The 72089-nt window shown below is 39.6% G+C and overlaps 3 protein-coding genes and 1 pseudogene across 4 annotated transcripts in view; all 4 read right to left on the bottom strand.

The window, feature by feature from the left end:
- Positions 1-7365, bottom strand: part of tbcela (tubulin folding cofactor E-like a) — a 19208-nt gene extending 11843 nt beyond the window's left edge. Inside the window, exons 1-7 of one of the 2 annotated variants that reach the window (XM_029446265.1) lie at positions 7262-7365; positions 5805-5890; positions 5585-5655; positions 3997-4176; positions 3387-3526; positions 1513-1694; positions 349-605 (exon numbers count right to left, since the gene is read on the bottom strand). In XM_029446265.1, coding sequence (XP_029302125.1) covers positions 349-605; positions 1513-1694; positions 3387-3526; positions 3997-4144 — 727 coding nt within the window. In that variant the 5' untranslated portion in view covers positions 4145-4176; positions 5585-5655; positions 5805-5890; positions 7262-7365. Of the gene's footprint in view, positions 1-348; positions 606-1512; positions 1695-3386; positions 3527-3996; positions 4177-5584; positions 5656-5804; positions 5891-6246; positions 6320-7261 lie in introns of those variants that run through there. The other variant, XM_029446266.1, reaches the window with a different exon arrangement.
- A 6483-nt stretch (positions 7366-13848) lies between these two features.
- Positions 13849-32978, bottom strand: LOC115017410 (alpha-2-macroglobulin-like). The gene is made up of 36 exons (XM_029445819.1): positions 32840-32978; positions 32521-32701; positions 32089-32245; positions 30641-30693; positions 30115-30135; positions 29108-29273; positions 28946-29030; positions 28700-28832; positions 27905-28019; positions 27675-27784; positions 27376-27543; positions 26917-27144; positions 25575-25638; positions 25325-25470; positions 24427-24576; positions 23810-23956; positions 23615-23702; positions 23345-23495; positions 22619-22844; positions 21260-21386; positions 20957-21078; positions 20822-20873; positions 20466-20549; positions 19861-20037; positions 18896-18971; positions 18427-18583; positions 17896-17970; positions 17374-17536; positions 17090-17277; positions 16330-16542; positions 15194-15306; positions 14878-14968; positions 14727-14795; positions 14538-14643; positions 14308-14349; positions 13849-14068 (listed from the first exon to the last, which is right to left on the bottom strand). The coding sequence occupies exons 1-36, from the start codon at positions 32941-32943 to the stop codon at positions 14064-14066; spliced, it is 4353 nt and encodes a 1450-aa protein (XP_029301679.1). The 5' UTR covers positions 32944-32978; the 3' UTR covers positions 13849-14063.
- A 3280-nt stretch (positions 32979-36258) lies between these two features.
- On the bottom strand, positions 36259-39077 carry LOC115017869 (alpha-2-macroglobulin-like; annotated as a pseudogene).
- A 1461-nt stretch (positions 39078-40538) lies between these two features.
- Positions 40539-60137, bottom strand: LOC115017868 (alpha-2-macroglobulin-like). The gene is given in 29 exon segments (XM_029446578.1): positions 40539-40642; positions 40977-41139; positions 43659-43679; positions 44179-44231; positions 47024-47053; positions 47056-47199; positions 47631-47714; positions 47987-48038; positions 48122-48240; positions 48424-48553; positions 49785-50010; positions 50511-50658; positions 50779-50866; positions 50974-51120; positions 51591-51740; positions 52487-52632; positions 52737-52800; positions 54103-54330; positions 54562-54729; positions 54861-54970; positions 55091-55205; positions 55864-55996; positions 56110-56194; positions 56272-56437; positions 57276-57296; positions 57807-57859; positions 59262-59418; positions 59702-59882; positions 60023-60137. Coding segments are annotated over 29 exon segments (3390 nt in total). The 5' UTR covers positions 60127-60137.
- Positions 60138-72089: the final 11952 nt, after the last annotated feature.

Genomic DNA, 72089 nt, shown 5'->3' with positions numbered 1-72089 from the left:
AGCTATGACAAAGTGAGGTCAATATGAACCGGTCTTTAGATATTGTTTTTGCCCCCTCTACTCTCAACAGAGCTCTAAATATAGATTCACCAGAAAAACGCCCCAAAATAGAAAGAAGAATCTGTTGTAATACTCTACAGATAAAACAAAGCTTTTAGGACACAGTGACATGTTTGCTTGTGCTAATTTGATCATTACAAACAGACACTGACATTTTGTACTGAACTGAAAAACCCAAGTGAATCAGTGCTTTCCTCCTAGAATGGGACACTAAAACATTTAAATTTACACATGTCTCATACCGAAACACACACAACAATTCAACACTCTTCAACACATATAACTGACCTGAGTTGTGCAGATTAATACTGCGTAGTTTGGGGAAGAGCCGCCACAGGACATCCTTGTTGTCCTGAATGGAGGCCAAGTTGTTGTTTGCCATGACCAGAGTGTCCAGGCTGGGGAACATGTAGCCAAACTTGCGGACTTCGGCCCAGTCCTGGAGGCTGTTGTCGGTGATGTGAAGCAGGCGCAGGGTAGAGCAGGCCACACTGGAGGCACTAACATCGCTGTACTCGTTAAGGCAAAGGAACAACTCCTCTAGCCTGCAGGAGAACACAGGAGAACACAGGGGGGAGGGGGGAGGGGGAAGAGGAAAGCTGTGTTTCAAACTTAAGTTTGTCCATCATGCAAAATATTTCCCTAAACTGAGGGGTTCATTTAGGAGCATTGCATAAAGCCTCTTAGGTTGTCTCTTTCACGAAGGTTACTGTCATAGTACAGCACATTTGCACTTCAGCTACCATGGTTACCCTTCACACACGTCATCATCCTTTAATCTTACTTGACAGCATTAAGGTCCGTGTTAGCTAGCATCTCCAAAATGGACAACAAAGAGAATACAAAAAGTAAAAGACAATCCAACTGGACAAGATGCAATAACCAATATGATATATACAGTATAATATATAATATAATGACAATATGTATATGTAGAGTATAATAGAGATGTTGACAGTCAAATGTATACTCTCTAACAAGTTGTGCATCGCTCATAATGTCCAGTAGGTTTTCCCTGTCCTTAAAAATGTGACTTGGTATCTCCTCCTCCTCTTCAATCAACATAAATTCAACCATTGTCTTATGTTCTACTAATTATTTCCCGTGAACGTGATGGGCCCCTTTAAAGTTTAGGAAAATAGTTATTAAGGACCTTCTAGCAACGCACAGGGAATACATAAATAACTAAGGGCTAACATCCTAAGGAAATCCTTATGGGGATTTTACGCACCTCATTCTTTCTACCGCATTCTCAGATGAAAATTTAAGGACAAGTGGTTTTATGCAACTGGGTACTGTCCCTTCTGAGGACAAGTTAGGGACTATTTCTTCAGTAGAAGTAGTTTCTTAACCTATGAACCTACAATGACCATACAGTATATCCTGTTCTATTAATGCTGCAGGGAAGCATACATTATGTCGTAGTTTTGCTGAAATAAGTGATCTTCTTACGCAGTTATCTCCCTGGTGAGCACCATCACGGTGTCCCAGGACACCTGAGTGTTGTTGAGGATGAGGTGTCGGACCCGGGAGAAGCCTTCAGCACAGTGTGGCTCAAGGGTCATTCCTCCCAGGGGGTTTGAGCTCAGGTTCAGGAACTCCAGGTTGGGGATGTTAGACACGATTTTACTGATCTGAAAAATGAGCGATGATGTGTTTTTACTTTGGAAACCACACATTTAAACAGAAAACCACAAGATTGATTTGACTTTGTGTGGCCGCAGATCTTTGCTGGTCATTAGAACGTGTATCTCATCATCACAAAGACACCATCAGGAAGAAAGGCAGAATGCACAGGTTTTCTTTCTGTGTTGGACACGATCACCTGATGACCATTATTGTAATGACAGAACATGTCAACAGTGTGCGTCATTGATGTGTTTTTAATAGTTTTGGACAACAATGGGATTTTATAGCTTGGTTTCCATCCTTAGCACCAATTCTCCCGTCAGAAAACCTTTATACCTCTACAGTAGAAGAGGGCGCAATAAGATGACATAATTAAGAGAACGCAGTAGAAAACATTATTGTAATAAACAATGTAGAAAACTGTATGGAAATATGACATTTGTGTTGACATGTATTAATGTGAGGTGAGGAAAGTTACATCTGAGGCCTACGAAGCAGGATTTGGGGTTAGAGGTAATTTCAGGATGAACCCTGCTGGGTTTTCAGACCAATGACGGTGGTTCACTTCTTACTGGGCTAGATCCCCATGGTAATTTATGCTCCAGAGCAGGTTATGTTCCAGATAAGAGATCAACTCGTGTAAAAACAGCATCTGCTGACCAATCACAGCTCGGTGCGTGGATTGTTAGATTATACGAAGAAGTTATAGTCTATAAAGTCATAATCCAGCTAGAAGCATCAGTTTAAAGAGGCAGGAAGAAGAGCTGGTGAAAGATCTGCGAATGTGTAAATGAACAGGTTTATAATATCACTGCCCCACACAGGGCGCATATCTGACTATAATTACACGTGTGTATTCCGTTTAAATTACAGTGTTGCTTAGATATTATTTTATGCCGTGTATGACAATATTTTTGTCTTTTTCAGCTGCAACCCAAGTGTGAAACAGACTTGGGAGCTAATGACAAATAAATATAAGAACATAATTCAAAGCGGTCAATAGGTTTATGTTCATATCTTATAAACACCCACAGTATACATAAAAGTACCTGGAGCAAAGTAACACAAGGCAAAGCATTCAGTCTGCCGCTCTGTAAGCACACGACTCAGACGTGTCGCATATCAAATCATATATATTCACTTATCTGTGTAGTTATAATATACATCATATGGCCTATGCTGTGAGTGACTACTAATATAATAAAGCAAGTCTGCTTACCTCTTTGAATAATGTTTTTATATCATTTTTTATTTGCTATTATTATTAGAAGTCCGTTTACACCGTCGGGGTTGCAGCTGGAAGAATAAGACTAAAGTATTATCATACACGTCATCATTTCCCCAAGAGGATAAATAAAGTATCTGATATTCTATAAGAATACATAACACCTAATTTAATGGAATACACAAATGTAATTGTAGCGAGATCTACACGTGCCCTAGCTAGGCAGTGATATCATATATCTATTATTTACACATTGAAATTGAAAATGTGAATAAAAACAGGTGGATGGAAACACAGAGGAATATAATATATCTGGCTTTGGATACACACACAGTACTTGTGAGTGGGATACATTCATTGGTTAAGTCTTTTCACAGGATTTGTTGCCAATAAGTAAGTATATAATTATAGAATATCACCAGAATTATCTTTTAATGAAAATGAACTACTGTAATGAACCCAGAGACGGCACCTCTCGCCAGTCCTGCAGCTTGTTATGAGACAGGTCCAGCTCTATGACATGGGCACAGAAAGCAGCGATCTCGGCCTGGTCTCCTGCCCTGCTGACCCCACAGCCAGTCAGCACCAGAATACTGGGCAGGTTCAGACGGTCTGGAGGAGAGGTGGGAGAGAACGGAACAAGATGTATTAAGGATAAGTCCAACAGGGGGGAAGGTTCACACAGAAAAAAAGGATGTTTTTGAATTTGAGTAAAGTGGCTTTGAGATGTAATGAGACACTGGAAGCTGTGATTTGTTACAACAAAGAGTCACAATGGAAAAGAGTGAGGGCCGCCAAAATCAACAGAAAGTGAAAATTCCTTGTAGTCACAACTTATAGCGCACTTCCTCCCCTCTCGGCCCAGTCACCTCACAGACTGCGTTATGATTGTGAACACGACGCAATGCATACGACAAAAGTCCATGAGGGCTCAGTCCGCATTTGGATTCAGCCACACTGCATCTTTAACTAATGTGTAAAACTAGCTAACATATAAAACAGCTAAATGCAACAAGCCATGGCCCATTCTATGGAAGCTGTCGTGAGGTAATGTGAAAGTGACCTGCTGATCTCCAGCTCACCTTTCATTGGGGAGCCTTGAGGACATACGGTGGGCACCACCACCACTCCTATACCAGGCCCTCTGCGGACTGGAAAGTTCTCTGGACTGTACTTTTCACTCATCACCTCCACAAAGGTACGGCCATGCTTGTCCTCTGGCGGCTCCATGGCTCCGTCGTGTTGAACAGCCTCTCCCTCAGCTGGTCAGCAGTGTGGGAAAGAGACACACATCCACAGTCATTACCTGTCAACTCGTACATGGCCCATTTTTAACCAATCCACACACATTTGCTTCCATATACATTATGCCGTAACATTCATGACAATACATGTATGTATGTATATATGTACATGTATATATATATATATATATATATATATAGTAATGTATATATATATATATATAGTACATGTATATATATATATATATATATATATATATATATATATATATATATATATACATATATATATATATATATATATATATATATATATATATACATATATATATATATATATATATATAATATATATCTATATATATATATATATACACTATACATATATATATATATATATATATATCTATATATCTATATCTATATATATATATATATATATATATATATATATATATACACATATACATATGTATATATACAACATATACACATATACATATGTATATATATACACATATACATATGTATATATATACACATATACACATATACATATGTATATATATACACATATACATATGTATATATATACACATATACACATATATATATATATATATATATACATATACACACATATACATATGTATATAAAAATAAAAATATATATACATACAGTAATTAACTTGCAACTTTTTATTCCATTATGCAGCCTTTACTAAAAATATTCACCATAAAAGCGTATTTTGTAAATTGCACTTCTCTCAGGATTTGCTTGTATATATCAGCCATCGAAACACAAGCATATCCAAGTCTGATAAATGACTGCATTTCTTTTTAAGAAATGTAGGAGTGATAATGGGAGCAAGAAGGGACACAAGGAGTTGTCCTCAGCTCTTTATCAGAAAGTGCCAGAGACACTGTCTCATATGCACATCCCTGAATGTGCCTGGAGGACTGAAACAAGACAGCTACTCTTGAACTTCTCAAAAATAAAACAGAATGTGAAGAAGATCCTTTGGCCTAACTTATTACTTAAGTTTCTAAATGAAAATGACAATTATCTGTGTGTGTGTGTTTTTATTGTGCTTGGTGGGCAGAGCCTCACTGTGAAATCTACTGCAGGGAAGCATAAATTATGTAGCAGTTTTGCTGAAATAGAAAATAAAAGGTACCTGTTACAATGTCTCATTTGACAAAAATGGGCTGCAGTAAAATGTGGTAATATATTAAAGCAATGCGTTACTCTTCAGCTCATAAATCAAGTTATTTGCAATATGGTTATGTTTTGACAGGAACAAAACCAATAAAACATAGATCCAATACAACACTCATCTGAGGTGTTTGACCACCATCCTGTTTGAGACAAGTCACCTATTTTTACAATGTTTCTATTTCTAAGATAGTGCAGGAGGTGTCTTACCTGAAGAGAGGTTTCCCTTGACTTGACCACTATCACAGCTCACTGACTTGTTCTGTGTTTGTACCGATAGCCTGTCAAAGAAATCAGGAGTAGCCGGATTTATTATGTATCCACTGACAGATGTATTTCTTTGTTCATCTCAAGTGTAAATGAAACAAAATGTCATTCACTGTAACACAAGACAAAGCTGTTTATTTTGACGTAGTCAGTAGTGTCTTACTCCAGAGTGGATGGTAGACCCCCTTTGGTCAGTTGCTCTGGGCAGAACAGGACAGGGAGGACTTGGAGTCTGTTCACCACATGACACTGGCGAACAAACAAAGTCAAAGATCACTTTCTGCCTTGCTACTTATTTACCAATATTGGTAGAATCAAAATAACATAGAAGCACATTTAGACTCTGTAGAACAGAGTGCTGCTGTAAACAGCCAAACTGCCTTCACAAACCAGAAAGGAATTTCTGACTTGTTTTGTTACAGGATAAATCCGCTACACCGAACACCCCTGAGAACCCTGTCAATTTGATGTATCTTTGTTCATCAGTTGCACATCTTAAGGTTTACAAAATATGGTGGCAATCAATAAAGCACGCAATTTCCGTAAATTCTGCATAGATTTTTTAACAACAAATCAATAATTATTTGAAAATAATTTGTGCTTACCAAGTTTACCGGCTAGATCATCTCACGCAGTAACGTCTATAGGATGAACAATTATCGCGGCATCCGATTATAAAAGTTTACATTTTATTGCGATATTGAGCTACTCGTTTTATTAGATTTACGCCGACCTAATATGTAACTCTTGGTGATTAGTAAAATGTCTTAAAGTGGAGTTGTTATGTTATACATAGGCCGATAAGGCACAGGAGACAGATTCGTTAATGGAATTCGGCTTGTTCTTTTTCACGGGGAGTCCGCTATGACAAATGCCCTTCAAAAGTCTCGTAATTTTATTCTTCTTTGCTTATCAGTAAATGTACACATCTAACAGTTTGTAACAACTGACCACCTGCGATTCGGCACATCATTCGTGTACATTCGGCATGCCCCTTTTTGACAAAGCAATAGACATTTAGACCTAATTTCAACTTTTGTACGTGCTTTACTCGCTATAGTCTCTCAGCAAGTTGCATCTAATTGGTGAAAAGTGGTCATGGCAACAACAGGCAGACCGATTATAAAAGTTGATATTTCATTCTTATAAGTGATATTTCTTCTATAAGATTTACGCCGAGCTGATGTATAACTCTTGGTGATTAGTAAAAGGTCTTAAAGTGGTGTTGTTATGTTATACATAGGCCGATAAGGCGCAGACAACAAGGAATTCACCGATTTTTTAAAGGAGTTTGGCTTTTTTTGTTTTTGTTTTTACTAAAAAGCATATAGCTAACCCTGTACCGACCATTACAACCCCTTTCTCATTATATTCCAGGGTAAATTAAACAACATATAACTGATGAATAACAAGTGCAAACTGCCGGCGGTTGTTGACAGCCGAGTAGCAGGCAGTGTCCAGTCCAGACTGAGCATCAGTGAGTCTGACCCCAAGCAGTAGCTCGATGGAGCCCGAGATGGATTACAGATGTAACGATATAAATATGCTTTCAATAATCTCGAGCTAATGACAATATGTCAAGACAATGTCTCAAAATCCGACGGTCTTCGTTCTACATACCTTTGATGTCTACTTTGAATTGTCCTTGTTAATAAAAACAAACCAGCTGTCATTTTGCTCTCCCATACATCCCGGAAGTGACGAGGCTTGCTAGCTGAAAATGACTTGTTTTTTTCCTTTTCATTTATTGATTCAATAACATTTTAAAGTGTAGTTTCTTTTTTCTGAGCCTGTTTTTTAGGGAATGCTACCAAATCCCACAAAAGAAGAAGAACAGATGCCCACCTGACACAATGAAGTCATTGCTGCATAATCAGATAACAAATAATTAAGTAACTTTAACCAGCCCAAATTACATTTCAGAAAATCTGTAATTATATTATAGGTAAATTGTCAAGGATACCTTGATTATATTTTTATTACATCTTTAAAATATGGCATTTATGAAAACTTTATATTTTAAATATGTAATGAATATGTAAACAAAACATTTTTATTTATGATAACAAATGCTAATAAATCATTAGAAGCGCTTCTGACATGACAGGTTTCTTAAACAAGTACTATCAAAGAAAACAACTTTTCTCAGGTTCCCCGATTTGTTAATGGTGACTCAACTTGTTTTTGTGTTTGTTTTTTTATGGATGATTTATGGATGAAAAAATTTAATTGATTTTTATCTAGATTTAAAATGGAAGATGAACATTTTGAGTTTAAAAAACAGTGGCAACAAAAACTTACACAAAAGAAAGCACCCCACATGTCGTAGAATACACAATGCACCTGTAGTTTGTGCCAGTAACTGTTTTGGTAAAGGTCATTTGATTTGGCAAACTTTAAATGCTGAATATGCAAAATGCATTTCATCTCCATTGAACATGTTTTGAGATGTTTAAAGAGAAGAAAGAATATTTGTGGAATGTTTTTAGCATAAGGTGTAACATTTTCAATGTTTGAATTTGAAGTAATCAAAAATTATTCATATTACATTTAATGTTTTGTAATACAATGAGTTAATAATTACAAAAACATTGCCATGTAGTTTGTAATCAGTAACTGATTACAATTCAAAGCCATTAGGATTATGCTGATAGACCTTTTTCATGGCAAACATTTTTACATGTTATTGTAGGGAAAGCACACTTGTAACTAGATTCACTTTAAGTGATACGTTTCAGGGCCCTGTTATTGTGCATTCTGGCTCACAACAGCTGCAAAGAAACACAAAACAACTACAAACAGACACAAAATGTCTACAAACAGACACAAAATGAGTGGCCAGTTGTCTCATAATCCACCGCTGTGAAAAAGGCCTAATATGAATAGATCAATACATTGTCCGTGGGACAGCCTAAAGTACGTTAATCTTATACTGTTATGGTGAGATACTATGGGGGATCTTTACTGAGTAAACCCCAAATATTAAATCTGTAAAACAGAAACTTTGACCTTTTTAGGTACCTTTTCTCAACTTGAACATCTGTATTAAAACAAGTTAATGTATGTCTTGATCCCAACTAATAGCTGTATTTGTCAATTTGTCATTAGTGAGTGATGCATTTTACTGTTTGGAGTGAAGAGGGTAAAGACAAGTAAAGAAGAAAACAGCGCCACCTAAAGGACAACACACGTCATCAACAGTAAATCCAGGTGGGAAAAACATGGATGGTAAAATATGTGATGGTAAAGATTAGAATTGAACAAGTTACATATGTCAGATATATTCTCAAGAATGCACTCATCAAAATGTGCCCTGATTCAATTGAAGGTTGGACACAAACTTCCATCCATCCATCGTCTACCACTTATCCAGTAAGGAACCCCAAACTTCCCTTCTCCGGGCCACATCCTCCAGCTCCGATTTGGGGATCCCGAGGTGTTCCCAGGCCAGTGAGGAGATATAATCTCTCCACGCAATGTTGACGAGGCGTGTCAACCAAGACAGCCCCTCAACACCCAAAGCCTTCAGCATTTCTGGACGGATCTCATCAACCCCTGCGGCTTTGCCACTGTGTTAGTCAGATTCAGGAGTTCCTCAAAGTGCTCCTTCCACCGCCCGATAACCTTCTCAGTCGAAGTCAGCAGGGTCCCACCCTTGCTGTACACAGCTTGGATGGTTCCCCGCTTCCCCCTCCTGAGGTGCCGGATGGTTTTCCAGAAGCACCTTGGTGCCGACCGAAAGTCCTTCTCCATAGCTTCTCCAAACTTCTCCCACACCCGCTGCTTTGCCTCTGCCACAGCAAAGGCTTCCCTGACCACCGGGGTCCACCATGGAGTTTGAGGGTTACTGCCCCTTGAGGCACCTAAGACCTTGAGACCACAGCTCATCACCGCAGCTAGATAGAGATAGAGGTTTTGAACATCGCCCACTCAGGTTCAATGCCCCCAACCTCCACAGGGATGTCTGAAAAGCTCCACCGGAGGTGTGAGTTGAAGATCTCCAGGACAAGGGCTTCCTCCAGACGTTCCCAGTACACCCGCACTACCCGTTTGGGCTTACCAGATCTGTCCAGAGTCTTCCCCCACCCTTTGATCCAACTCACCACCAGATGGTGATCAGTTGACAGCTCCGCCCCTCTCTTCACCCGAGTGTCCAAAACATGCGGCCACAGATCAGATGATACGATTACAAAATCGATCATTGACCTTTGGCCTAGGGTGCTCTGGTACCACGTACACATATGAGCATCCTTATGTTCGAACAGGGTGTTTGTTATGGCCATTCCATAACTAGCACAGAAGTCCAACAACAAACAACCGTTTGTGTTTAGATCAGGGAGGCCGTTCCTCCCTATCACGCCTCTCCAGGTGTCTTCATCATTTCCCATGTGTGCGTTGAAGTCTCCCAGCAAGACTACGGAGTCCCCTACTGGAGCCCCCTGCAGGGCTCCATTCAGGGTCTCCAAGAAGGCCGAATACTCCGAACTGCGGTTTGGGGCATAGGCAAAAACAACAGTCAGAGTTTTCCCCCCCATAACCCGAAGGCGTAGGGAGGCGACCCTCTCGTCCACCGGGGTGAACTCCAACGTAGCGGCGCTCAGCCGGGGACTTGTGAGGTTTTTACCATGAGTGGTGGGCCCACAGGATGGATGGATGGGAGGCACCACGTAGCTTCTCCGGGCTGTGCCCGACCGGGCTCCGTGGCAAAATCGGCCACCAGGCGCTTGCTGTCGGGCCCTCCCTCTGGGCCTGACTCCAGATGGGGGCCCCGGGCTTCCTCCGGGCAGGGTCTTTCCTTTCCTTTCCCTCTGTATCATGAGGTCGTATATATGCCCCTCGCCTAAGACCAATTTGCCTTGCGAGACCCTTCCAGGAGCACTAGGCTCCAGACAATACAGCTCTCAGGGACACACAAACCTCTCCACCACGATAAGGTGATAGTTCCCAGAGAGACACAAACTCTGAATCTTAAAGACGTGTCAATCAGTTGATCATTCTTCTAATAAACCTAAAAAATTCCCCTCAACACTAGCTCATACATTCTGGTTTTGCCCGAGGCTCTCAGGTTACTGCTCCTCCATTTTTGATGCCATATCCAAGATACTTGGCCGGCTAATAGATCCAAATCCTCTTGAAGCTGTTGTTGGTAGGTATCCAAAGTGAGGATGATCGCAGTCAAATTGTATTTCATACGTCACTCTTTGAGCCAGAAGACTAATTTTACTCAACTGGAAGCAGCCTGCTCCTTCCTTTAAACACTGGATCACTAGTGGATACGCTACAATTATTTAAGCTGCAAAAGATAAGATTTGTGTATGGAACCTTCATTACATATGCTTGAGCAGCTGTGAGGTTGTAGTATTGTTTGCTTAGAATTTGTTTTCATTTATTGTTGTTTTTCTTTTCTGTATTTGATTTTTTATGGGGTCATCTTATGATCTTAATACACTTGACTATGTTTGTCTATTTGTTTTCTTTGTACTTTTGTACCTATGTTCTTTTTTAATGTGAATACTAATAAACCAAGCAAGACATTTAAAATATTCATTCAACTTCATGTTTTATGTCATAGAATGATGTACGAGAGCAAAACTAAACTAATGTGGAGAATGTAGAGCAGTACAAAAAACACAAACCATATTTTGTCAGCAGAGAGGAATGTAGGCTCTCACAAACATCCACACATCACTACTACACACGCACACACACACACAGAGGGGCAGTGAGACAGCTTCTGACCCTGCTCTTACTAACATCTCCGCTCAGCTAGAGGACTCCATCTTTGTGCACTAGTGCCCTCTTGTGGTTGTGTGTACTCCTGGAAGAAATGAATAGATATTTTCATCATCACCTCATAAAATACCATTATCTACAAAGCGTCTCAGAACCTTTGGTGTATATTTCAGTTACTTCTACTCACTTGTTGGCTGGCTGCTGCTTTGAGAATGCTTTTATCAATGTGTTTACTAAATGTTCTTATCCTGTTGTGAGGTTTGAGATGAAAAGCAAATGTGGATACTAATAGCAGTGATTGAATGGTCTTTGGTGTGCATTGCTGTGAGGACAGAGACAAGAGACAAGCCTTTGAGGACAGCAATATCCAGCAATGTACACATATTGGACAGAGAAAACAGACGGTTTGAAAGAGGAGCGTAGGAGGCCATCTATGTGACATTCACTCAACAGAGGAGGCAGTCCACGATAACACTTCACATGACACACAACATGATCAGCTTTTTCACCCCTAAAGGCCCTGTCACACATATCCGTATGGCAGAAACGTATGCTAGCTTATATGAAGATTTGTCAGAGTCCAAATACGTCCAACTTTTCATTGGATCGGAAAAGTGAATGTATACAGATACACATGTCTAACCTATTGATAGAGTATCACTTACTTATACAAAATGTATCAGACGAATACCCAACAAATGCATAACATATACAAAAATATGGCGTATACAAAATATCGGCAACACGCTGGTGTACGTAGATATAAGGTAAGGTATAAGTAGTAGTCGTTAAGAGCAGGCGGTGTTACGCTGGGGTGCATTGTTGAACGCTGATGTTTTGAGCATGTTCAAAATTACGTACCCAACGTGTGCATCATAAGTTATGCAGCCATTACACATAAGTTACGTTACATTAGACATAATTGAATACGTATGTGAATACTTACCTACATAAATACCTACGTAAATACGTTAGAGGTACGTTAGATATAGGCTACATCGGCTGACGTGAACCCTCCAGTCAATTTATTGATAACGAGTGGATAACCTATTCGTAACCTATGTTAAGATTATGCCTGACGATGGAATAATTTATTAAACGCGTTTCTACAGTACAGCTAGCGTTTTGGGAGATTATTGGGGTTTGAATATAGTATATAGGGTCTCTGTGAGTAGCTCATCCTCACTTCTTCACAGCACGTCTTGATGAATACATCAACCCATCATCAGAGAGCATGGAGGATGCTGAGAGGCTGCGACAAGAGTACATTCTAGCCGTTCTCCAGCATCAGCATGACGTGAACCAAATGGCACTTTTCCAGCTCCGTTGGCCAGACGCTCTGAATCGTTTTGTATAAGTAAGTGATACGCTATCAATAGGTTAGACATACGTATAATAATTTGTATTCGTTATTTATAAGTCAGCTACAACTCCGCTGTGGAAAAGTTGGACTTATTTGGACTCTGACTAAGTTTGAGTTACTTTTCATATATGCCGGCATATGTTTCTGCCATACGGAACTGTGTATGTCTGGCTTGTTCGACGTATCGTCTGTGTCCTTCAAACGATCACAACTTACCCTTAATTTATATCAACGTATTGGCGATATTTCATATACACCAGCATACGTTTCTGCCATACGGATATGTGTGACAGGGCCTTAAGCCAAAGCGCCCATAGTAACAGCTTTAAGGGGCCACATGCCAGGTATGGTGTGGCTTTGGCAATTACATGTGTAGGCGCTGTCACTACACCATATCCTAAGCGTACATAACCAACTTAATACTTAACTTAAATAAATCGAACATGAAAATGTAGTCCATGCATTACAGGTAGCTTAAGACCGATTCACAACTTGTGATTCACACATGACAGACACGTGGCATACGGACTATATTTGACCGACATGAAGCGTCCAATTCTTTTGGACATTAGACTTCAATAAGATTGTAAGCTTAAGGAGAATTTATCCTGCAGCCATGTTTAGCAGGTATCCAGTTAACCATGTTCACATCTTAGTTTAACGTGTTTGCATGCTAACATTTGCTAATTAGCACTAAAAAGAAAGTACAGCAGAGGCTAATGTTTTACGGGTATTTGGTTATGAACCAAAGTATTGGACAACAAAAATTGGCAAAGTCAGTCCTCCGCTGATCAGTGTCTCAACCACTAGGCGACCACGGCATCACTAATGGACACATTCTTTCATGAATGTAAAAACAGTTGAGATTTTCAAATACCACAGCTGCAATAAAATACTATTTCTATGTACATATATCAAATAGAAAATACTGAGGTATAATCTTTGCATTATATTTGTTTTGTTTGTACTCTTACAGTCATGCTCATTGGTCACCCTTCAGTGCAGTCTGAGTTATGTTATCTAAACCTTACTTCAATGAATTACTCACAAGAAAGCCATCAGAACACTGTGAGCCGATAAATAAAAAGCAGAAAAAACAGTGGAAGACCAGTTTTGAATGCGACATAACATAATTTTATTACCATAATGCATGCATTTCACTTGAGACACATGCAGTAGTTACACAGCTATAAGGGATTGTGGCAGAATACTAACAAACAAACAAACATTTTAACTGGTGTGAAAGTACATAAAATGTATCTTTGATAAAAAATGTATTTTAAATCATACTGGCATCTGTGACAGCACGAGGGCCACATTTCACTCTTAATCTGTAAAAAAGAATGATACAAAAATAATCATTAACTGTGAAGACATAGCTATCTGCATTAGTTGTTGGCTTAATTTAGCTTAAGGTTGCAAAGTTGGCACATTTATTATAATGTATTGATTGATTTCCAAAATGTTGTACATTATAGCCCTTTGTAGTTTGGGTGAAAATGTTTTTGGCAATTAAATGACTTTTGTAAGAAACATCGTAGTGCTTCTGTTTGTTATTACAGATTGTTACCTGTAACACAAGGGGAGACATATTCTGTATCAGCCTGGTCACCTGAGAGAAAAGAAAGAAGAAGAAAGATTAAAAAAAAACTTGTCAAACTCGCTTCATGTGTTCACAGCACATATGCACTTCTAAAAATGTATTTTCTGATAACTGTTCAGGATGGTGTACAGCTCTACTACGGAGCACAGTTAGTCAGTGTGTGGTGGAGTCTCTGTAAAGGATTGTTGAGGTTTTACTTGGCTGGTAGTAGTCATAGATCTTGACCACGGCTGGCTTCAGGTTCTGCACTGGGAGCTCCTGTATGAGCTCTAAGCTGTGGTTGATAGCTATGTCCTTTGGTAACTGTTGGAAGAAGAAGAGACAGCATTGTGAGTCACAGATCTAGAGAACATCATCTCTTGTTCCTCACTGTGACGTCCTCTCACCTCCTGTATGTACACCAGAACATGATCATCCTTTTGGTCAACCCGATCCACCAGCAGGGCACCTTTGAGCTGTGAGGAGATAATAATCAGCCGGCTGCTTCAACAAACTTTTCCATTTCTACTTAAAGTAAAAGTTACTGTAATAACTCACCCTCTTCAAAGACTCTGGGTGCGGGGCAAACCCAGAGAGCATTTTAATATCTAGTATCACCATGTTTGTACTCTTCTCCTCGCCACTGTATCTGTAAAGCAAGAGCCATAACAATGTGATGTTAATCTGGGGCTTCAGAAGGGCTGCATTTACCTTTAACAACATCTTTGTGTTGAGTTTGAACTACCAAGCTGTAAACATGTTTCCCATGTCCACCCACCAGCAGTTACACAGTTCAAGCTGGTAGATGCAGAGGACTGTTTGACAAAAACGTCAGTATTCTTCTGTAACGTGGATCTGTCTGTTGATTACTTACAAGGACTTCATGTTCAGAGTGATTTTATTGCTGGTGCAGTTGGCCTCTGATGTGACTATGACACTGAGGGTTGTTACATCAGTGGGAGTTGGAATGTTATAAAGCTGGGAAATCTGGGAAAGAGGTACACAAAGAAAGTATAAACAGTGAACAAGAATCTCAAGATTTAATTTGCTCAAATTTGTCATGTATCAGGATTTCCTCCTTGAGAAGTACAACCTTCATTTTCACATGCTAGATTAAGGTTGCCACATTTAAGCATCAAACCTTGTTTGAGTTACCATCTGTTAAATCAGATATTCTATAACATATAAATGTATCTATCTATATGAACATTGTAATCAATACTAGACCCTGAGCCCTCTGTGTGTGTTGTAAGCTTTTCTGTTCTTTGTTTTGGTACCCGGCCTGCGTGTGCATGTTGTGCGAGTGAATCCATCCCTTCATGTCCCACCGGCCAGCTGATCACCGGCGCCCTGCACTTACTTAAGAGTTTGGTGAATTATCTGGGTGCTTGGTTATACTTCAGAAGTGAACTAGTGCCAATTGGTGTTAAAATAAGAGGACTTTATACACAGACCCACAGCGAACTTCACTCTCATCCTTTCCAGATTTAAAGAAGATGTTGAGCCATGGGATCTGCATCATAAATGCCATAAAATTGAATATAGTATTTACAAATGTTTATACCCGTTTCCTTATCTCCCAATCTTTCTAACAAAATCTTTTTTCCTCCCTTTAATTGGAACAAGAATCAAAGAATAGACGTATAGCTATTTCTGTGCTACTACTGGGCTGCTAACATTAGGGCATAACATGTTCACACACAGTGACATTTAGACTCTGCATATAACCCACCCTAGTGTTAGGAGCAGTGGGCAGCTACTATACAGCGCCCAGGGAGTAGTGGGGGTCCAGTGCCTTGCTTAAGGGCACCTCGGCAGTGCCCAGGAGGTGGACTGGTACCTCTCAAAGTACCAGTCCACACTCCGTACTTGGTCCGTTCGGGGACATGAACCGCTCCAAAGCCAAGTCCCCATGTACTGAGCTACTGGCACCCTATAGTTATAGCAATAGTGTTTGTTGTGGTGTGTGTATGTCAAAGAGAAACAGGTACATCTGCAGTGACTACTGACCTGAATTGCAGCACATGTACTGCCCTTCACCTCCAAGGTGTACTTTCCTGTCACGTCCTGCAGCAGCTTCTCCTGGTAGAGCAGTTTGTTGTTCTGGTTCATCTCAAATGTCAGCGGGCCACTGGGGGACTGGACTGTCACTGTGCTTGAACCTCCTGGACTGAACACCAGAGTGGAGTAGAGAGCCAGAGCCTGAAGAGCCACCACGGTGTCCTACAGCACACATAAACAAACACTTAATACTTTATTTGTGTACATTTCTACAAATATAAATGTATTAACTTTTATTTCTACATACAGCAGAGTTCACTTATCAGTTTCAGGTGTCTGTATTTGTTCATTTGTTCAACTTTATCTCATACAGAAGTCAATAATAAAATGACAACGTCTAACAAGACAGTATGTGCAGTACATGTGGATTGCAGTTAATGGGCTACAACACTGCTGTTGTCCTTGCTGTGGGATAATCACTGGCGCTAAACTGTTGCGGTATCGGTTCATGTTGCTGCCCTGGGAAAACTGTATGTTTGAATTAAAGGATTTAGTATTCCAGTTGGACGGACTTTCTTACCGACTTAGCTAACAATAAGTTGGTAATATGGAGATGCGTGATTTTTGCAAGACAGTGATGAAATGGTTAAGCTTCAGTGTTCACGGCGAAGCCACAGACATTTCAATTACCTTTGTTCAACATATTTGTCCCAGAGGAGAATAGTGTACGTCTAACTCAAAGTCCAGCTTAACGCTGTTTGGGCTGTACCTGTGTGGAGGAGAATCCTCCATAATGGTTCTGCTGGTTCGACAACCATCTAACGATGCGATTGGCATATCCCAGGTCTTCAGTAGTAGGACAGGCACTGAGTTTGGCCAGCAGCACATAGGAGCTGATCTCCACAGACAGAGAGGCTGATGTTTCTGATGATTTCTGATTCCAGTGAAGGAAACCTCCTAAAAACAGCCATCCACAAACAGACAAACAGACACAAAGTAAACTACAACCACAGTAGTGAAGCCAGAAGGATTTCCTTCAGGAGGATGACTCACCTTCTTGTACTGCAATGGTGTCCAGGTGATTCAGAAGGAGAGCACGGGTCTGCATGTCTCCTGCCAGGGTGAAGACGTACGACAGCAGAGCGGTAGTGTATGTGTTACTGAGGTCCTTCATTGACTCTTTGAGGCAGGACAGGCTCTGCTTCACCACAGGATTCTAGAACAGATTAAAATAATACGTTAAAATACTGTGAATAAAGAAAAGAAAAACATCTGCAGTATAACCACGCAGGCCATTCTTTACCGACATAATCCTTCATAAAGTCGCCCAATCTGGCAACATTTCTTGGGAGGAAAATGTCCACCCGGAAAATCCAAACATATTACACATCCAGAGAAACGTTTGCTGTAGGACACGCTTTTTCAATAATCATCAACATTTCAGTAATAATTTATGTGACACACACACACACAAACAACATAACAATAACAAAAACGATTTTTCGTTCAAATATATATTTCACAATTGGAATCGCAGGAGGAGCCACAACGGACCACACACCCTGGTCTACTCACATCTGCGGTCATATTCATCTCCAAGAAGGAAGCAGTGATGTAGGCGCTCAGAGTCACTTCATCAGACACACCACCCTGTAGAGAGGAAGCATCACACAGAAACACAGATCATCACTGCACCGGCAACACCCAGCGGCCTGACTGCACTGCTCACACACAGTTTGCTAATGCTGCCATTTGTAAGACAGGACGCTTTACAAATGATTGTCTGTCTGAGTCCGACAGGGTTCTCGCATGTTCATGCATCAGTCACAATTATGGTGTTTGATTTTATAAGTGAAACCTGTTTAATTGAATGTGAGAGGGAATTATCTCATGTTGCAAATCATTGCTTACATGTCGCACATTTTGTGAAACCAGCCCCAGGCTGGCATTAGTTGCTACTGAGCCCTGAATAAGTCCTGACGGTGCATTTGCAATTAACTGCTGAACATTTACAGCAAGATGTCATTCAGTGAACATTTTCTAACCTTCTTTAATTTCAGTTATCATCAGTCATTTTCATAAAAACTCCAGATGGACTTTAATTACCTTCATTCTGTTGTGAAAGAGTTTTCCTAACTGTTCAAAGCAGCCATTTTCTCGTTGTTTCTTTTGTAGCCATTTCAAAGAATCCTTAATATTTGCCGGGTCAATGAAGATGAAAGACTGTGCTTTGGTAAACGATCTCAGCACAAAAGCAGTCAGCCTGAGGATATTAAACAAAGTAAGACATTACTGACCCAGTTAAGACAAGAGGAAGAACTTGATCTGTGTAATGTGTCACGATAACCACTACATTGTACAAGATATAACATGCTATTATGTATATTATATATACACATTGGAGGTATTACCGTGAAGATCTCGTGTGTGATAAAATGATTATTTTTTAAATGCACTGAAGTGCAATTACATCATCTATTCTTTGTAGGCATAAAGGGTAAACTGTATGTCTAAATGTTGCACAACATGTACATATATTTATTCTTTGTGGAGGATTGATCATTAATGTTCTCACCAAGTGTTCCCACTTCCTGTTCCAAATGTGCTGAAAGCACCGTCAGCATGTTTGTAGTTCAGCTGTCTCTGGTAACCTGCATCACAATAGAAACACGCTTGTCAGATTTAACTGGATTTTTCATAACGTCCTGATCTTAAGTACATTTGTTTATGATGTCTCTGTAAAGGTGCGTTCAACAAGGCTCATTACATACGTAGTCCTTTATACTAATATACATATATATACATATATACATACATACATACATACATACATACATACATACATACATACATACATACATACATACATACATACATACATACATACATACATACATACATACACACACACACACACACACACACTACACACATACACACACACACACACACACACACACACATACACACACACACACACACACACACACACATATATATATATTTTTTTTTTAATGAGAGACCCACGAGCAAAAGCAAAATGAGAATTTAAGACATAATAGTGGCAGTTAAAATACAGTGCTACATATAAACATAATTAAAATATTAAATAAAGTAATATACATTTGTTGTAGACAGTGATTGCAAATGAAAAAACTGAATGTAAACATGAGCGTAGAGAATTAAAGGACGTATTGAATGAAGTTAGTAACACAGTAAGTAAGGTATGTCAGGGAACAGGTCGTAGTGATGAGATCAGGAGCTCAAGAGTTCAAGGTGTTATGGCCTGGTGGTGCTGGACCGGACGCTGAAAATAAGTCTGAAAGACTAATTAAACGCCATAGCATCCGACCAGTTTAAAAGAAAGCAACATGAACTAGTTCATGTGTGGACTGAACGTTGAGCTCGCTCTTGTGAAGCGTGAACTTGCACAACACCAGCGGTGAGACTGTCCTGACGTCATGATCAGAAATGGAGGACAAACGTTTGTTTTGCCGTCTTTGGACACCCGGATCTGATTTAACGTCAGTGGGGACTCACCACTGATCAGGAAGTCGATGGCCTTCTCTCTGATCTTTGGGGTCAGCTGCTGTGTGTCTTGCAGGTACTGGAGGATGTAGATGTTGGGGGCCAGGAGCGCCATGTTCTGCTCACCACATCCATACGGCATCTGCAGCAGCCCATCCAGGTTCTTCAGGGCTCGGCCGAGAATGTCACCTGCACAGAAACACTGACTCACTAACATGTAACCAACATGTTTCTAAATGGGCTTGAAAGACAAAGATAATCAATGTGTATGTTGTTATACCACCCAAAAACATATTTATTATCCCGCCAGAATCACATTTAATATGTTGAATGTTCTCAATGTACTTTTTGTTTTTTGACATTATTTCATTCACTTAATTTTCTCCAGTATACTTAGTCGGATTGTGTTTTCTGTTTAGCTCTGATAGAACACACACAAACAACTAGTAGACTGTTTTCAAATCCACCTGCTGAAGGGGGGGGGGGGGATTTTCTCCCTTAAATCTCAGTTCAACAAGTGAAAGTGCAACGATTTGAAAAGGTTTGACAACAATGGTATAAAAGCAAAACATGATATCTCCAAAAGGACATTCCAGACACAGAAGGTTATTTATTACCCAGGACTGATATCAAAGCACGGGCAGATCCATCAATGACGTTCTGAGGGAGCTGTAAGTCTATACTCTCTGTCACAGGCTCTCCTGTGTACACACAGGGAACAAACACTCACATCTCATTTAGATTGAACAGATCATGTATTAAAACAGACTGGAACTAAAAATCAATCAATCAATGCCACACAATTGGGGGTTCTTCCATGAGGTTGATACAATGTATTTAAGTAATGACATTATATGAACAAATATATATTGACCTGCAAGTAGTAAATGTCTCAATTATATTTTTGACATGCAATCTACTGGCCTCCTGCTAACTTATAGCATTGGGCTGTCACTCTTCAAAACAAACTGACCGTTTGAGCAGAGCAGCCAGTTGTAGGTCTTGGTTATCTCAGTTCCTTCAGCCTGAGGGGGGAAAGATATCATTTGAGTTCCAGAGTTTTTCTTTTCTAAACTTTTACTTTGTCCTTTTGTTTAAATGCACCAACCTTTACTATGAGGGAACGTGTGACCACGTCGATGCGACCTCTTGCTGGCACGCTCACAATCTCATTGTCACATGCTACTATGGATGGCACAGCCTCAGCACTCACTGTTACATTTAAAACCCCTAAAAAGATCAACAAACAGTGTGAAACATGATGAAGAGTTTGGTTTTATTGTCAAAAAAAGTGTTATATCATTTTTATCACTGAGGTGGATCTTATTGATTTCACAGAGATGAAAAGTTTTTCTCCACCTCGGCAGACTTTACCATTTCACACCTGTTTGGATAAAAGCTTGACTCTCACCTATGGCTGAGGCGTCCATGGTCCAAGAGAAGGTCTTGCGTTCACCTCCACACAAACAGGTTGTGAACTGGTCACTTGAGAAGGGGGTGAGGGTGTAATCTAAGGAGGGCTCTGGAGTCACAGAGACCTGTTCAAGAGAGACAACAATACAGAGAAAATGAGGATTACTCCAAAGATTTGTAAGAACCTTGGTACCCCTGTCATCTTGATTGAGTTGACAGGACCCACAGGAGGGATAAGGAGAGGTAAAGTTCACCAGTAAGAGATCGCTGCAATGGGATCACAGCAAACACAACGCGAAATAGGGCCAGGGGCATAAATTGAGGGGCCAATGGTTCACTTCCTCCACCATTACTTTTCCAAAATGTGTTTATACTCTTCTACAATTATTAAATTAGTAAAATGTGTTATATTATTATTATTATATTTGTATTTTATCAATATTTAAATATTTAGTTACTTATCATTGTAAGAAATACATCAAATGAACTTCTTCAAGATATCTCTGCGAGTGCTGACGCTATCACGGCAGGGGGTAAAAATGACCCATCTAGGGCTAACGGAATGTTGTCGGTTCTAGTGTTAATAGCTGGGTCGAGGAGTAAGAGACTAAGGCCCTGTTCAGACTGCCAGCCCAAATACGTTTCTTGGCATATCCAGATTGTATCCAGATTGACTTCAGTAAGCCTGAACAGCAAAAACATGACATCGGATTGGATCTACATTTGGAGGTGGTTTGAAATGCGATCCCCATCTGAGTTATACAGATGTGTCAGTCCGGACTCTCTGGCGTCACTCGCAACGCAACAAACAATGACGACGTCAAATCCATAGTGACGGAAGTGGTGCTCAGAATCCATGCTGCTACAAGCAGAGGGCTCTGGAGGAGAACAACAGTCTGTGGACACATGCACAAATACTTTGTCTGTTGGCACTTTGGGGGTAGAATTCTGTAGAGGCAAAGCTGGAAGGAACAAGAGGAGTTCTGCACCGCTACTTCACAGAGTGATTGTTTGGATGGGAAAATGATGGAGCTCCGTTTCTCATGCTTTCAAATGGAAAGCTGCATCACCAGCGTAGCTACGTTTTAACTGACGCCTACGTCGTTACCACATCAACCCATACTGATATGTTGGTGATGTGTGGACATACAATACAGATACAGTACAGGTATTATGAAACCATCAACTGCATACATATTGGGTGCATGTCTCAGCTGTACTTTGTGTACTAAGTAGCAAATGTTAGCAACAATAAAATGAGATGGTGATCATGGCAAACATACCTGCAGAACATCAGCATGTTACCATTATGAGCATGCTGACTTTAGTATTTAGGTCATGAGCAAACATTCATTACCATGATGCAGCTGGTCAGGTAGTTGAAGACGGTTGCCTTCAGTTCAAAGTGTTCTCCCCGGATGATTGAGTAAGGCAGGGTGAGCTCGAGGAAGAAGGGCTGGAAGACAGTGATCTCTAAGCGAGGAGCCAAGCCAAAACCTTGAGGGGACAGACAGAAAGCCTCAGTCTCCCAGGTGGTGATAGTGTCTGGTACAGTGAGGGAAACATCCAGCGTTCCAGAATTTCTGGATCAGCAGAAACACACAACACACTCCGTGAACTTGAGAAACATACTTATATGACTTAGATTAGTCAAAGAACAACAATGTGAGAAGATAATTAATACGTAGGCGTAATTGCAGTAACACCACCACGTTAGAGTGGCCAAACAATAATGTGTCAATTGCTTCATATGCTTGAGATCTCAGAAAGTCAGAAACTAATGCAGTAATATAGAGTTCCATGTAGCTGAATAAGTCCTGGCAATATTCTAAATAAAGAAGCACACTAGCCCAAAAATCCTATTCCCCATACACAATTGTTATAAAGGGAACGTCTGTAATTAATAAACAAACATCCCTAAATGACTCTTTGAGTCATCAGGTTAAATACAAGTCTAGAGGAGCAGTGTCAGTAAATGATTTTAATGCTATACATGTGTGCAGGGACTCTAGTGCACATGCTCTTTTGGCCCAAAAATGCATTCAATTCATGACCATCAAAACGCTTTCTGGCAAAATCTTACCCAATTTCCACCATGTCCCACATCCAGGTCTCGGGAAAGAAAGTGCGGACTGTCTCAATTGGTGAATTATCCGAAGGAGCGTTTGCTGGCGACGCTAACATTTCAACATCCATTTTTCTTGCGATAGGATAAGCTTCACCATATGCAATACCTAAATATAAAGCAGAAAAAATTCCATCAGAAGCAGAAGAAAGCAATGACACAGTGACCTGTTTTAATGCTGGTAAATATTTGGCATGTGTCACTTAATAGAGCAAGAAAAGAAGTTACCACGGCCTTGGTGATATTCTCTTCCTTTGTACTTGAGGCATGAAGGCTCTCGGATTAACAAGTTTGTTGCCAGCTTCATACCTACATTCTAAATATATAAAAGATACTGGCATCACTGAAAAGTTGATTAAAAGGGCAACAACTAAATGTATTAGTATATGCTATATTGTACATTATTGTTCGTGGAGAACATACCTCGAAAATTGTATAAGCATCATCTCTCGGGTTGTTATTGGGGAATGGAATAATAGATCTTCTCGGTCTTACATTCAAGCATTCTTGAAGATCTTGAACTTTATATGGAATATAGGTTGCTTTTTGGACAGGCAACTTTTCAAATATCTGAAAAGAAAAAAGGTATGGTTCAAAGCTATAAACTGACAAATGTTTATTGTTCTATGATGAACTTACCTTTGGGGAACTGGGATTAATGTCCTATTCTTTTATCTTGAAACATGGATGTAAAGTGTATTCTTTAAAACAGTGCCTTTAACCATGAGGCGGACTTTACAGAGGTATACACCTCACATATGTGATCGTAATCTTTTCCTATAGCATTTTCAAAACAACGTGCTTACAACTGGGTAAAGATAACAACACAATCAGCATTGAGTGGAATTGAACATAGGTGTTACACACAATGTACAACCGGTAGAGATAGAAAAAGAAAGAAAGATTAACCATGACACAAGGAAACAGCAGCAGAGTAAAAACTGCAAACAAAGCGTGACTGATGTAAATTGTGCAAAAGATTATGCAGATGTAGCGTGAAAATGATGTATGCATCTATTTGGGTGCATTCCAACAGTTACCGTGTCTGCTTCCAGAGTCTTCCCTGGCTCCTTGAGGAGGACACTCTGGTCAACAATGCTAATGCCACACAGAGAGTCTGGCTGGGCGTTCACCTGCAGGGTGCTTGCCTCTCCTGGAGTGGGTGAGGACGGAGAAAACTCCAGCGACACCTGACGTGTACAAAAAAGACACATCTCACCATCTGGACTTCAGTGGTTCATGAGAACCTATGATCTTTTGAACTTGACACAAATGTGTCGTCTACCTTTACTTTTTATTGGTGGTCTGAAGTGCGTAGCAGGGGAATGGCCTCACGCCAGGCTCACACATAGCAACATCGCTAGATAGTATTTTCTTCCCAGTGGAATGACATGGCCTAGAAGTATTATAAATTCCTCATAAAGGCTGGCATCAGCTCTGTATCTGATGTGGTTTTGGGGGTTATGTTGTTATTGTCAATCCCCACTCCCTGCTCTGCTAAGGTTGCTGCTTCCTTTTGGGGAGTGACAAGGTCAGAAGCTAGATGCACTTATTCCACATGTACATAACTATCCATTCCTCTTGAATTGGCTGACTGAACTTAACTCTGATTTGCACGCCATGGCTTCAGACAAGGGCTTTACCCACAACATGAATTACCTCGTGTTAGTAAGTATAGCTAGGACTTAGGACCGCCTCACCAATGCAATATGAGGTTAAAGTCATTATTTTGGTCATCTTTATATGAATACAGAATCTGTAGGCAACGGGACTAGATTTTGGTATCGGAGGCGTTCTGGTTTCCATTTGTAGTCTGAGTAATATTGACCAATACATTTTTTTGATAAAGAGCTACATATTGATGTTTTGTAGCACAGCTAATACACACTTTGATTCTATGCCTACATCGATCAAGAACAGTCATCTCCTCACACTGACCTTGTGACTGAAGCATTTCTCAATTAAGAAATCAGCGCTGATGGCGATCACAGTCTCACTGGGGAGGATGGCGTAAACTACAACTTGGATTTCTGGTGCCATGTCTGGAGACACTGTCAGCTTCATGGTTACCTCGCCCTCATTCACTGAAACACAAACCAAATGTTATGACCAACAATCATCACTTACATACTGAATTATGTGGCCATGCAGTTTAAAGGGTGATTGTTAGACATCATTATTTTCTCACCCAATTTATCTTGCACTTCAACCTGTGTAACTCCTTGCACGACAATGGCTCCTCTGGCTAAGACCTGGGGAATTTTAGTAAATTGAGAGATGACACAAAGAATGAGCAATAAAACAGTAACAATGGCTTCACCTAAATTGTTAACTCTGGGTTTAGCAAACTAAATATGTGCTTAAGCAGGGGGAAGAGGAGGGGTTTGTAAAAACAACCAATCATATGCGATATCAAAAAATCCAGAGCAGCATATATAATCAGATACTCTGCGATATCATTATTGATTCCTGCAGTAATGAATTAATGTATTAAAAGGGGAATGCCGCTGATTGTACTGGAACACTTTACCTGCAGACATTAGGGAGGCAAGCTTGCTCAATATCTTCAAAAGTAAGCTAAAAACATATCCTTTTACTTTAGCCTTTTAATAGTGATATTTTACATCTCTTTACTTTAGCCTTTTAATGGTGATATTTTATATATTTTTATCTTAGGTTTTTAGTGGTGAATTATTACTGGTTTAACTTTGAATGTGTAAAGGTAACTAGGATACATTTTCAGAGTGTGTATTTTTGAAAAGCTTGAGATCAAATAGACTGTTTTACCACGGGAAAAAGAGAAAGTTTCTCTGATAAATGTGTTTACATGTTCTTTACACAATTAGTGGAAAAGTGAAAGATTAAAGAATATATTGGAGAAAAACTGGCTTTAACCGGTTTCATAAAACTTAACAAACGGGTTTGTTTATGAAGCGGGCTTTAACCAAGATTTTGCCAAAAGAATCTGGACTCTCGGAGATGTCTGTTTTATACGTCAAAAGGTAAATAAAAAGATTGACAAAGACTACCAGGAATGGGTAGTAAAGGGAGTAAACCAGTTGAAGGGCCACAGGAGCCCATTGTTGATCTCATGCTTTCAAAATATGGCTCTGATGGTTTAAAACATTTACAAGAATGGTGTGCCAATGTTATTTTATACTATTTTAATTCTGTTATTTTGATAATGGTACTTCAGACTCATTTACATCATCACTGTGATTATTGTACTGTAAATGCTCTTATTCTGTCTAATCTTGTACTAATTGTTATGTTTTTGCTGTGAAACACTTTGGGCTGCAATTCTTGTATGAAAGGTGCTATACAAATAAAGCTTATTATTATTATTATTATTATTATTATTATTATCTGAACAACAATGTTGAGGAGTACTACTGTATATGTGAAAGACATTTTGTGGTTTTGGTGTCTCCAGTCTCACCAGGTAAGTTGATGGCATAAGTCTGTTCCTTTAAGTCAGTACTCTGATCTAAAGGTCATTTCTTTACATTTCGAATGACATTTTTACTCACAAGATACATCACAACCACAGTTCCCTGGGCCTCTCCAACTACAGTGTATTTGATGGAGATGTCTTCTTCTTTGCCACAAGGAAGTGCTTTATCCTTCTTCTTCACCTCCAGGAAGCTGACTGTTTTAGTATCAGGAGAAGACAGTTGGGCAACAGACACTCTGTGTTCTCCAGCCTCATAGAATGGCTCTCTATAAGGAGGGTAGCCAAATGTCGGTGTGCTGCTTAACTAGATAGGAAAAAATAAATACTATGAATGATGGTTGAACACTTCAACCAAAGTACACACTTCCAATGTGGCCACTTTCTACGATGGTGGCACATTGCTCAGTTCTAGCATATTGAGAAACTATTTTAGGTTTCAGCTTTTGGAATGTCTTATCATCTTTATGAAAGCGTTATGATGTGACTGACAAATGTGGGATTACAGACTATAGTTGAAACTGTTCATTTTACTTACCCAGAGGTGGATGTCCCCTTTAAGGTCAGCTGTGCTGAATGAGAAAGTGGCAGAACCATTGCTGTCAGTTGTGAGATTCTGTAAGCTGCTTGCTGCCCACCTCTCACCCTCAAACAGGTACACCGGCATGTTAGGAATGGGTGTATTGTTGTAATGAACTGCTCTAACCTGTTGAAAACAAAAAGTTGTATCACTGACAGTGTATTTCAGTATACACAGTGTATTTCAGTATACGCAGTGTAATTCAGTTGCACGGTGTAGAGAATCACACCGAAGAAGTGAAGACCACGTGCACTCACTTTTCCCTCCACATTTGATCCTTCGTCATAAATCGCAGGTGAGTCAAAGAAGGACAGCTTTCCACTCACATATGAAATTCTTATATTCTTGTCTTGTGGGCGTGAAATACCTGTAGAAGAAGCCTCCATGTTACAACCACAGTATGTGTATTCCTTATTGTTTCAGTACATGGCATTGTCATTTTCTTGATATACTGACTAAATATGATATAAAACTTTATAAGACTTGCCTGTGCCCTCCTCTTCCACTATGGCACTGATTTGCAGTACATCACGGACCACTTTTTCCGCAAGTGTGAAAATTGACATTGGGAAGATAAAAGTGGCACAGCCTTTCTTGTCCGTCTAGAAAGCACAATAAGATCAAGTACAATGAAATTAAATGAAAAGGTAAAGAACATTTCAAACCTCCCTTGTACTCCGGAAACATTAACTTTATAATGTCTTTCAAACTGTAAACTGTCCACACAATTTTGGATTGCCTTACATTTGTAACGCACTGGGTTGATAAAAGTCACACAAACTAACTATTAATGTCACACTAACTAACTAATAATGTGCATTTACATCACACACACACCGCATAAAGCCTTGAAAACTACATTATTGGATCTATGGTTGAACAGTGCATGCTTTTAAGTGTTGCCAGCAAACACCATTGTATATTCCAAATATGTTTTTGCCGCCCTAAGAAACCTTAACCCAGAATTACATCAAGTGGATTTATTCAAAAGATCATAGACATTTGGTAGCTTGTTCCCAAACCAATGATTGCTGGTGAAGATTGGGAAAAGCGGTTGAGAGCTCCCTAGAAAGCCAATAAGCTTGAGTACATTTTTTATATCAAACTATTACTTTTATGGTCAGAAATGAACTGTCACGCTCCTCTATGTGTACATGACTGACAAGATAGATGAACATATATCTAGTCTAATGTAGTGTTAAATGTGTATGGTATGTCCTATACAGTATACAGACAGTCTGTAGAAGGAGGTTTCTGCAGAGATTCTCTAAAGCAACTGTACCTGCTTTGCCTCCTTGTAGCACGGGGGGATTATATCATGGATTTCCCCTTGAGGGTTTCTATTGATGTAATGATTCAGAGGTCTGCACATCCCCACAATAACAATGCCTGGCACAGGCTGTCCGAATGTATACCTAATTAGATAAATATAGAAAAAAATCAGTGTTGTTGAGATTAACCATTCACTCACCAAACTGGACCTATTTTGTGTTATTTGACTGTATTGAGCGAAAGAGCTTTTACTTACGTTGAACATACTTCCACTTTGATTTCTTCCTGTTCAATACTTACTTCATCAGATGCAACTATTTTTACATCAAATTTAGGCAAAACTGGGGACAAAATGTGATTATTAGCAATCTGCTTCATTACTAAACATTGAAATGGATGGCTAAAATAAACAATTTACCATATTTCTCCACTTTGAAGCTGTGAAATATTGTATTAAACTCAGTGGTCACAGTAACTTTGTAGGTTCCTTCATGGGCTTCAGAGTTCAAGGGAAAAGAAAACTCCAATATCCTACAACTGGATGTTTCGTTCAGCCACTGTCCAATCCGGTTGTTGCTCGCATCCTATTAGATAAAGTAAATTGGAAGAACATGTATTCATGACAACAATAGGAAACTCATGAGAATACATTGTTTGTTTCTTTTTCTCCTTTAACAAGATGGCAGATGAATCTTAAATATGGTGTAAAGATTGTACTTGTTGACTCAAAACAAGTGTATATTTAAGAAAACTTGAAGCATACACTTTCACAACATATTATTTGAAACTACGCTCAAACAGATCTTGATCTAGGCTAATGTTAGTGCCCAGTTACAGACATATACTGTCTGTCGCAGATATACAAACAGAAATTACTTCAAAAATAAGTATATTTGCCTCACATCCTATTTAAATCACATTGAAAGTAGTTTGACAAAGACATCCCAACTTAAGGTCAATTCATTAGCTTTTATTAACTAGTTTTCGAGTGCGAAAAAAAAAACCCCATCAAGTGACTGTTAGAATATCCAGAAAATGCTCATAAGTGGAGTTGTTTGTCAAATCCATCAAACATATTTTTTGAGTTAAGATTTTTTGTTTCCATGGTCAAGTATGTTTTTTTACACTTACGCTTTAAACTTCTCTTTCATAAATGCCTTGTTCAGTATAAAATATCCTGTCACAATACATAGTGTATATTTGTCACAACGTGATATCAGAGTCATTCCGCAGAGCTTGGGCTGTACACTCAAATGTTGACATCATAGACAGCTAATAAGGCACATGGTGAATTTATAAAATATGAATAAGTAAACTGGACCATCTTGATTTAAGGTATTCATATATGAATCAAACTTGTAACTTTCAGTCTCATATCCCCAGTATACATGTGTTTATGTGTGGAGATATACATTTTAGTCTTACCTCAATTTCGATGGAGTTGTACTGGAAAAAAGAAAGAGATTTGTTACAGGAACAGCTGGTGTGTATTGGTCTAATCATACAGTTTCCAGAAGAGTTCAGGGTAATTAACTGTATGTCATTCCAACCCAGACTTTACCTCTTATATTCATGACTTGAAAAATATGAAATTAAAACATCAAAAATAACTTGTATGTCATTCTGATTCATAGTTTTTGGGAAAGACATACACTGTTCTATTTCACTGTCATTTCCAATTCAAATGAGATTATGTGCTACAAAATGTTGTGAAATGAGAAACTAGTGTTAGGATGGATTCATCACAGTTCAGCAAAAATGTTGGAAGACCTTCAATGCAGCAAAGGCAGGTTCACTGAAAGGGGCTGTGCTCGTACTATTGACCCAGAGCTTCATCATGAGCTGATATTCTGGTTCACACATTAAAACCAGCATCATTGTCAAACAGTATCACTAACAATGTGGTCATTGAATGAGATAATGAGAAAGGATCGACTGTTCAAACACTCACAATCTGAATGGCAGGTTTCAATTTGGAGTCCAGTGAGACGACTCTGAATTGCACTGAGAATACAAAGAGATTACATGAAGCTTTTACAACTCTTCTACAGCAGTGTTAAACATCCTAACAGGCTAGTGGAACTGATCTCAGCTCAGAAATTACTATCAAATTTACAAATTAGAGTAATAGATACTTTACTTTTGGATTTTCTATTATTCCCTCAGTTATCTGCCATAAAATTGCACAAATGGTTAATCAGTGGAAAATGTCCAATATTCCGAGAAGGAAACCTCCTTTTTTAGCTCACCATGCATAATCAGCGACTAGCACAATCTACCAAACGGTTACTCTTTTTAAAGAATTCTGTAAACGTGTTATCATACGATGATATCCAGAATGTGGGGATTTATGTGATTTTAACTGGTGCAGCAGAAAAAACGCATACATTTTTATATATTCAAACAGTTTTTTTATGTATGCTAACTAGGGCTGTCGAATTAGCGCGTTAATTTCAATGAATTAATCACAGAAAAAATAACGCTACAAAAAATTAGCGCAGATTAATAACGCTCTTAGATGCCTCTTGACTTCCCCGACGGGTCGCGGTCACAACAGTCTCGTCAACATGATGAAGCGGATGAGAAAACGTTACTTGGCCCAGTGATTGGAAAGTTTACATTAATAAACTCCCGGATGTAACTGTTGATGTTCCGCTCTGTGTGATTCCTGCAGCAAAGAATGTTCGAACCATCGGAGAACTTCAAGCTGAAATATCACCTCAACGCAAAGCACTTAGCAGCTCGGAGCTAGCTAGCACTGCCGCTGATGCTAAAGTGAGCGGCCCGTCTCGTCATCTCTCGATCAGGAGTTCAGACGCAGAATGTTCAGTCTACCTGAGACACATTAACAACTCCATCAGGAAATGTATTGTAATGGACTGCAGGTAGAGGACAGGGGGCTAACGGAGGCTTTACACATGGCGTCACATGACACAACTTTTAAACATATTGTTTATTGTGCAATGAAAGATGTTATGCCCGATTTGAAATTGCACTTTATGTCAAACTGATGGTCTGTGTTGTCTAAGATGATTGTGGCATACAAGATTGGCTATTGGAGAAAGAGTATTGAAATAAAAGACATGTTGACCTTTAAGTTTATAATGCTACTCATTGATTCACTCATCTTCCAAAATCCATTTGAATATTTTGAAATGCTTCTCACAGCAAATATTGATATATGCGATTAATTTAGATTAATTAATCACAAAGCTTGTAATTAATTAGATAAAAAAATGTAATCGCTTGACAGCCCTAATGCTAACATAACTCATATTAGCATATATATGTATATGTATATACATATACGGGGCTGCACGTAATTGTTTGTAAAGGGGAACCCGTCTATATATGGTATCATACAGTGTACAACATCACAGATCATCAGCTCAGTGTTACCTGTTTGTCCGGGAAGGTAGATTGGTTTATCTGTTTGGACGAATGTCAAAGGTCGATAGACTTTGAGGAGGACTTTCCTGGTTTCTCTTGAGTAAAATGTGTTGCCTCGTACCTCCACCTGAAAATTCTGCACCACTTCCTCCTTCACTAAAGGAACCTGTGACAGAAAAATATTATATAGACACCAAGAGAGCTTTACCTCTTACTGAGAAAATAATTAATGAATATTTAACTGAAAAATGTAATATCGAAAAATGTATCCTGTATTACAAAAGCATTTATCAATTTACAGTGTGTGTGTGCGTGTGCGTGTGTGTGTGTGTGATGAACTCCCATTAAGGTTCTCTCACTTAAATAATGTTGCATTTTGATAAACACATTTTTGAAGACTGTTGTGGAAATTTGCAAACTAATCAAATCTGGAGAGCTGACCTTGAATTGAGCGCATCTATGGAAGTCTTTATTGCACGTCTGCTGGAAGAGGGTATTATTCATCTCTTCGGACATCAGAGTGACGGTTATCACCAGAGTCTCGTTGGGCTGCAGGACACTCACACAGAATTGGGTCTCAGCTCCAGCTTCAAGAACTGCGGGAATGGCTACCATGTACTGCCTTCAGTCCCAGAAACACACACACACAGTAGATATCTAACTGCTTCTGACATGACTAAAAACTCCAACCCAGAGGATTAGGCAGCAAAAATCATTACCAAAGATTCATGTTCAATTCACAAAGTACAGATAAACTTACGGTCCTGCCTCAATGTCCTTGATTGCTTGACCCATAGACATCAAGCTCACAGATATCAAGACACATAGTGTCTGTGTCCACATCTGAATCCCTGGAAGACCCATGACTGACTGTGAAGATCCTGAGTCAGCATGTTAAATAGCATCTGAAAAGAGAAAGCCACCCCCACTTCTCACACACACACCCACGCAAGCACACACTCATCATGTAACCTCTCTTTTTGTTTTCCAGATATCCCATAAGTCAATCATTAGACAGGATATTTGTCATTAGACATAGACTTCATGTTGTTTAATATAGTGTGTAAGGCTGACTGCAATTTGAACAGTTTAATCAGACAAGGTTCAAAAGTAAATACGTTTGTCATTCCAATTATAAAAATGGAATTGTGAGAATTAACAAATGTCTCCAGAATCAGACTATTCAAAACTGATGAAACATTTGACAAAATCAAAATTATTTCAAGTGAGTTATAATATAGACTCTACATTTTGTACACCTATTACTTTATTCAGTTTGTACAAAAACTGAAGCTTTAGATAGGTCTAAGTATTAAATAGCAATTTATTTATATTGCCAATGTGTTCAAATTATTGTGCACATCAGGCACAGCTTAAGCATTTTGTTCTAAAGGTGACAATGGGAGGATTCCAGGGCTGTAGTGTACTATTTCCAGAAATCTATTTATCACATCAATGTTCCAGTAAATTGAGTTCTGCAACATTGCCCTTTACCCAAGATGGAATGTTTGATTTTGTCGTGCAAACAGCTCTTAAGCTGACTACTAGGGCCAAAGTAGACCATTTTTCCAATAAGTAAACATTTGTGAACTGATAAAGTCAAATACTGGTCAAGAGTTACAACATAGTAAGAAATGTAGTTGCTGTTTAAAATGGGGCAACAATAAAAATAGTCTATGTGTTTTTGATTTATAGATTATAATAAATTATATATATTATTATAAAATATAGGAATTTTATGCAACCACTTCTTATGTTTATAATGTTCCATTAAATAGTTCTCAATGCTTTTCAAGTAGAAAGGTTGCAGTGAATCAAACTTAGGAGCTGGAGCTGCATGGTACAGCAATCAGGTGATTTAACTGTCACTGTAGTTATATCTGTCATCTGGACAGTAAAGAATAGAATGGGAGTGAAATAATGGCAGTGACAGTCATGACCAACAGCAATCAGCCCTCACTAGAAGCAACACTGAAACCATGTACAGTATAAAGATGATGACAAGGTATGAGAGCCACCTTTTTCCTTCTTCTCTTCTGTGAGGAAATAATCAGCTCCTAAAAACAATACAATTACCAAGCGTCCGGCTCTGAGACTACTTCACTCAGAGCAGCTGTAAACCATGACGATTCATCCCCTTTTTATAATATTGAATAACTAATCAATAAGTAAGCACTGTCACAACAAGTCGATGATGGACCCAAGTGCAGCACACAGGAAACCAAGGATAATTGGCTAGGTTATAGCCGAGTAAACAGATCCACAGCGGGATGATAATAATCCACAAGGACAAACCAATAGGTAGCAGGCAAGTGGTAAATTGGGGCCGGGCAGAGGATCAGGCAAGGCAGGTTAAAGGAATCCGTTCCGGGTTGGGAAACAGGCGAGGCAGACAGGTCCAAAACAGGCAGGTCAGGGACAGGCAGGGTCGGCAACGAGAGATCTGTATAGGGAAGAGCGCTGGAAAGACTTGCATGATGCAGAGTACAATCTGGCAGTGAAGTGGAGGCCAGAGGAGGATACCAACTAGTCTTAATTGTTTGCAGCAGGGAAAATCTACATGAAGAATACATGATCCTATATTATAGGTGGATGCCTATTTTTACACATGCACTTCACAACAAAAGTGATCTTTTGACAGTATATTGACATACCAGCAACATTACCACTGTTTCAATGTTGATATCTGTAGAACATGTCTTAATTTTCTGCTTTTTTACTGGATTACTATTTACAAATGATCTTATGCTACTTAACCTTTGTTACGCCTCAGACACAGGGAAGGAAGACTCAATTGCACGACTCCAGACACAAGGGTAAAGTCTAGAATAAACCAAAACTTTACTTCCAAAAAACAACAAAATAACAACTCAAAACGCTCACAAGGAGGATATACAAATTTCTCTGAAAAGCACACTTCATGGAACACTGGTAGTTGCACATGATCTCACAAGGATATGACAAGACGAACTGACACACGACAAGGGGAGACAGGACAATTTATACAAGAGGTGAGTGGAAATGAGGATTACTCCAAAGATTTGTAGAACCTTGGTACCCCTGTCATCTTGATTGAGTTGACAGGACCACACAGGAGGGATAAGGAGAGTAAAGTTCACCAGTAAGAGATCGCTGCAATGGGATCACAGCAAACACAACGCGAAATAGGGCCAGGGCATAAATTGAGGGGCCAATGGTTCACTTCCTCCACCATTACTTTCCAAACATTGTTTATACTCTTCTACAATTAGAAATAGTTAAATTGTTATATATTATTATTATATTTGTATTTTATCAATATTTAAAATTTAGTTACTTATCATTGTAAGAAATACATCCAAATGAACTTCTTCAAGATTCTCTGCGAGTGCTGACGCTATCACGGCAGGGGGTAAAAATGACCCATCTAGGGCTAAGGAATGTTGTCGGTTCTAGTGTTAATAGCTGGGTCGAGGAGTAAGAGACTAAGGCCCTGTTCAGACTGCCAGCCAAATACGTTTTCTTGGCATATCCAGATGTATCCAGATTACTTCAGGAAGCTGAACACAAAAACAGACATCGGATTGGATCTACATTTGGAGTGGTTTGAAATGCGATCCCCATCTAGTTATACCAGATGTGTCCGCGGACTCTCTGGCGTCACTCGCACGCAAACAAACAATGACGACGTCAAATCCATAGTGACGGAAGTGGTTGCTCAGAATCCATGCTGCTACAAGCAGAGGGCTCTGGAGGAGAACAACAGTCTGTGGACAATGCACAAATACTTTGTCTGTTGGCACTTTGGGGGTAGAATTCTGTAGAGGCAAAGCTGGAAGGAACAAGAGGAGTTCTGCACGCTACTTCACAGAGTGATTGTTTGGATGGGAAAATGATGGAGCTCCGTTTCTCATGTTTCAAATGGAAAGCTGCATCACCAGCGTAGCTACGTTTTAACTGACGCCTACGTCGTTACCACATCAACCCCCATACTGATATGTTGGTGATGTGTGGACATACAATACAGATACAGTACAGGTATTATGAAACCATCAACTGCAATATATTGGGTGCATGTCTCAGCTTTACTTTGTGTACTAAGTAGCAAATGTTAGCAACAATAAATGAGATGTGATCATGGCAAACATACCTGCAGAACATCAGCATGACCATTATGAGCATGATACTTTAGTATTTAGGTCATGAGCAAACATTCATTACCATGATGCAGCTGGTCAGGTGATTGAAGACGGTTGCCTTCAGTTCAAAGTGTTCTCCCCGGATGATTGAGTAAGGCAGGGTGAGCTCGAGGAAGAAGGGCTGGAAGACAGTGATCTCTAAGCGAGGAGCCAAGCCAAAACCTTGAGGGGACAGAACAGAAGCCTCAGTCTCCAGGTGGTGATAGGTCTGGTACAGTGGGAAACATCAGCGGTCCAGAATTTCTGGATCAGCAGAAACACACAACACACTCCGTGAACTTGAGAAACATACTTATATGACTTAGATTAGTCAAAGAACAACAATGTGAGAAGATAATTAACGTAGCGTAGTGGCGTAATTGCAGTAACAACACCACGTTAGAGGGCCAAACAATAATGTGTCAATTGCTTCATATGTTGAGATCTCAGAAAGTCAGAAACTAATGCAGTAATAAGAGTTCCATGTAGCTGATAGTCCTGGCAATATTCTAAATAAAGAAGCACACTAGCCCAAAAACCTATTCCCCAACACAATTGTTATAAAGGGAACGTCTGTAATTAATAAACAAACATCCCTAAAGACTCTTTGAGTCATCAGGGTAAATACAAGTCTAGAGGAGCAGTGTCAGTAAATGATTAATGCTATACATGTGTGCAGGGACTCTAGTGCACATGCTCTTTTGGCCCAAAAATGCATTCAATTCAGACCATCAAAACGCTTTCTGGCAAAATCTTACCCAATTTCCACCATGTCCCACATCCAGGTCCGGGAAAGAAAGTGCGGACTGTCTCAATTGGTGAATTATCCGAAGGAGCGTTTGCTGGCGACGCTAACATTTCAACATCCATTTTTCTTGCGATAGGATAAGCTTCACCATATGCAATACCTAAATATAAAGCAGAAAAATTCCATCAGAAGCAGAAGAAAGCAATGACACAGTGACCTGTTTTAATGCTGGTAAATATTTGGCATGTGTCACTTAATAGAGCAAGAAAAGAAGTTACCACGGCCTTGGTGATATTCTCTTCCTTGTACTTGAGGATGAAGGCTCCGGATTAACAAGTTTGTTGCCAGCTCATACCTACATTCTAAATATATAAAAGATACTGGCATCACTGAAAAGTTGATTAAAAGGGCAACAACTAAATGTATTAGTATATGCTATATTGTCATTATGTTCGTGGAGAACATACCTCGAAAATTGTATAAGCATCATCTCTCGGGTTGTTATTGGGGAATGGAATAATAGATCTTCTCGGTTATTACATTCAAGCATTCTTGAAGATCTTGAACTTTATATGGAATATAGGTTGCTTTTTGGACAGGCAACTTTCAAATATCTGAAAAGAAAAAAGGTATGGTTCAAAGCTATAAACTGACAAATGTTTATGTTCTATGATGAACTTACCTTTGGGAACTGGGATTAATGTCCTATTCTTTATCTTGAAACAAGGATGTAAAAGTATTCTTTAAAACAGTGCCTTTAACCATGAGGCGGACTTACAGGGTATACACCTCACATATGTGATCGTAATCTTTTCCTATAGCATTTTCAAAACAACGTGCTTACAAATGGGTAAAGATAACAACACAATCAGCATTGAGTGGAATTGAACATAGGTTGTACACACAATGTACAACCGGTAGAGATAGAAAAAGAAAGAAAGATTAACCATGACACAAGGAAACAGCAGCAGAGTAAAAACTGCAAACAAGCGTGACTGATGTAAATTGTGCAAAAGATTTAGCAGATGTAGCGTGAAAAATGATGTATGCATCTATTGGGTGCATTCCAACAGTTACCGTGTCTGTTCCAGAGTCTCCTGGCTCCTTGAGGAGGACACTCTGGTCAACAATGCTAATGCCACACAGAGAGTCTGGCTGGGCGTTCACCTGCAGGGTGCTTGCCTCTCCTGGAGTGGGTGAGGACGGAGAAAACTCCAGCGACACCTAGACGTGTACAAAAAAAGCACATCTCACCATCTGGACTTCAGTGGTTCATGAGAACCTATGATCTTTTGAACTTGACACAAATGTGTCGTCTACCTTTACTTTTATTGGTGGTCTGAAGTGCGTAGCAGGGGAATGGCCTCACGCCAGGCTCACACATAGCAAACTCGCTAGAGTATTTTCTTCCCCGTGGAATGACATGGCCTAGAAGTATTATAAATTCCTCATAAAGGCTGGCATCAGCTTGTATCTGATGTGGTTTTGGGGGTATTGTTGTTATTGTCAATCCCCACTCCTGCTCTGCTAAGGTTGCTGCTTCCTTTTGGGGAGTGACAAGGTCAGAAGCTAGATGCACTATTCCACATGTACATAACTACCATTCCTCTTGAATGGCTGACTGAACTTAACTCTGATTTGCACGCCATGGCTTCAGACAAGGGCTTTACCCACAACATGAATTACCTCGTGTTAGTAAGTATACTAGGACTAGGACCGCCTCACCAATGCAATATGAGGTTAAAGTCATTATTTGGTCATCTTTATATGAATACAGAATCTGTAGGCAACGGGACTAGATTTTGGTATCGGAGGCGTTCTGGTTTCCATTTGTAGTCTGAGTAATATTGACCAATACATTTTTTTGATAAAGAGCTACATATTGATGTTTTGTAGCACAGCTAATACACACTTTGATTCTATGCCTACATCGATCAAGAACAGTCATCTCTCACACTGACCTTGTGACTGAAGCATTTCTCAATTAAGAAATCAGCGCTGATGGCGATCACAGTCTCACTGGGGAGGATGGCGTAAACTACAACTTGGATTTCTGGTGCCATGTCTGGAGACACTGTCAGCTTCATGGTTACCTCGCCTCATTCACTGAAACACAAACCAAATGTTATGACCAACAATCATCACTTACATACATGAATTATGTGGCCATGCAGTTTAAAGGGTGATTGTTAGACATCATTATTTTCTCACCCAATTTATCTTGCACTTCAACCTGTGTAACTCCTTGGACGAATGGCTCCTCTGGCTAAGACCTGGGGAATTTTAGTAAATTGAGAGATGACACAAAGAATGAGCAATAAAACAGTAACAATGGCTTCACCTAAATTGTTAAATCTGGGTTTAGCAAACTAAATATGTGCTTAAGCAGGGGGAAGAGGAGGGTTTGTAAAAACAACCAACATATGCGATATCAAAAAATCCAGAGCAGCATATATAATCAGATACTTGCGATATCATTATTGATTCCTGCAGTAATGAATTAATGTATTAAAAGGGGAATGCCGCTGATTGTACTGGAACACTTTACCTGCAGACATTAGGGAGGCAAGCTTGCTCAAATCTTCAAAAGTAAGCTAAAAAACATATCCTTTACTTTAGCCTTTTAATAGTGATATTTTAATCTCTTTACTTTAGCCTTTTAATGGTGTATTTTATATATTTTATCTTAGCTTTTAGTGGTGAATTATTATGGTTTAACTTTGAATGTGTAAGGTAACTAGGATACATTTTCAGAGTGTGTATTTTTGAAAAGCTTGAGATCAAATAGACTGTTTACCACGGGAAAAAGAGAAAGTTTCTCTGATAAATGTGTTTACATGTTCTTACACAATTAGTGGAAAAGTGAAAGATTAAAGAAATATTGGAGAAAAAATGGCTTAAACGGTTTAAAACTTAACAAACGGGTTTGTTTATGAAGCGGGCTTTAACCAAGATTTTGCCAAAAGAACTGGACTCTCGGAGATGTCTGTTTATACGTCAAAAGGTAAATAAAAAATTGACAAAGACTACCAGGAATGGGTAGTAAAGGGAGTAAACCAGTTGAAGGGCCACAGGAGCCCATTGTTGATCTCATGCTTTCAAAATATGGCTCTGATGGTTTAAAACATTTACAAGAATGGTGTGCCAATGTTATTTATACTATTTTAATTCTGTTATTTGATAATGGTACTTCAGACTCATTTACATCACACTGTGATTATTGTACTGTAAAAAGCTCTTATTCTGTCTAATCTTGTACTAATTGTTATGTTTTTGCTGTGAAACACTTTGGGCTGCAATCTTGTATGAAAGGTGCTATACAATAAAGCTTATTATTATTATTATTATTTTATTATTATTATTATTATTATTATTATATTATTGTTATCTGAACAACAATGTTGAGTACTACTGTATATGTGAAAGACATTTTGGTTTTGGTGTCTCCAGTCTCACCAGGTAAGTTGATGGCTAAGTCTGTTCCTTTAAGTCAGGTACTCTGATCTAAAGGTCATTTCTTTACATTTCGAAGATATTTTTACTCACAAGATACATCACAACCACAGTTCCCTGGGCCCTCCAACTACAGTGTATTTGATGGAGATGTCTCTTCTTTGCACAAGGAAGTGCTTTATCTTCTTCACCTCCAGGAAGCTGACTGTTTTAGTATCAGGAGAAGACAGTTGGGCAACAGACACCCTGTGTTCTCCAGCCTCATAGAATGGCTCTCTATAAGGAGGGTAGCCAAATGTCGGGTGTGCTGCTTAAATAGATAGGAAAAAATAAATACTATGAATGATGGTTGAACACTTCAACCAAAGTACACACTTCCAATGTGGCACTTTCTACGATGGTGGCACATTTCAGTTCTAGCATATTGAGAAACTATTTTAGGTTTCAGCTTTTGGAATGTCTTATCATTTATGAAAGCGTTATGATGTGACTGACAAAGGGGATTACAGACTATAGTTGAAACTGTTCATTTTACTTACCCAGAGGTGGATGTCCCTTTAGGTCAGCTGTGCTGAATGAGAAAGTGGCAGAACCATTGCTGTCAGTTGTGAGATTCTGTAAGCTGCTTGCTGCCCACCTCTCACCCTCAAACAGGTACACCGATGTTAGGAATGGGTGTTTGTTGTAATGAACTGCTCTAACCTGTTGAAAACAAAAAGTTGTATCACTGACAGTGTATTTAGTATACACAGTGTATTTCAGTATACGCAGTGTAATTCAGTTGCACGGTGTAGAGAATCACACCGAAGAAGTGAAGACCACGTGCACTCACTTTTCCCTCCACATTTGATCCTTCGTCATAAATCGCAGGTGAGTCAAAGAAGGACAGCTTTCCACTCACATATGAAATTTTATATTCTTGTCTTGTGGGCGTGAAATACCTGTAGAAGAAGCCTCCATGTTACAACCACAGTATGTGTATTCCTTATTGTTTCAGTACATGGCATTGTCATTTTCTATATACTGACTAAATATGATATAAAACTTTATAAGACTTGCCTGTGCCTCCTCTTCCACTATGGCACTGATTTGCAGTACATCACGGACCACTTTTTCCGCAAGTGTGAAAATTGACATTGGGAAGATAAAAGTGGCAAGCCTTTCTTGTCCGTTAGAAACACAATAAGATCAAGTACAATGAAATTAAATGAAAAGGTAAAGAACATTTCAAACCTCCCTTGTACTCCGGAAACATTAACTTTATAATGTCTTTCAAACTGTAAACTGTCCACACAATTTTGGATTGCCTTACATTGTAACGCACTGGGTTGATAAAAGTCACACAAACTAACTATTAATGTCACACTAACTAACTAATAATGTGCATTACATCAACACCACACCGCATAAAGCCTTGAAAACTACATTATTGGATCTATGGTTGAACAGTGCATGCTTTTAAGTGTTGCCAGCAAACACCATTGTATATTCCAATATGTTTTTGCCGCCCTAAGAAACCTTAATACCAGAATTGCATCAAGTGGATTTATTCAAAAGATCATAGACATTTGGGCTTGTTCAAACAATGATGCGTGAAGATTGGGAAAAGCGGTTGAGAGCCCTAGAAAGCCAATAAGCTTGAGTACATTTTTATATCAAACTATTACTTTATGGTCAGAAATGAACTGTCACGCTCCTATGTGTACAGACTGACAAGATAGATGAACATATATCTAGTCTAATGTAGTGTTAATGGTATGGTATGTCCTATACAGTATACAGACAGTCTGTAGAAGGAGGTTTCTGCAGAGATTCTCTAAAGCAACTGTACCTGCTTTGCCTCCTTGTAGCACGGGGGGATTATATCATGGATTCCCCTTGAGGGTTTCTATTGATGTAATGATTCAGAGGTCTGCACATCCCCACAATAACAATGCTGGCACAGGCTGTCCGAATGTATACCTAATTAGATAAATATAGAAAAAAATCAGTGTTGTTGAGATTAACCATTCACTCACCAAACGGACCTATTTTGTGTTATTGACTGTATTGAGCGAAAGAGTTTTACTACGTTGAAACATACTTCCACTTTGATTTCTTCCTGTTCAATACTTACTATTCAGATGCAACTATTTTTACATCAAATTAGGCAAAACTGGGGACAAAATGTGTATTAGCAATCTGCTATTACTAAACATTGAAATGGATGGCTAAAATAAACAATTTACCATATTTCTCCACTTTGAAGCTGTGAAATATTGTATTAAACTCAGTGGTCACAGTAACTTGAGGTTCCTTCATGGGCTTCAGAGTTCAAGGGAAAAGAAAACTCCAATATCCTACAACTGGATGTTTCGGTCAGCCACTGTCCAATCCGGTTGTTGCTCGCATCCTATTAGATAAAGTAAATTGGAAGAACATGTATTCATGACAACAATAGGAAACTATGAGAATACATTGTTTGTTTCTTTTTCTCCTTTAACAAGATGGCAGATGAATCTTAAATATGGTGTAAAGATTGTACTTGTTGACTCAAAACAAGTGTATATTTAAGAAAACTGAAGCATACACTTTCACAACATATTATTTGAAACTACGCTCAAAAAGATCTTGATCTAGGCTAATGTTAGTGCCCAGTTACAGACATATACTGTCTGTCGCAGATATACAAACAGAAATTACTTCCAAAATAAGTATATTTGCCTCACATCCTATTTAAATCACATTGAAAGTAGTTTGACAAGACATCCCAACTTAAGGTCAATTCATTAGCTTTTATTAACTAGTTTTCGAGTGCGAAAAAAAAACCCCATCAAGTGACTGTTAGAATATCCAGAAAATGCTCATAAGTGGAGTTGTTTGTCAAATCCATCAAACATATTTTTGAGTTAAGATTTTTTGTTTCCATGGTCAAGTATGTTTTTTACACTTACGCTTTAAACTTCTTTTCATAAATGCCTTGTTCAGTATAAAATATCCTGTCACAATACATAGTGTATATTTGTCACAACGTGATATCAGAGTCATTCCGCGAGCTTGGGCTGTACACTCAAATGTTGACATCATAGACAGCTAATAAGGCACATGGTGAATTTATAAAATATGAATAAGTAAACTGGACCATCTTGATTTAAGGTATTCATATATGAATCAAACTTGTAACTTCAGTCTCATATCCCAGTATACATGTGGTATGTGTGGAGTAACAATTTTAGTCTTACCTCAATTTCGATGGAGTTGTACTGGAAAAAAGAAAGAGATTTGTTACAGGAACAGCTGGTGTGTATTGGTCTATCATACAGTTTCCAGAAGAGTTAGGGTAATTAACTGTATGTCATTCCAACCCAGACTTTACCTCTTATATTCATGACTTGAAAAATATGAAATTAAAACATCAAAAATAACTTTATGTCATTTGATTCATAGTTTTTGGGAAAGACATACACTGTTCTATTTCACTGTCATTTCCAATTCAAATGAGATTATGTGCTACAAAATGTTGTGAAATGAGAAACTAGTGTTAGGATGGATTCATCACAGTTCAGCAAAAATGTTGGAAGCCTTCAATGCAGCAAAGGCAGGTTCACTGAAAGGGGCTGTGCTCGTACTATTGACCCAGAGCTTCATCATGAGCTGATATTCTGGTTCACACATTAAAACCAGCATCATTGTCAAACAGTATCACTACAATGTGGTCATTGAATGAGATAATGAGAAAGGATCGACTGTTCAAACACTCACAATCTGAATGGCAGGTTTCAATTTGGAGTCCAGTGAGACGACTCTGAATTGCACTGAGAATACAAAGAGATTACATGAAGCTTTTACAACTCTTACAGCAGTGTTAAACATCCAACAGGCTAGTGGAACTGATCTCAGCTCAGAAATTACATATCAAATTTACAAATTAGAGTAATAGATACTTTACTTTGGATTTTCTATTATTCCCTAGTTATCTGCCATAAAATTGCACAAATGGTTAATAGTGGAAAATGTCCAATATTCCAGAAGGAAACTCTTTTTTAGCTCACCATGCATAATCAGCGACTAGCACAATCTACCAAACGGTTACTCTTTTTAAAGAATTCTGTAAACGTGTTATCATACGATGATATCCAGAATGTGGGGATTTATGTGATTTTAACTGTGCAGCAGAAAAAAACGCATACATTTTTATATATTCAAACAGTTTTTTTATGTATGCTAACTAGGGCTGTCGAATTAGCGCGTTAATTTCAATGAATTAATCACAGAAAAAATAACGCTACAAAAAATTAGCGCAGATTAATAACGCTCTTAGATGCCTCTTGACTTCCCCGACGGGTCGCGGTCACAACAGTCTCGTCAACATGATGAAGCGGATGAGAAAACGTTACTTGGCCCAGTGATTGGAAAGTTTACATTAATAAACTCCCGGATGTAACTGTTGATGTTCCGCTCTGTGTGATTCTGCAGCAAAGAATGTTCGAACCATCGGAGAACTTCAAGCTGAAATATCACCTCAACGCAAAGCACTTAGCAGCTCGGAGCTAGCTAGCACCCGCTGATGCTAAAGTGAGCGGCCCGTCTCGTCATCTCTCGATCAGGGTTCAGACGCAGAATGTTCAGTCTACCGAGACACATTAACAACTCCATCAGGAAATGTATTGTAATGGACTGCAGGTAGAGGACAGGGGGCTAACGGAGGCTTTACACATGGCGTCACATGACACAACTTTTAAAAATATTGTTTATTGTGCAATGAAAGATGTTATGCCCGATTTGAAATTGCACTTTATGTCAAAATGATGGTCTGTGTTGTCTAAGATGATTGTGGCATACAAGATTGGCTATTGGAGAAAGAGTATTGAAATAAAAGACATGTTGACTTTAAGTTTATAATGCTACTCATTGATTCAATCATCTTCCAAAATCCATTTGAATATTTTGAAATGCTTCTCACAGCAAATATTGATATATGCGATTAATTTAGATTAATTAATCACAAAGCTTGTAATTATTAGATAAAAAAATGTAATCGTTGACACCCTAATGCTAACATAACTCATATTAGCATATATATGTATATGTATATACATATACGGGGCTGCACGTAATTGTTTGTAAGGGGAACCCGTCTATATATGGTATCATACAGTGTACAACATCACAGATCATCAGCTCAGTGTACACTGTGTCCGGGAAGGTAGATTGGTTTATCTGTTGGACGAATGTCAAAGGTCGATAGACTTTGAGGAGGACTTCCTGGTTTCTCTTGAGTAAAATGTGTTGCCTCGTACCTCCACCTGAAAATTCTGCACCACTTCCTCCTTCACTAAAGGAACCTGTGACAGAAAAATATTATATAGACACCAAGAGAGCTTTACCTCTTACTGAGAAAATAATTAGAATATTTAACTGAAAAATGTAATATCGAAAAATGTATCCTGTATTACAAAAGCATTTATCAATTTACAGTGTGTGTGTGCGTGTGCGTGTGTGTGTGTGATGAACTCCCATTAAGGTTCTCTCACTTAAATAATGTTGCATTTTGATAAACACATTTTTGAAGACTGTTGTGGAAATTTGCAAACTAATCAAATCTGGAGAGCTGACTTGAATTGAGCGCATCTATGGAAGTCTTTATTGCACGTCTGCTGGAAGAGGGTATTATTCATCTCTTCGGACATCAGAGAGGACGGTTACACCAGAGAGAGAGAGAGAGGAGAGAGAGAGAGAGAGAGAGAGAGAGAGAGAGAGAGAGAGAGAGAGAGAGAGAGAGAGAGATAGAGAGAGAGAGAGAGAGATAGAGAGAGAGAGAGATAGATAGAGAGAGAGATAGAGAGAGAGAGAGATAGAGAGATATATATAATATAGATATATATATATATATATAATATATATATAGAGATATATTATATATATAATATATATATATATATATATATATATATATATATATATATATATATATATATATAATATATATTATATATATATAGATATATATATATTATAATATATATATATATATTATATATATATACACACACACACACATATAATATATATATTTTGGTTAATGAGAGACCCCCGAGCAAAAGCAAAATGAGAATGTAAGACATAATAGTGGACAGTTAAAATACAGTGCTACATATAAACATAATTAAAATATAAATAAAGTATATACATTTGTTGTAGACAGTGATTGCAAATGAAAAAACTGAATGTAAACATGAGCGTAGAGAATTAAAGGACGTATTGAATGAAGTTAGTAACACAGTAAGTAAGGTATGTCAGGGAACAGGTCGTAGTGATGAGATCAGGAGCTCAAGAGTTCAAGGTGTTATGGCCTGGTGGTGCTGGACCGGACGCTGAAAATAAGTCTGAAAGACTAATTAAACGCCATAGCATCCGACCAGTTTAAAAGAAAGCAACATGAACTAGTTCATGTGTGGACTGAACGTTGAGCTCGCTCTTGTGAAGCGTGAACTTGCACAACACCAGCGGTGAGACTGTCCTGACGTCATGATCAGAAATGGAGGACAAACGTTTGTTTTGCCGTCTTTGGACACCCGGATCTGATTTAACGTCAGTGGGGACTCACCACTGATCAGGAAGTCGATGGCCTTCTCTTGATCTTTGGGGTCAGCTGCTGTGGTTCTTGCAGGTACTGGAGGATGTAGATGTTGGGGGCCAGGAGCGCCATGTTCTGCTCACCACATCCATACGGCATCTGCAGCAGCCCATCCAGGTTCTTCAGGGCTCGGCCGAGAATGTCACCTGCACAGAAACACTGACTCACTAACATGTAACCAACATGTTTCTAAATGGGCTTGAAAGACAAAGATAATCAATGTGCATGTTGTTATACCACCCAAAAACATATTTATTATCCCGCCAGAATCACATTTAATATGTTGAATGTTCTCAATGTACTTTTTGTTTTTTGACATTATTTCATTCACTTAATTTTCTCCAGTATACTTAGTCGGATTGTGTTTTCTGTTTAGCTCTGATAGAACACACACAAACAACTAGTAGACTGTTTTTCAAATCCACCTGCTGAAGGGGGGGGGGGGGGATTTCTCCCTTAAATCTCAGTTCAACAAAGTGAAAGTGCAACGATTTGAAAAGGTTTGACAACAATGGTATAAAAGCAAAACATGATATCTCCAAAAAGGACATTCCAGACACAGAAGGTTATTTATTACCCAGGACTGATATCAAAGCACGGGCAGATCCATCAATGACGTTCTGAGGGAGCTGTAAGTCTATACTCTCTGTCACAGGCTCTCCTGTGTACACACAGGGAACAAACACTCACATCTCATTTAGATTGAACAGATCATGTATTAAAACAGACTGGAACTAAAAATCAATCAATCAATGCCACACAATTGGGGGTTCTTCCATGAGGTTGATACAATGTATTTAAGTAATGACATTATATGAACAAATATATATTGACCTGCAAGTAGTAAATGTCTCAATTATATTTTTGACATGCAATCTACTGGCCTCCTGCTAACTTATAGCATTGGGCTGTCACTCTTCAAAACAAACTGACCGTTTGAGCAGAGCAGCCAGTTGTAGGTCTTGGTTATCTCAGTTCCTTCAGCCTGAGGGGGGAAAGATATCATTTGAGTTCCAGAGTTTTTCTTTTCTAAACTTTTACTTTGTCCTTTTGTTTAAATGCACCAACCTTTACTATGAGGGAACGTGTGACCACGTCGATGCGACCTCTTGCTGGCACGCTCACAATCTCATTGTCACATGCTACTATGGATGGCACAGCCTCAGCACTCACTGTTACATTTAAAAACCCCTAAAAAGATCAACAAACAGTGTGAAACATGATGAAGAGTTTGGTTTTATTGTCAAAAAAAGTGTTATATCATTTTTATCACTGAGGTGGATCTTATTGATTTCACAGAGATGAAAAGTTTTTCTCCACCCTCGGCAGACTTTACCATTTCACACCTGTTTGGATAAAAGCTTGACTCTCACCTATGGCTGAGGCGTCCATGGTCCAAGAGAAGGTCTTGCGTTCACCTCCACACAAACAGGTTGTGAACTGGTCACTTGAGAAGGGGGTGAGGGTGTAATCTAAGGAGGGCTCTGGAGTCACAGAGACCTGTTCAAGAGAGACAACAATACAGAGAAAATGAGGATTACTCCAAAGATTTGTAAGAACCTTGGTACCCCTGTCATCTTGATTGAGTTGACAGGACCCACAGGAGGGATAAGGAGAGGTAAAGTTCACCAGTAAGAGATCGCTGCAATGGGATCACAGCAAACACAACGCGAAATAGGGCCAGGGGCATAAATTGAGGGGCCAATGGTTCACTTCCTCCACCATTACTTTCCAAAATGTGTTTATACTCTTCTACAATTATTAAATTAGTAAAATGTGTTATATTATTATTATTATATTTGTATTTTATCAATATTTAAATATTTAGTTACTTATCATTGTAAGAAATACATCAAATGAACTTCTTCAAGATATCTCTGCGAGTGCTGACGCTATCACGGCAGGGGGTAAAAATGACCCATCTAGGGCTAACGGAATGTTGTCGGTTCTAGTGTTAATAGCTGGGTCGAGGAGTAAGAGACTAAGGCCCTGTTCAGACTGCCAGCCCAAATACGTTTCTTGGCATATCCAGATTGTATCCAGATTGACTTCAGTAAGCCTGAACAGCAAAAACATGACATCGGATTGGATCTACATTTGGAGGTGGTTTGAAATGCGATCCCCATCTGAGTTATACAGATGTGTCAGTCCGGACTCTCTGGCGTCACTCGCAACGCAACAAACAATGACGACGTCAAATCCATAGTGACGGAAGTGGTGCTCAGAATCCATGCTGCTACAAGCAGAGGGCTCTGGAGGAGAACAACAGTCTGTGGACACATGCACAAATACTTTGTCTGTTGGCACTTTGGGGGTAGAATTCTGTAGAGGCAAAGCTGGAAGGAACAAGAGGAGTTCTGCACCGCTACTTCACAGAGTGATTGTTTGGATGGGAAAATGATGGAGCTCCGTTTCTCATGCTTTCAAATGGAAAGCTGCATCACCAGCGTAGCTACGTTTTAACTGACGCCTACGTCGTTACCACATCAACCCATACTGATATGTTGGTGATGTGTGGACATACAATACAGATACAGTACAGGTATTATGAAACCATCAACTGCATACATATTGGGTGCATGTCTCAGCTGTACTTTGTGTACTAAGTAGCAAATGTTAGCAACAATAAAATGAGATGGTGATCATGGCAAACATACCTGCAGAACATCAGCATGTTACCATTATGAGCATGCTGACTTTAGTATTTAGGTCATGAGCAAACATTCATTACCATGATGCAGCTGGTCAGGTAGTTGAAGACGGTTGCCTTCAGTTCAAAGTGTTCTCCCCGGATGATTGAGTAAGGCAGGGTGAGCTCGAGGAAGAAGGGCTGGAAGACAGTGATCTCTAAGCGAGGAGCCAAGCCAAAACCTTGAGGGGACAGACAGAAAGCCTCAGTCTCCCAGGTGGTGATAGTGTCTGGTACAGTGAGGGAAACATCCAGCGTTCCAGAATTTCTGGATCAGCAGAAACACACAACACACTCCGTGAACTTGAGAAACATACTTATATGACTTAGATTAGTCAAAGAACAACAATGTGAGAAGATAATTAATACGTAGGCGTAATTGCAGTAACACCACCACGTTAGAGTGGCCAAACAATAATGTGTCAATTGCTTCATATGCTTGAGATCTCAGAAAGTCAGAAACTAATGCAGTAATATAGAGTTCCATGTAGCTGAATAAGTCCTGGCAATATTCTAAATAAAGAAGCACACTAGCCCAAAAATCCTATTCCCCATACACAATTGTTATAAAGGGAACGTCTGTAATTAATAAACAAACATCCCTAAATGACTCTTTGAGTCATCAGGTTAAATACAAGTCTAGAGGAGCAGTGTCAGTAAATGATTTTAATGCTATACATGTGTGCAGGGACTCTAGTGCACATGCTCTTTTGGCCCAAAAATGCATTCAATTCATGACCATCAAAACGCTTTCTGGCAAAATCTTACCCAATTTCCACCATGTCCCACATCCAGGTCTCGGGAAAGAAAGTGCGGACTGTCTCAATTGGTGAATTATCCGAAGGAGCGTTTGCTGGCGACGCTAACATTTCAACATTCATTTTTCTTGCGATATGATAACCGCCATATGCAATCCCTAAATATAAAAGCAGAAAAATTTCCATCAGAAGCAGAAGAAAGCAATGACACGGTGACCTGTTTTAATGCTGATAAATATTTGGCATGTGTCACTTAATAGAGCAAGAAAAGAAGTTACCACGGCCTTGGTGATATTCTCTTCCTTTGTACTTGAGGCATGAAGGCTCTCGGATTAACAAGTTTGTTGCCAGCTTCATACCTACATTCTAAATATATAAAAGATACTGGCATCACTGAAAAGTTGATTAAAAGGGCAACAATTAAATGTATTAGTATATGCTATATTGTACATTATTGTTCGTGGAGAACATACCTCGAAAATTGTATAAGCATCATCTCTCGGGTTGTTATTGGGGAATGGAATAATAGATCTTCTCGGTCTTACATTCAAGCATTCTTGAAGATCTTGAACTTTATATGGAATATAGGTTGCTTTTTGGACAGGCAACTTTTCAAATATCTGAAAAGAAAAAAGGTATGGTTCAAAGCTATAAACTGACAAATGTTTATTGTTCTATGATGAACTTACCTTTGGGGAACTGGGATTAATGTCCTATTCTTTTATCTTGAAACATGGATGTAAAGTGTATTCTTTAAAACAGTGCCTTTAACCATGAGGCGGACTTTACAGAGGTATACACCTCACATATGTGATCGTAATCTTTTCCTATAGCATTTTCAAAACAACGTGCTTACAACTGGGTAAAGATAACAACACAATCAGCATTGAGTGGAATTGAACATAGGTGTTACACACAATGTACAACCGGTAGAGATAGAAAAAGAAAGAAAGATTAACCATGACACAAGGAAACAGCAGCAGAGTAAAAACTGCAAACAAAGCGTGACTGATGTAAATTGTGCAAAAGATTATGCAGATGTAGCGTGAAAATGATGTATGCATCTATTTGGGTGCATTCCAACAGTTACCGTGTCTGCTTCCAGAGTCTTCCCTGGCTCCTTGAGGAGGACACTCTGGTCAACAATGCTAATGCCACACAGAGAGTCTGGCTGGGCGTTCACCTGCAGGGTGCTTGCCTCTCCTGGAGTGGGTGAGGACGGAGAAAACTCCAGCGACACCTGACGTGTACAAAAAGACACATCTCACCATCTGGACTTCAGTGGTTCATGAGAACCTATGATCTTTTGAACTTGACACAAATGTGTCGTCTACCTTTACTTTTTATTGGTGGTCTGAAGTGCGTAGCAGGGGAATGGCCTCACGCCAGGCTCACACATAGCAACATCGCTAGATAGTATTTTCTTCCCAGTGGAATGACATGGCCTAGAAGTATTATAAATTCCTCATAAAGGCTGGCATCAGCTCTGTATCTGATGTGGTTTTGGGGGTTATGTTGTTATTGTCAATCCCCACTCCCTGCTCTGCTAAGGTTGCTGCTTCCTTTTGGGGAGTGACAAGGTCAGAAGCTAGATGCACTTATTCCACATGTACATAACTATCCATTCCTCTTGAATTGGCTGACTGAACTTAACTCTGATTTGCACGCCATGGCTTCAGACAAGGGCTTTACCCACAACATGAATTACCTCGTGTTAGTAAGTATAGCTAGGACTTAGGACCGCCTCACCAATGCAATATGAGGTTAAAGTCATTATTTTGGTCATCTTTATATGAATACAGAATCTGTAGGCAACGGGACTAGATTTTGGTATCGGAGGCGTTCTGGTTTCCATTTGTAGTCTGAGTAATATTGACCAATACATTTTTTGATAAAGAGCTACATATTGATGTTTTGTAGCACAGCTAATACACACTTTGATTCTATGCCTACATCGATCAAGAACAGTCATCTCCTCACACTGACCTTGTGACTGAAGCATTTCTCAATTAAGAAATCAGCGCTGATGGCGATCACAGTCTCACTGGGGAGGATGGCGTAAACTACAACTTGGATTTCTGGTGCCATGTCTGGAGACACTGTCAGCTTCATGGTTACCTCGCCCTCATTCACTGAAACACAAACCAAATGTTATGACCAACAATCATCACTTACATACTGAATTATGTGGCCATGCAGTTTAAAGGGTGATTGTTAGACATCATTATTTTCTCACCCAATTTATCTTGCACTTCAACCTGTGTAACTCCTTGCACGACAATGGCTCCTCTGGCTAAGACCTGGGGAATTTTAGTAAATTGAGAGATGACACAAAGAATGAGCAATAAAACAGTAACAATGGCTTCACCTAAATTGTTAACTCTGGGTTTAGCAAACTAAATATGTGCTTAAGCAGGGGGAAGAGGAGGGGTTTGTAAAAACAACCAATCATATGCGATATCAAAAAATCCAGAGCAGCATATATAATCAGATACTCTGCGATATCATTATTGATTCCTGCAGTAATGAATTAATGTATTAAAAGGGGAATGCCGCTGATTGTACTGGAACACTTTACCTGCAGACATTAGGGAGGCAAGCTTGCTCAATATCTTCAAAAGTAAGCTAAAAACATATCCTTTTACTTTAGCCTTTTAATAGTGATATTTTATATCTCTTTACTTTAGCCTTTTAATGGTGATATTTTATATATTTTTATCTTAGCTTTTTAGTGGTGAATTATTACTGGTTTAACTTTGAATGTGTAAAGGTAACTAGGATACATTTTCAGAGTGTGTATTTTTGAAAAGCTTGAGATCAAATAGACTGTTTTACCACGGGAAAAAGAGAAAGTTTCTCTGATAAATGTGTTTACATGTTCTTTACACAATTAGTGGAAAAGTGAAAGATTAAAGAATATATTGGAGAAAAACTGGCTTTAACCGGTTTCATAAAACTTAACAAACGGGTTTGTTTATGAAGCGGGCTTTAACCAAGATTTTGCCAAAAGAATCTGGACTCTCGGAGATGTCTGTTTTATACGTCAAAAGGTAAATAAAAAGATTGACAAAGACTACCAGGAATGGGTAGTAAAGGGAGTAAACCAGTTGAAGGGCCACAGGAGCCCATTGTTGATCTCATGCTTTCAAAATATGTCTGATGGTTTAAAACATTTACAAGAATGGTGTGCCAATGTTATTTTATACTATTTTAATTCTGCCATTTTGATAATGGTACTTCAGACTCATTTACATCATCACTGTGATTATTGTACTGTAAATGCTCTTATTCTGTCTAATCTTGTACTAATTGTTATGTTTTTGCTGTGAAACACTTTGGGCTGCAATTCTTGTATGAAAGGTGCTATACAAATAAAGCTTATTATTATTATTATTATTATTATTATTATTATTATTATTATTATTATTATTATTATTGTTATCTGAACAACAATGTTGAGTACTACTGTATATGTGAAAGACATTTTCTGGTTTGGTGTCTCCAGTCTCACCAGGTAAGTTGATGGCATAAGTCTGTTCCTTTAAGTCAGTACTCTGATCTAAAGGTCATTTCTTTACATTTCGAATGATATTTTTACTCACAAGATACATCACAACCACAGTTCCCTGGGCCTCTCCAACTACAGTGTATTTGATGGAGATGTCTTCTTCTTTGCCACAAGGAAGTGCTTTATCCTTCTTCTTCACCTCCAGGAAGCTGACTGTTTTAGTATCAGGAGAAGACAGTTGGGCAACAGACACTCTGTGTTCTCCAGCCTCATAGAATGGCTCTCTATAAGGAGGGTAGCCAAATGTCGGTGTGCTGCTTAACTAGATAGGAAAAAATAAATACTATGAATGATGGTTGAACACTTCAACCAAAGTACACACTTCCAATGTGGCCACTTTCTACGATGGTGGCACATTGCTCAGTTCTAGCATATTGAGAAACTATTTTAGGTTTCAGCTTTTGGAATGTCTTATCATCTTTATGAAAGCGTTATGATGTGACTGACAAATGTGGGATTACAGACTATAGTTGAAACTGTTCATTTTACTTACCCAGAGGTGGATGTCCCCTTTAAGGTCAGCTGTGCTGAATGAGAAAGTGGCAGAACCATTGCTGTCAGTTGTGAGATTCTGTAAGCTGCTTGCTGCCCACCTCTCACCCTCAAACAGGTACACCGGCATGTTAGGAATGGGTGTATTGTTGTAATGAACTGCTCTAACCTGTTGAAAACAAAAAGTTGTATCACTGACAGTGTATTTCAGTATACACAGTGTATTTCAGTATACGCAGTGTAATTCAGTTGCACGGTGTAGAGAATCACACCGAAGAAGTGAAGACCACGTGCACTCACTTTTCCCTCCACATTTGATCCTTCGTCATAAATCGCAGGTGAGTCAAAGAAGGACAGCTTTCCACTCACATATGAAATTCTTATATTCTTGTCTTGTGGGCGTGAAATACCTGTAGAAGAAGCCTCCATGTTACAACCACAGTATGTGTATTCCTTATTGTTTCAGTACATGGCATTGTCATTTTCTTGATATACTGACTAAATATGATATAAAACTTTATAAGACTTGCCTGTGCCCTCCTCTTCCACTATGGCACTGATTTGCAGTACATCACGGACCACTTTTTCCGCAAGTGTGAAAATTGACATTGGGAAGATAAAAGTGGCACAGCCTTTCTTGTCCGTCTAGAAAGCACAATAAGATCAAGTACAATGAAATTAAATGAAAAGGTAAAGAACATTTCAAACCTCCCTTGTACTCCGGAAACATTAACTTTATAATGTCTTTCAAACTGTAAACTGTCCACACAATTTTGGATTGCCTTACATTTGTAACGCACTGGGTTGATAAAAGTCACACAAACTAACTAATAATGTGCATTTACATCACACACACACCGCATAAAGCCTTGAAAACTACATTATTGGATCTATGGTTGAACAGTGCATGCTTTTAAGTGTTGCCAGCAAACACCATTGTATATTCCAAATATGTTTTTGCCGCCCTAAGAAACCTTAACCCAGAATTACATCAAGTGGATTTATTCAAAAGATCATAGACATTTGGTAGCTTGTTCCCAAACCAATGATTGCTGGTGAAGATTGGGAAAAGCGGTTGAGAGCTCCCTAGAAAGCCAATAAGCTTGAGTACATTTTTTATATCAAACTATTACTTTTATGGTCAGAAATGAACTGTCACGCTCCTCTATGTGTACATGACTGACAAGATAGATGAACATATATCTAGTCTAATGTAGTGTTAAATGTGTATGGTATGTCCTATACAGTATACAGACAGTCTGTAGAAGGAGGTTTCTGCAGAGATTCTCTAAAGCAACTGTACCTGCTTTGCCTCCTTGTAGCACGGGGGGATTATATCATGGATTTCCCCTTGAGGGTTTCTATTGATGTAATGATTCAGAGGTCTGCACATCCCCACAATAACAATGCCTGGCACAGGCTGTCCGAATGTATACCTAATTAGATAAATATAGAAAAAAATCAGTGTTGTTGAGATTAACCATTCACTCACCAAACTGGACCTATTTTGTGTTATTTGACTGTATTGAGCGAAAGAGCTTTTACTTACGTTGAACATACTTCCACTTTGATTTCTTCCTGTTCAATACTTACTTCATCAGATGCAACTATTTTTACATCAAATTTAGGCAAAACTGGGGACAAAATGTGATTATTAGCAATCTGCTTCATTACTAAACATTGAAATGGATGGCTAAAATAAACAATTTACCATATTTCTCCACTTTGAAGCTGTGAAATATTGTATTAAACTCAGTGGTCACAGTAACTTTGTAGGTTCCTTCATGGGCTTCAGAGTTCAAGGGAAAAGAAAACTCCAATATCCTACAACTGGATGTTTCGTTCAGCCACTGTCCAATCCGGTTGTTGCTCGCATCCTATTAGATAAAGTAAATTGGAAGAACATGTATTCATGACAACAATAGGAAACTCATGAGAATACATTGTTTGTTTCTTTTTCTCCTTTAACAAGATGGCAGATGAATCTTAAATATGGTGTAAAGATTGTACTTGTTGACTCAAAACAAGTGTATATTTAAGAAAACTTGAAGCATACACTTTCACAACATATTATTTGAAACTACGCTCAAACAGATCTTGATCTAGGCTAATGTTAGTGCCCAGTTACAGACATATACTGTCGCAGATATACAAACAGAAATTACTTCAAAAATAAGTATATTTGCCTCACATCCTATTTAAATCACATTGAAAGTAGTTTGACAAAGACATCCCAACTTAAGGTCAATTCATTAGCTTTTATTAACTAGTTTTCGAGTGCGAAAAAAAAAAACCCCATCAAGTGACTGTTAGAATATCCAGAAAATGCTCATAAGTGGAGTTGTTTGTCAAATCCATCAAACATATTTTTTGAGTTAAGATTTTTTGTTTCCATGGTCAAGTATGTTTTTTTACACTTACGCTTTAAACTTCTCTTTCATAAATGCCTTGTTCAGTATAAAATATCCTGTCACAATACATAGTGTATATTTGTCACAACGTGATATCAGAGTCATTCCGCAGAGCTTGGGCTGTACACTCAAATGTTGACATCATAGACAGCTAATAAGGCACATGGTGAATTTATAAAATATGAATAAGTAAACTGGACCATCTTGATTTAAGGTATTCATATATGAATCAAACTTGTAACTTTCAGTCTCATATCCCCAGTATACATGTGTTTATGTGTGGAGATATACATTTTAGTCTTACCTCAATTTCGATGGAGTTGTACTGGAAAAAAGAAAGAGATTTGTTACAGGAACAGCTGGTGTGTATTGGTCTAATCATACAGTTTCCAGAAGAGTTCAGTTTAGGGTAATTAACTGTATGTCATTCCAACCCAGACTTTACCTCTTATATTCATGACTTGAAAAATATGAAATTAAAACATCAAAAATAACTTGTATGTCATTCTGATTCATAGTTTTTGGGAAAGACATACACTGTTCTATTTCACTGTCATTTCCAATTCAAATGAAATTATGTGCTACAAAATGTTGTGAAATGAGAAACTAGTGTTAGGATGGATTCATCACAGTTCAGCAAAAATGTTGGAAGACCTTCAATGCAGCAAAGGCAGGTTCACTGAAAGGGGCTGTGCTCGTACTATTGACCCAGAGCTTCATCATGAGCTGATATTCTGGTTCACACATTAAAACCAGCATCATTGTCAAACAGTATCACTAACAATGTGGTCATTGCATGAGATAATGAGAAAGGATCGACTGTTCAAACACTCACAATCTGAATGGCAGGTTTCAATTTGGAGTCCAGTGAGACGACTCTGAATTGCACTGAGAATACAAAGAGATTACATGAAGCTTTTACAACTCTTCTACAGCAGTGTTAAACATCCTAACAGGCTAGTGGAACTGATCTCAGCTCAGAAATTACTATCAAATTTACAAATTAGAGTAATAGATACTTTACTTTTGGATTTTCTATTATTCCCTCAGTTATCTGCCATAAAATTGCACAAATGGTTAATCAGTGGAAAATGTCCAATATTCCAAGAAGGAAACCTCCTTTTTTAGCTCACCATGCATAATCAGCGACTAGCACAATCTACCAAACGGTTACTCTTTTTAAAGAATTCTGTAAACGTGTTATCATACGATGATATCCAGAATGTGGGGATTTATGTGATTTTAACTGGTGCAGCAGAAAAAACGCATACATTTTTATATATTCAAACAGTTTTTTTTATGTATGCTAACTAGGGCTGTCGAATTAGCGCGTTAATTTCAATGAATTAATCACAGAAAAAATAACGCTACAAAAAATTAGCGCAGATTAATAACGCTCTTAGATGCCTCTTGACTTCCCCGACGGGTCGCGGTCACAACAGTCTCGTCAACATGATGAAGCGGATGAGAAAACGTTACTTGGCCCAGTGATTGGAAAGTTTACATTAATAAACTCCCGGATGTAACTGTTGATGTTCCGCTCTGTGTGATTCCTGCAGCAAAGAATGTTCGAACCATCGGAGAACTTCAAGCTGAAATATCACCTCAACGCAAAGCACTTAGCAGCTCGGAGCTAGCTAGCACTGCCGCTGATGCTAAAGTGAGCGGCCCGTCTCGTCATCTCTCGATCAGGCGTTCAGACGCAGAATGTTCAGTCTACCTGAGACACATTAACAACTCCATCAGGAAATGTATTGTAATGGACTGCAGGTAGAGGACAGGGGGCTAACGGAGGCTTTACACATGGCGTCACATGACACAACTTTTAAACATATTGTTTATTGTGCAATGAAAGATGTTATGCCCGATTTGAAATTGCACTTTATGTCAAACTGATGGTCTGTGTTGTCTAAGATGATTGTGGCATACAAGATTGGCTATTGGAGAAAGAGTATTGAAATAAAAGACATGTTGACCTTTAAGTTTATAATGCTACTCATTGATTCACTCATCTTCCAAAATCCATTTGAATATTTTGAAATGTTTCTCACAGCAAATATTGATATATGCGATTAATTTAGATTAATTAATCACAAAGCTTGTAATTAATTAGATAAAAAAATGTAATCGCTTGACAGCCCTAATGCTAACATAACTCATATTAGCATATATATGTATATGTATATACATATACATATACGGGGCTGCACGTAATTGTTTGTAAAGGGGAACCCGTCTATATATGGTATCATACAGTGTACAACATCACAGATCATCAGCTCAGTGTTACCTGTTTGTCCGGGAAGGTAGATTGGTTTATCTGTTTGGACGAATGTCAAAGGTCGATAGACTTTGAGGAGGACTTTCCTGGTTTCTCTTGAGTAAAATGTGTTGCCTCGTACCTCCACCTGAAAATTCTGCACCACTTCCTCCTTCACTAAAGGAACCTGTGACAGAAAAATATTATATAGACACCAAGAGAGCTTTACCTCTTACTGAGAAAATAATTAATGAATATTTAACTGAAAAATGTAATATCGAAAAATGTATCCTGTATTACAAAAGCATTTATCAATTTACAGTGTGTGTGTGTGTGCGTGTGCGTGTGCGTGTGTGTGTGTGATGAACTCCCATTAAGGTTCTCTTACTTAAATAATGTTGCATTTTGATAAACACATTTTTGAAGACTGTTGTGGAAATTTGCAAATGAATCAAATCTAGATAGCTGACCTTGAATTGAGCGCATCTATGGAAGTCTTTATTGCACGTCTGCTGGAAGAGGGTATTATTCATCTCTTCGGACATCAGAGTGACGGTTATCACCAGAGTCTCGTTGGGCTGCAGGACACTCACACAGAATTGGGTCTCAGCTCCAGCTTCAAGAACTGCGGGAATGGCTACCATGTACTGCCTTCAGTCCCAGAAACACACACACAGACAGTAGATATCTAACTGCTTCTGACATGACTAAAAACTCCAACCCAGAGGATTAGGCAGCAAAAATCATTACCAAAGATTCATGTTCAATTCACATAGTACAGATAAACTTACGGTCCTGCCTCAATGTCCTTGATTGCTTGACCCATAGACATCAAGCTCACAGATATCAAGACACATAGTGTCTGTGTCCACATCTGAATCCCTGGAAGACCCATGACTGACTGTGAAGATCCTGAGTCAGCATGTTAAATAGCATCTGAAAAGAGAAAGCCACCCCCACTTCTCACACACACGCCCACACTCATCATGTAACCTCTCTTTTTGTTTTCCAGATATCCCATAAGTCAATCATTAGACAGGATATTTGTCATTAGACATAGACTTCATGTTGTTTAATATAGTGTGTAAGGCTGACTGCAATTTGAACAGTTTAATCAGACAAGGTTCAAAAGTAAATACGTTTGTCATTCCAATTATAAAAATGGAATTGTGAGAATTAACAAATGTCTCCAGAATCAGACTATTCAAAACTGATGAAACATTTGACAAAATCAAAAAAGTCAGTTATAATATTGACATTTGATTTTGTCATGAAAACAGCTCTTAAGCTGACTACTAGGGCCAAAGTAGACCATATTTCCAATAAGTAAACATTTGTGAACTGATAAAGTCAAATACTGGTCAAGAGTTATAACATAGTAAGAAATGTAGTTGCTGTTGAAAATGGGGCAACAATAAAAATAATCTATGTGTATTTGACTTTATAAAATATAGGCATTTTATGCAACCACTTCTTATGTTTATAATGTTCCATTAAATAGTTCTCAATGCTTTTCAAGTAGAAAGGTTGCAGTGAATCAAACTTAGGAGCTGGAGCTGCATGGTACAGCAATCAGGTGATTTAACTGTCACTGTAGTTATATCTGTCATCTGGACAGTAAAGAATAGAATGGGAGTGAAATAATGGCAGTGACAGTCATGACCAACAGCAATCAGCCCTCATTAGAAGCAACACTGAAACCATGTACAGTATAAAGATGATGACAAGGTATGAGAGCCACCTTTTTCCTTCTTCTCTTCTGTGAGGAAATAATCAGCTCCTAAAAACAATACAATTACCAAGCGTCCGGCTCTGAGACTACTTCACTCAGAGCAGCTGTAAACCATGACGATTCATCCCCTTTTTATAATATTGAATAACTAATCAATAAGTAAGCACTGTCACAACAAGTCGATGATGGACCCAAGTGCAGCACACAGGAAACCAAGGATAATTGGCTAGGTTATAGCCGAGTAAACAGATCCACAGCGGGATCAAAATAATCCACAAGGACAAATCAATAGGTAGCAGGCAAGTGGTAAATTGAGGCCGGGCAGAGGATCAGGCAAGGCAGGCTAAAGGAATCCGGTCCGGGTTGGGAAACAGGCGAGGCAGACAGGTCCAAAACAGGCTTGGTCAGGAAACAGGCGAAACAGGTAAAACAGGCAGGTCAGGTGCAGGTGGGGTCAGCAACGAGAAATCTGTTTAGGGAAGAGCGCTGGAAAGACTTGCATGATGCAGAGTACAATCTGGCAGTGAAGTGGAGGCCAGAGGAGGATTAAATACCAACTGATCTTAATTGTTTGCAGCAGGGAAACTCTACATGAAGAATACATCATATATTATAGGTGGATGCCTATTTACGCATGCACTTCACAGCAAAAGTTATCTTTTGACAGTATATTGTATTATATGTAATATATATTATACCAGCGACACTGCCACTGTTTCAATGTTGATATCTGTAGAACATGTCTTCATTTTCTGCTTTTTTACTGGATTACTATTTACAAATGATCTTATGCTACTTAACCTTTTATTGTATAAAATATATAATGCCAGGCCATACCGCTGAGTGCCTCTTCAGCATTCTGACATTACTCTATATGTTTAGATTTTGGCTGTGTTACGCCCCCAAGGTGTAGCTAGGGGAAGAGGAGGACAATAACACAACAACCAATGATTGAGCGAGTCAGAGTAGGAGTGAACGTATATAATTGTTTATTTGTTGAAATGAAACTGGTTCCAATTAACTCTCAAAAGTAAGGGTGAGGGGACCAAATGGTTGAGCCAAATATATATATATATATATATATATATATATATATAACAAAATAAGGCCTGACTACTACTGTCCTATCAAACAAAACACAAACTAAAGCCCTCACTAACTGATCTAATAACAAGTGGTGTAAAACACATACAGAGGTGGCAACAACCTGCTAAACTAGTGTTTCTAACAAAGAAGTCTCTGTGGATGAACAATATACCTAAATCCACAACCTCTCACCACACACATGTTACCACAAACATAGAATTGTATATAATTTGCTGGGTCAAGAACATCAGCAGTAGACCACGACGCAGGCTGAAGAGAGAGCAGGCCAGCTGTTCCTGGTCCTCATTTATTGAGGGCCCTTCATCCTGATAGGCCAACCAATCCGGTAATCAACACCTAATTAGAGCACAGGTGAGAGAAGAGGGGGAGGAGAGAGAAAAACACAGCAAGACCAAAACACAACCTGCCTGGCACGTGTCAAGTAGGTTGAGAATCAGCAGGCCTTTTCATCTCCCCAACTTTCCTTCTTCAAACTATGGAATCGCCCCAACTTTCCATAGTCAAACCATGGAATCTCCGCACCTTTCCTTGTTCAAACCAAGGAATGACGTAGGTGACACAGAGACTGAATGTTATAAAGGTGATTCTTAAATGCTCAATTTAATAGAAGGGATTCAGAATGTTATAAATACGATTCAATCTAATAGATGTGATTTAAAAGAGACTCGAATTTAGGAGATAGTATTCACGATGTAATTGTGTGGAGTAACATTTGATTTACATGCTATTTTATGAAGTGAACTATAGAATACATGTTCAGCTTAATGATCTGGAAATAACTCACTGGCCCCTCACTTAATGATCTAGAAATAACTAATTGAAAGCATACCCGTGTGGGCCCATCAACGCTCACTAGGAGCACACCTATTGTGGATCCATTAACGCTCACTAAGAGCATACCTAGGATGTATAGGATTTTAATGCTCACTAAGTGCGTACATAAGGGGTGCCTGAAATGAATATATAAAAAATAGAAGATAGGAGACTCTAGCATGGCCTTAAACTAACAAGTGATAAGGGTACAGAGTTATTTCCTAGGAGCTTCATTAAACAATACGTCACGGGCATATTGTGGTATGCGGCCTTCAAAAGGCAGGAACAAATATAGACTTAGGAAGAGGGGAGCAGAGGCGGGCACCAAATGGCCTATATAAGAAACAAGCCGACATAAGCTCAAGGCTATTTCCTCTGCATCTTCACCCGAGATGAGAGATGTGAAGACTACAACACCAAAAAGACTCTGGAAGAAGTGATCCAAGTTGCTGACGCAGGATAGGAGTAAAAAAAAAAGCGCAGGATAGGAGTAACCACTTTCCCAACAGCTTGGACTCACAGATTGGATCTTCAGAGTTTTCTATGCTCACTCAATGGACAATTGACATGGACTGACCTCAAAAGACTTTCGACAAAGTCAAGAGCGGCCCGGAGGCCTTCGTCACGCAGGAAGAATAGGAATGCTAGGCCTAGCGATCCGACCTCTCTCTCTCTCTCACTCTCCCCACCGATAAGTAAATCAGATAGACATGGCAGTTATGTGTTAGGGATTTATATTATAGTTAATCAATTCTGATAATCATGTTACATGTTGTTTGAATCAATTTAAGCTGTAGACCTTGCCCCTGCTATAAAACTTAAAATAAAATGAATCTTTTGATTTTAACCTAGAATTGTGGTCATTAAGAATTTGTATCTTTATGAGGTATTTTATAAAGGTTTGGAGCAATTAATATCTCAAAGGTTCTGTTCTGTTCTGTAAAATGGGGCAACAATAAAAATAATCTGTGTATTTGACTTTATAAAATATAGGCATTTTATGCAACCACTTCTTATGTTTATAATGTTCCATTAAATAGTTCTCAATGCTTTTCAAGTAGAAAGGTTGCAGTGAATCAAACTTAGGAGCTGGAGCTGCATGGTACAGCAATCAGGTGATTTAACTGTCACTGTAGTTATATCTGTCATCTGGACAGTAAAGAATAGAATGGGAGTGAAATAATGGCAGTGACAGTCATGACCAACAGCAATCAGCCCTCATTAGAAGCAACACTGAAACCATGTACAGTATAAAGATGATGACAAGGTATGAGAGCCACCTTTTTTCTTCTTCTCTTGTGTGAGGAAATAATCAGCTCCTAAAAACAATACAATTACCAAGCGTCCGGCTCTGAGACTACTTCACTCAGAGCAGCTGTAAACCATGACGATTCATCCCCTTTTTATAATATTGAATAACTAATCAATAAGTAAGCACTGTCACAACAAGTCGATGATGGACCCAAGTGCAGCACACAGGAAACCAAGGATAATTGGCTAGGTTATAGCCGAGTAAACAGATCCACAGCGGGATGATAATAATCCACAAGAACAAACCAATAGGTAGCAGGCAAGTGGTAAATTGAGGCCGGGCAGAGGATCAGGCAAGGCAGGCTAAAGGAATCCGGTCCGGGTTGGGAAACAGGCGAGGCAGACAGGTCCAAAACAGGCTTGGTCAGGAAACAGGCAAAAGAGGCAGGTCAGGTGCAGGTGGGGTCGGCAACGAGAAATCTGTTTAGGGAAGAGCGCTGGAAAGACTTGCATGATGCAGAGTACAATTTGGCAGTGAAGTGGAGGCCAGAGGAGGATTAAATACCAACTGATCTTAATTGTTTGCAGCAGGGAAACTATACATGAAGAATACATCATATATTATAGGTGGATGCCTATTTACGCATGCACTTCACAGCAAAAGTTATCTTTTGACAGTATATTGTATTATTCTATTGTATTATATGTAATATATATTATACCAGCGACACTGCCACTGTTTCAATGTTGATATCTGTAGAACATGTCTTCATTTTCTGCTTTTTTACTGGATTACTATTTACAAATGATCTTATGCTACTTAACCTTTTATTGTATAAAATATATAATGCCAGGCCATACCGCTGAGTGCCTCTTCAGCATTCTGACATTACTCTATATGTTTAGATTTTGGCTGTGTTACGCCCCCAAGGTGTAGCTAGGGGAAGAGGAGGACAATAACACAACAACCAATGATTGAGCGAGTCAGAGTAGGAGTGAACGTATATAATTGTTTATTTGTTGAAATGAAACTGGTTCCAATTAACTCTCAAAAGTAAGGGTGAGGGGACCAAATGGTTGAGCCAAATATATATATATATATATATATATATATATATATATATATAACAAAATAAGGCCTGACTACTACTGTCCTATCAAACAAAACACAAACTAAAGCCCTCACTAACTGATCTAATAACAAGTGGTGTAAAACACATACAGAGGTGGCAACAACCTGCTAAACTAGTGTTTCTAACAAAGAAGTCTCTGTGGATGAACAATATACCTAAATCCACAACCTCTCACCACACACATGTTACCACAAACATAGAATTGTATATAATTTGCTGGGTCAAGAACATCAGCAGTAGACCACGACGCAGGCTGAAGAGAGAGCAGGCCAGCTGTTCCTGGTCCTCATTTATTGAGGGCCCTTCATCCTGATAGGCCAACCAATCCGGTAATCAACACCTAATTAGAGCACAGGTGAGAGAAGAGGGGGAGGAGAGAGAAAAACACAGCAAGACCAAAACACAACCTGCCTGGCACGTGTCAAGTAGGTTGAGAATCAGCAGGCCTTTTCATCTCCCCAACTTTCCTTCTTCAAACTATGGAATCGCCCCAACTTTCCATAGTCAAACCATGGAATCTCCGCACCTTTCCTTGTTCAAACCAAGGAATGACGTAGGTGACACAGAGACTGAATGTTATAAAGGTGATTCTTAAATGCTCAATTTAATAGAAGGGATTCAGAATGTTATAAATACGATTCAATCTAATAGATGTGATTTAAAAGAGACTCGAATTTAGGAGATAGTATTCACGATGTAATTGTGTGGAGTAACATTTGATTTACATGCTATTTTATGAAGTGAACTATAGAATACATGTTCAGCTTAATGATCTGGAAATAACTCACTGGCCCCTCACTTAATGATCTAGAAATAACTAATTGAAAGCATACCCGTGTGGGCCCATCAACGCTCACTAGGAGCACACCTATTGTGGATCCATTAACGCTCACTAAGAGCATACCTAGGATGTATAGGATTTTAATGCTCACTAAGTGCGTACATAAGGGGTGCCTGAAATGAATATATAAAAAATAGAAGATAGGAGACTCTAGCATGGCCTTAAACTAACAAGTGATAAGGGTACAGAGTTATTTCCTAGGAGCTTCATTAAACAATACGTCACGGGCATATTGTGGTATGCGGCCTTCAAAAGGCAGGAACAAATATAGACTTAGGAAGAGGGGAGCAGAGGCGGGCACCAAATGGCCTATATAAGAAACAAGCCGACATAAGCTCAAGGCTATTTCCTCTGCATCTTCACCCGAGATGAGAGATGTGAAGACTACAACACCAAAAAGACTCTGGAAGAAGTGATCCAAGTTGCTGACGCAGGATAGGAGTAAAAAAAAAAGCGCAGGATAGGAGTAACCACTTTCCCAACAGCTTGGACTCACAGATTGGATCTTCAGAGTTTTCTATGCTCACTCAATGGACAATTGACATGGACTGACCTCAAAAGACTTTCGACAAAGTCAAGAGCGGCCCGGAGGCCTTCGTCACACAGGAAGAATAGGAATGCTAGGCCTAGCGATCCGACCTCTCTCTCTCTCACTCTCCCCACCGATAAGTAAATCAGATAGACATGGCAGTTATGTGTTAGGGATTTATATTATAGTTAATCAATTCTGATAATCATATTACATGTTGTTTGAAACAATTTAAGCTGTAGACCTTGCCCCTGCTATAAAACTTAAAATAAAATGAATCTTTTGATTTTAATCTAGAATTGTGGTCATTAAGAATTTGTTTCTTTATGAGGTATTTTATAAAGGTTTGGAGCAATTAATATCTCAAAGGTTCTGTTAATGGTTGTCTCTAGCAAGTAGATTAATCATATCCCTGTGGTCAATTCCTGACTACTAACTAAACCTAGTCATTGCCAAGTGCACAGATCATAGAGGAGAGCTGTCAGATGACCGTGAACGGTGGTAGCCGCCAAATTCACATTGTTATTCAATTTGGCGGGATTATTGGTGCAAGCGGGATAGTTGTATACAGGCAGTAGAAACTAGGCTAAGTCTCCTCGCCACCAACTTAAATAGTGCTCTATTCTAGTTAAGGCAGAACTTGATAGGATTAGGACTCGGACCCGTTAGTTGGAGAGTTGGTCGAGACTCGCCCTTGAGGGACCAGGGTGTGACCTACGCGGATCTAACACGTGGCGCCCAACGTGAGCTTGTAGCTAACTAACCCTACCGAGTTATCTTATATGGAGGGGGCACAGAGACTTGGGCCATAGTGAAATGGCAACACCTAACCCAGGTTAATAAAGGACTCACCGAGGAGCAGTTAGGAAGAAAGGTAAACACAGCGTGTGAAGGCCACAAAGCCTATCACTCAGAACAGCCATTCGGCGAAGATCAAGTACTGGTGATAGTCCCCCTGGGATAGTCGGCGCAGCCAAGAAAATTGATGCGGAATGGCTGCGATGGTGGACCGAGGTTGAGCGAACCTGGCAACACAGTAAAAGGTTTAAAGTCCTTGTGAGCCCTTCGGCCAACCACGACGGCTTGTTAAAGATGATAGGTGCAGAGGTGGGCATAAGCATTGAACTAATAAACGAAAGGGCTAAGGCTGCTAGCCGATACAACGAAAACCAACCCTTAAGAGAAGCCCTAGCAGGTTTGGCGAAGGAGAGACTGACCTCACCGGAGGCTGATGATGAAAGCCTGCTCGACTGCAGCTCAGTACGCACGGAAATGTCGCACCACAGTGGGGATGACCTAAACCACTGCGAATTGGAGCCAGACAAGGCTAACGGCAGATGAATGGAGTCCAAGACTGTTGGCACAGACAGTGAGTGGTCTGACGGAGGAGGTAACAACAACAAACTAGACCAGCAGCACGAGCAGTCGCCCTCGTTCAATGGGCTGCCTCCAGACCTAACCCATGCTCTGACTCCAGCGGCCAGAGTCACGAGAGGCCTAGTTGAAAGGAATAAGGAAGCCCTGCAAAGACAAGACGAGGCGGCTAGACAAGCTAAAGAGATCGCGGCCCGAGGAAAACCAGGATTCCCGCCAGCTCCCGCTACATGGTGGAGCCAGAAAGACCGGGACTTGGCTGGAACATCATCCACCCCAAAACCAGGGACTAAGAAAACCGTTAAAGACAAGCACCTGACCTTACCTGGCCACTCCGGCCAAACCAAAGTACCAGAGAAGAGCACCATTCCTCAAGAAGGGTTAGGAAAGCCCCATTGAAGAAATAGCCCCAAAGCTAGCCTCAGTACCCCAGAAGGCTACCAAATTTAAATATCTAAACGGACTCACAGTGTATAGTTACATCAGACAACACCATGAGGTGACCAGCGACGCTTTGATCCTCCTCGTAAATGCATATGGCCGATTTGTGCGAATAAAGAGATAAGAGTGGAATTCGAGAAGATGGCAGGCGATGAATACCAGGATGAGCTGTTTGACCAAAACCCAAAGAAGAAGGATATATTCATCACGAGTGGGGGAGATTCGCTCCATTACGCCTTCATACATCGGAAAATCAGAAAGTATCACAAGAAAAAACAGTCCTTAGAAGAATACATAATGAAGATTATAACTACCGTTGAGCGAGGCCTGATTAAAGCAATAGAGGTGGGGGCCAGACGAGTGGTAATAGACTTAGAAGCAGTGAGAGCAAAGGGAGTGCCATGGAGTACTGCCGAGCAAGCGGCTATGGCCGTAGCCAAGATGAACCATGTCTCATTGGGCGGACACGCTTCAAAGAATATGTAATTGTGACCTCAGAGGATCAAGAAAACATAAGGCTGAGGAAAGCCATGGGGCCGGGTCCAGCGAAAGAAAGTCAGGAGATTGCTGCACCAAAGCCGACAACACCATCCAGAACTACAACAAGTACCCTGACTAGGGCTGAAGAAAGAACTCCAAAACCCGGCGAAGAAGTCAGAACGGTATACCCTGACCCATCGGGACCAGTCCCAGAAAACGACGGACACCAAAAGGACGACATGCTGGAGCAAGACGGGCACCAAGAAGAAAGACTCACCGCAGCAGGACTAAGGCTCAACCTGAAGAAATGCCAATTTGGACAGTTTCAAGTGAGCTACCTAGGTTTCCATGTAGCAGCGGACCTAGGACTCTCTAACGGCTACCGAGAAAAAGTAAACCAAATTATACCCCCTACTACAGAGAACGAGCTACAGAAAATTAAGATGTAACTATGTAAGAGATCATGTTCTGCAGTATCAGAAATATACCAGGCCACTCTATGCCTGCCTTAGGAAAAGAGAAGGCGAAACGGATAAAAAGAACAAAAAAGACTGGGTATGGACCGCTACTGATCAGCGCAACCTGGATAAACTAAAAGAAGCGATTCATGCTGCTGAATCAAGAAACCTCACAGCCAGACTCGTAGCCGAAGTCAGCTGCGAAGAGAACGACGCAGTACTGAGAGTCAGTAACGAAGAAGGGGGTATGGTGACTCTTTGGAGCTATACCCTGTCCACAGTAGAAAGGAAATACCCGCAAGAGGAGAAAGAACTAGCCGTGTTGGCTAGATACTGGAGTGGATTGAAAGATCTCGCGCAAGGTCAGAAAATCAAAGTCATCACCCAAATCCAAGTACAAAAGTTCCTGAGGAAAGGAATGATCGAAAGCACCAAAGCTACAAACACAAGATGGGGAAGGTGGGAAGACATCCTACTAGACCCAGACCTGGAAATTGGACCAGCACAACCAGCAGACAAAAAGTCATCAAAAAAGACCGACCAGGTAGAAGAAAAGCCATACGATTGGATTCTCTACACGGATGGATCACGCAAAGGACAAGACGACAAAGCGTACTGGGGGTTTATACTTAAGCATTGTTACGGCCACGGCCTTATTTATCTGCGGGGATTACCTTGTGGATGCATGCACCTTGTTTTCCCTATTTAGGTATGCAGATTAGGATGTGTGACCCCTGGCCCTTGATTGGTTGCAGCAATACCTCTCCTCCCACCTTGGCTGAAGACTCGTTGTGATTGGTGGGCAGCTCTTCCGGCTCTCCAATCCGAGGCGCACTGGAGAGATCGGTGACTACAAGTGCTTGGCCAGCTCTACAGTCGGGGCTGCTGGTGTTGTCAGCCATATGCATTGTACTCGTGAGTGTGGATCCTAGATTCGGTTGCATTATATGTCATCAGTTAAGTTACGTGCTCTGTATCCAATGTGTTGGAATCGCTAGGTGCTTCAGTGCTATTTATGACTTTTGTTTGTATTTTGTATTGACTCAGTTTTCACCCCAAGTTTTGTTTAGAATTGTTTAGGTTGGGGTTGGCTTTGACGCCTCATTGCTCTGGTGTAAGAGCCCTCCTTTTTTTCCATTTGTCTGTCTAAAAGCAATTGTTTGCCAATTGTCCAGTTATATTAATAAATGTATCTTATTTAAACCATGACCATCTGGTTTTATGTTACTCCTTTTACTTGCCGGGTCGTAACAAGCATAAAGGAGAAGAAATATTCAGGTAAAAAGGTAAAACCCAGGGATGTGCGCAAGCCGGAGAAGTGACCGCCATTATGGAAGGAATCCTGGAGCTAAACCAAAGGAAGGTGAAGAGAGCCAGGATAATAACTGACAGTCACTACTGTGCTCAAGCCCTACAAGAAGATCTATCCATTTGGGAAGAAAATGGATATGGCGGAGCTAAAGGCAAAGTTGTCGCACACACGGATCTATGGAAAAAGATTGCAGAACTAAGGCTCAACTTGGAGCTAGAGGTAGTACATCAGAAAGCACACGGGAAAGGAGAACCATGAAGTGGACCGCTATGTACAGCAGAGAAAAATTGTCTTTGTCGGTATCGAGGAGTGGGACAGAACAGGCAGAGCCCTAAAGAAATTGGATTATGCTAAAAGAGGTTTCCTGTCGGAGAAGAGAGAAGTATTGGAATGGAAGGAAGTAAAGAACTGTTGTGTGGCATGCTTTAAACCGACCCAACTCACTGTTCAGTGGGAAGGACTGGGGCAGCAGAAGCCTAGGCGACCTGACGGAGCTACAACGGAGCTTAAAAGATTACTAGAGAAGCCCGTAAAAGTCCTAGATGTGCACATCTGCAGACGATGCCGAGTGTCTACCCTGCCTCGCCTAGTAATCATCATCCAGTGGGACCTACAGGACACTAAGTGGGACCTGATTCGAGTGCAGCTACCGCTGGGACAGAGAATGCATGCACCATTGCCGAGGATGTGGAATACGGAATAGGAACGGAAAGCTCATAACCATAGTGAAGGCGAGTGGGTGGCAAGTGAGACATTTCCTGAGCCCTCTTCGATCCTACATCGCACTGGGTGAGGAGTATGAAGAGGCGGGGGGATGTACCAGATCCATTCTCGGACATGGAATGTCGAGAAGAAAGAATGTAAATGGGGCCATCATCCCCTTTGTGGGAGACCCATTGATAATGATGGCAGAAGGACATGCTTTCAGGAAAAGCCTGTGCTGGGTACCGATGGTTGGGCTCTAACCGGATCTACAACAGCGGCAGCTGTCAGCCCCCTAAGGAACATTGGATCACTTGCGGCACAGGTTGGAACGAACATGAGTGTACATGGTATGAAACAGCCTCTACCGTGATTTCCGAGGGCGTCTACACCGTGGAAGAAGATGCCGTAGGGGTCATAGATGAGGGGTTTGCAGTATTAGGAAAATGGCTACCGATTCACCGACACCAGTAACCCTCATCTACACAGTGAGTACTGTGGAATTTCTCTGTCTCATCGTCATCTGGTTCGCATACTGTTGTACCGGACGATGGTCCTACTGCCAGCCACTAAGAGTTTTGGCCCTCATACAAGGGGGCCTTAGGGTCACCCTTAGCGCCCTGCTACTAAACCGACGAGACCTTGCTGTGTCCATGTTCATAACCTATCTTCTGGGGCGGTACTG

This window comes from Cottoperca gobio, chromosome 13, assembly GCF_900634415.1.
Source record: "Cottoperca gobio chromosome 13, fCotGob3.1, whole genome shotgun sequence".
NCBI classification, from domain to species: Eukaryota; Metazoa; Chordata; class Actinopteri; order Perciformes; family Bovichtidae; genus Cottoperca; species Cottoperca gobio.
Note: the sequence above shows the minus strand (reverse complement) of the source record. Positions and strands in the feature narration are given on the sequence as shown.

Coding starts and splice junctions, on each gene's coding strand:
- LOC115017410 (XM_029445819.1), bottom strand. CDS start 32,943: ATGGGTCTTCCAGGGATTCAGATGTGGACACAGACACTATGTGTCTTG. Junction 30,694..32,088: donor CTACCTTCCCGGACAAACAG/GTAACACTGAGC, acceptor TTGTATTCTCAG/TGCAATTCAGAGTCGTCTCA. Junction 17,537..17,895: donor AGATGAATATGACCGCAGAT/GTGAGTAGACCA, acceptor AATCTGTTCTAG/AATCCTGTGGTGAAGCAGAG.